The 72,089-nt window shown below is 32.3% G+C and overlaps 1 protein-coding gene across 3 annotated transcripts; it reads right to left on the bottom strand.

Annotated features, from left to right (window-relative positions):
* Positions 1–30,144: 30,144 nt before the first annotated feature.
* LOC128983036 (uncharacterized) lies at positions 30,145–67,985 on the bottom strand. Of its 3 annotated transcripts, none has more exons than XR_008489782.1 (7): positions 67,944–67,985; positions 36,695–37,066; positions 36,094–36,226; positions 34,955–35,127; positions 33,821–33,840; positions 31,473–31,564; positions 30,145–30,620 (listed from the first exon to the last, which is right to left on the bottom strand). XR_008489782.1 is itself a non-coding variant. In XM_054402163.1 (7 exons), the coding sequence occupies exons 1-6, from the start codon at positions 67,972–67,974 to the stop codon at positions 31,485–31,487; spliced, it is 813 nt and encodes a 270-aa protein (XP_054258138.1). In that variant the 5' UTR covers positions 67,975–67,985; the 3' UTR covers positions 30,145–30,620; positions 31,473–31,484. The 3 variants fall into 3 exon arrangements, 2 of the variants coding, with proteins under 2 accessions (XP_054258138.1, XP_054258139.1); XM_054402163.1 differs by having other exon boundaries at positions 33,821–33,844; XM_054402164.1 differs by having other exon boundaries at positions 30,145–30,614; positions 33,821–33,844.
* Between the last annotated feature and the right edge of the window lie 4,104 nt (positions 67,986–72,089).

Raw genomic sequence — 72,089 nt, 5'->3', positions numbered from 1 at the left:
TAAAGCATATAAATAATTAGTCTTTCAAACACTATACAACACGTTTTTAGGTTCAGCTGGCGACACAAATGGTGCCCTAGAGAAAGTAGTACCCGCGGTCCGTATCACTTCGCTATTTTTCTTCGGCAAGAAATGTGCTCCGCGTTTTGAGAATATAGTTCCGTATGTTTTTCTAATTTGAAGTGGTTTCCGCGCCTAAAAAAATGCTTTAAAGGTATTTTCTTGTTTATTAAGATCGTAGGAATGTTTTAAAAACGTTTAAAAGAAAAGTCCAGAAAGTTCAGAAATACCGAAACTATAAACACGAAATGACAGGTTAAATCGTAGTTATAATAGTCAATCAGCTGCTCATAGTATTTTTATCTTTAAGTGTTGCCAACCTATTTCCAAGCGTACACGGATTACGTGCATAATAAAACCACGCTGTTTTGTGTTGTTTCGTTGGAATCCTGATGTGCGGCAAAGTATAAACCGTACGGCAAAGTATAAACCGTACGGCAAAGTATAAATATGCAGCAATTAGCAGCTTTCTGTACTATAAACAGTACAAGGAAGCCAACTTTGTCGGGTGACTGTAGGAAGAATTAATTTCAAAGTGTTAATCATTCTCAGAACAGCACTCGTGATGATAATGTCTCATTTAAATGCCCTAATCCTTTTCAAACTTTTCGTGAAGTTAATTTAATTTTATCTTAGCATTCACCCACCGAGATGAAACAGCTTTTCAAATTTTTTATTAGTACAGAGGGCCGAGCTTTGCTTGAGGAAAATCACTAGTATACTCTGTGAGCAGTCTTTGGTCAATGCCTTTTAACCAAATATTCTTTTGCAGGCTGTCTGTGATCTGTTAAAACAGTAGGCCCTAATACCGTAGGTGGTTGACTTTATTTATGTAAGCAGCAGTTAAGATACTTATGTACAGTATAACTGTTGTTATTTTGTAACGAACACATCCATTAATACAAAAATTTAAAAACACCGAATTACACACATTTAATAAACCAAATAATATTTAACAGACCAAAATGTATTTTTGTAACTGTTTGAAGAAAATGTACTTACACTTTACAGGAAAAGGTACTTTCTTTACTAGTTGTAAATATTTAGTGTGAATAAGTCGAATTTTAAAGGTCGTAACTAACATGATTTTCAGAATACAACATCTCAGTATCTTGGATTTTATTCTTCTCTATTCAATTTCCTGATATCGTCGTCAGTCAGGCATTCTTGTAGCTTGCAGTGATTAGCATTCTCATTTTCAAAACCGAACTACCTGAAACAAACCTTGAAGATAGCGTTATTTTGGATAGGTATAGTACAAGTAAAACAAGTAGTAGTATATAAGAAAAGTAGTAAAGTAAAGTAAAGTAAATTAGTAGTATATAAGTAAAACAATTTAGGAATAGGTTTTATTGGTCAAAAAACGAAAACCAAGTGTTACTTTTCGTTCAAAAATGCACTGATAGCAAGACATCCACCATTTAGTTTTTTTGTTCTAAACTTATTCGGTAAAAACAATTTAAGATACTTGATGAAAGGTTGTATACAATGAATTGTATCAAGTCTTAACCTGTTTTAGAAAGATAGTCTAGGAAAACATTTTTGTTTAACTTAATTAACAATTTTTTAATTCCAAAAAGTAGCAGTTTTTATGAAAAAAAAACACGAAGAAAATTTATACAACATTTTAAATTTCTCATAAAACGACACCTAATTTAAATATCCTTGCCGCAGCAAACCTGCAGACAAGGCGAATTCTATTTGCCTGATTGGATTTTCAATTAAATCTATTTCAATGACATTAGGATTTACGAGTATATAGGTTTGATGCTACAATGAGGTAATACATAAAATGGGGGGTTGTTTTTTGATAAAATGTTAATATCTTAGTATAAAATTAATAAATTTGCCAAGTTTGATCAAAATATATCCATAAACAATCAAACTACAACAGTTAACTTATCCTCCATAAGAATAACATAGGAAAAACAAAGGAAAAATGTTCCCGAGCGAGTTCTTACCATAAGACCTACGGTTATAGCTTATTCCCTCTATGGAAATTTGCTAAAAGATCCTGAAACACAACTGATGAAATTTTGAATGAAAGCTGGATAAACTAGAATGAGTTCACGAACCCGAAATATCGGGTCCTAGGAACATGGTGTTATAAGGATATTTTGATGTAAAAGAAAGCTATTTTCAAGTTTTTAACCTTACAACATGGAAATGGCCTATTTTCATTACAGCAACGTGTAGAGCGTATTGAAACCATTTGGTACTAGTGCACATGTTGCTCGAATTTGAGCAATTGCAAAGTATTACAGGAGTTATTTCAGAACAAATAACAGTCATATTTACAATGCGTTTAAAAGAGTCAACTCAAAGATAAACGGTGTGTAGCCTAACTCATACCATGTTTATCTTCGTTATTGATGAACCTAAAGCATTCCGACCGGTTTTCTCCATCTCAAAATGCCTCGCTGTACAGGCAACACAGATAGAGATCCAGATAGATTGATAGAGGGCCGATTGAGAACTAAAAGTCGTGTTGGGGTAGTGTTAGGGCGCATTTGTAACCTAATAGTTGAGATTGTCCAGGGTCAGGTGCTGACTAGGCCACTGTTCTGTAGCTGCGGTCGTTATCACGATCACGCCTCCTGTCTATGTTTTTGTTGTCGTCGCGTCGGAGGCATTTAAAAGAAAAAAACAACATGCACAAATTAAAGTAACAATCATGCTAACACGATCCATCATAGCGAAACAAAAAAAACTATAAATACACGAATTGAAGATACAACCATACTAACACGATCCGTCTTGGGGGTTATGTTTACACAAACTCAAATAGTAAATAAATCTACTCAATGCGTTTCATCGGTTTCATTGAATTGAAAAATAAATAACATCAATTAAATTATACAGCTGATCAAAATGTAAACAATTATGTTCTTCGTAATGATAACATGGGAACTTTCAAAGCCACTGGGGCAGAGCCCAGGGGACTTTTCAAAAATGAAAGACCAGTTTGCAAATCTACGTGACCCGTTCTTTCCAATGAGACGCCAATGGATAAAATCGGTTAAGAAATGGTGGAGGAGTTCAACCGACAAAGTTTCATGTAGCGTATTAATTATATAGATTGGTACATTAAAACATTGTTATACAATCAAATGTTACGGAGAAAATTCTAAATCACTGCACATTTAAAATTCCCATGCTATTCTTATGGGGAAAATAAAACTATTGTAGTTTGCTTCTTATGGGTATACATATAATTTTATCATATTTGGCAAATGTATTAATCTTTTCCCATCAGCGTAGATTTGATACCCCGTATGATTTTTAAACGCAAGTAGATTAAATCTAAAATTATTGAAAAGGGAATTTAATATGACTGGTTTATGGATATATTTGAGTTAAAATCCATCAATAATTATAATTGAATTCCTTTTGCTTCGGTTGGAGTATAGTTGTTAATAGTATCTGTTAGCTTAGTTATTTATATTTTTATGATCTTTTGCTAACTATACCCTCGTTGTTGGTTGGATATGTCTGGTTTCAATCATATTGCCTTACAATCTTGAAGCATTACCTAATTTTATAAAACATATACTATTACTAAAACCTTATAGCTACTCTCCATCAGTTATACTCTTAATAGTGCTTAAATAAAATACTCTGGTAAATTTGAATATGTTTGGTTCAGGTTCATACAGGGCAGGTGATGTAATCAACTAGTAATGATGTTGAGGTGTTGAGGTGTTGAGAAGATGAGGTGGATCTGGCACAACATTCCTCCGCAGAGTGGTACATTTGCATATCAGAATCACACGTTCCTCAGGAAATAATGTATCGGTTTGAATCACGAGAGAGTTAATTACATTTACATACTCTTTGTGGTATTAAAACTGCTCAATCGATATTTTATCACATGACTTATTTAATCAATAATTTAGCGACATTTAAGAATTCCCAGTGAGCATCGTTGTATGATGCTATTTCACTGTAAAATAGGCCCAAACAATGTCGGATTATTCATTACGAGTTCATCTTAGTTGTCCAATTGTTACTCCATAGTAAAGTGATTACTAAATTGATATATTTCATTAAGTTGTTAGATAAAAAGGTAAAGCTCAATAATTGGCCCGTCGTAGAAAAAAATGGAAATGTAACTCATCCTGAGATTTGTTGACTAAAATCATTTTGATATTTTTGTTGTTGAAATTTTGAAGCATAAATAATCGCAGCTATGCTAAATGAAAGATAATTTGTAGAGAAAACGAAAAGTTGGCCACGCAAAGAACTCAAGGGAGTCGTTAGCGGCCCGCTAAACAGTTTTATTTGCCACAGTGTACACCTGTGCCTGCTGCTATCTTGTTTGGTGACTAACATTGTTATTCTAAAATTTAGATACAATAAAAAATTTTCCTTTATCATAATAATTTTACCAGATAATAAACTAATTCTATACTTTTAATACGATTGCATATTAATTAAACTGGTTCTAGAAGATATGTACAATAATAACAGTAGAACGTGATATTCACTATGTACTATTTATATAAATATACAAAGTGTGTGATTCATGGAATGGAGATTATATTCCCAGTTGATAACTAAGGAGCAATGCGTACTCTACTAAAGCAGGAGTCCTAGTTGTAGCAGTGAAAAATGAAATTAAATCTTTCAATCGAAACCGACCGCATGAACTATTTCATCCCAAACTTTGGCCGAGAGAAATTCAAATCTAGGTAGTTAAAACGTCTGTAGAAAATAATTTAAAAACTACAGCTTGTATTCCATAAATATAAATATGGGATATGTTTTAAGTTTAAACCGAGCATATAAATTAAGTAAACACTAACAACCATTTCCTGCAATCTAACTTCTATGGCCAAAGTAGTTTGTTTGGTCATTTAGCAAAAAATTAACCACGTGTCCAAACAAACTGCTTTAGTGTCCAAAGAGTAGAGGAGGTTTTTAGTGGGTAGTCTCTGGACCTTAAACTCGTTGGAGTCCGACACTACACACTACAGGCTAGCCACCTGTGTGCATAAATGCATTTTCCCACATCTCCCTTTAAAAAAATCCCGTACGTAGGACGGGCCAAAAGCTCGTTTAATTTACAAGGCAAATCAAATGCCTACTAACAATAGACAATGATTTTTTTTTAAGAGGGCCAGGCTTACAAGTAACCATGGGATTGCAGCTCAGCTGGAACAGCTAATTGTGCACCAATGAACAATTAATCAAATTCCTATTTTTTTCGATTAACAATGTTTCTTTTCGTTTCAATGTTGTATTCAATGTTTTGTTTTGTATGTGATATGTTTGAAAATTGTTTAAATTGCAGCTGACTTTCAACTTGTTTTTGTTATTGATTTGTTTCTAGTTTTTGACTGATGAAATAAGTTCAGTTCTATCTATATATAAAGCCAAAAGTACCCATGAACTTTTAAGAAAACTACAAGTCACACCCCCTTAAACCATATACTTAAAATGTTCGTCTTGACGAGAAACCTTGCGCAAAACTATCCATTATTTCATAAATTGCCCTTTAAGGTCGTAATTCCTTTCTAAAGGGAACTTTCCATATACCTAATGTTAAAAATACCTCAGCTGTACTTATTTGTTTGCATTACTGTATTCTGTTTTGTTTATTTCAGCTTAACTTAACCAATCAATTTTATTATAAAATCTATGATAGAAGTCAAACGGGGTGAAGCCGGTGGGTAACAGCTAGTTTTATTATTAAAACGTTTTTATTAGCTCGCTTTCTTGTCCGGTACAAATTTTGCAATCAATTTTATACTAACTTCCCGATGAGCTAGAGACTTGAAACTTGAAATATAGCCCACAAATGGAAGACAATGCAATATTATATCATTTAATTTTTATATTTCCCTTGGGCTACGCCCCATGGGCTTGTTTTTATTAACTATGTAGAACTTTCCATATACCTAATGTTAAAAATACCTCAGCTGTACTTATTTGTTTGCATTACTGTATTCTGTTTTGTTTATTTCAGCTTAACTTAACCAATCAATTTTATTATAAAATCTATGATAGAAGTCAAACGGGGTGAAGCCGGTGGGTAACAGCTAGTTTTATTATTAAAACGTTTTTATTAGCTCGCTTTCTTGTCCGGTACAAATTTTGCAATCAATTTTATACTAACTTCCCGATGAGCTAGAGACTTGAAACTTGAAATATAGCCCACAAATGGAAGACAATGCAATATTATATCATTTAATTTTTATATTTCCCTTGGGCTACGCCCCATGGGCTTGTTTTTATTAACTCCCTTTCTTGCAAATTTTGATACTTTCCGATGAGCTAGAGACTTGAAACTTGAAACATTGCTCACAAATGGATAACAATGCAATATTATATAGTTTAATTTTCATATTTCCCTTGGACTACGCCCCATGGGCTTGTTTTCGTTAGCTCGCTTTCCTACATATTTTGATATCAATTTTAAACTAAGTTCCCGATGAGCTAGAGACTTGAAATTTGGAACATAGCTCACAAATGGATGACAATGCAATATTATTTAATTTAATTTTCATATTGCCCATGGGCTATGCCCCATGGGCCTCAAAATTTTCCATGTTTACATTTTGAAAGAATGTAAATATATCAATTAGTTTAAGTCAGCTGTAAATACTTAAATTTGACAGTTCGAAGAGCAGAGGTTAAGAGGTACAGGTTATGCTCACAAGAGATTCTATACAAACAAACATTTCAAAATAAAGATAAACAATCTGATTGCAGACATAAAGGTGTTTGTTAACAATGTCAATTATTATTTATCTAGCATTCTATAAAGTAACCAATACATTAAATAGATTGATATATTTATACTTAGAAGGTACTGTATGCCATACATTCAATCTAATACATAATTATATGAAAAGAAAGTCAAATAAACCTTAGATTTCCCACATGACTCTGTCTTAATCTGATATAGATGCTCGAAATAGATTTAACATCCACACACATTAAAAACTAAAAAGTAGAAAATAATTTATAAATAAAAAAACTTTATTAAAACAAAACGTTTTTAAACGCACTAAAAAGTAGAAAATAATTTATAGTCAGTTTAATAATCAGTTGCGATTTCCCCGGTGACTTTTATCAAGATGCTCCCATTACAATGCACAAATTTGACTGTCCAAGAGTTTTAAAAAGTCACTAAAACCATATCCGGCTCGAAGGACCAAGATTAATGATCATTTGCGTACTTTCAGCACAGTAAACATACTACTATAACCCAGAATGCCAACCGCATGGTAAAAAGCGTTAAGTGAAAGCTATGCTGAGTGCATGGCAACGCTGGTGGCGCTGCCTACGAATTGACAGGCAAAGCTCTCTCAAAGTACTTAACGCTTTTTATGATGCGGTTGGCATTCTGGGTCATAGTACTGTAGTATGTTTTCTGTGCTTTCAGGTAAAAGAGCAGTCACCAACTTTTAATTAAATTTGATAAGTGACGCAAGGTGAGAATTTTTATAACTCCACAGCACACTGCTACTACAGGATAATTTGCTGGATCTGTTCTATTAATGAAATTCGTTCTTCTCAAACTGCATTTTTGTACATATGAAATAAAAAACATATAATAGCAATATAACAAATGATGGTGGGAATACAGTACCTGATTTCCAATTATTAAATTATGGATGTATGAGAGAAGCTTAAGACGAAGAGATGCGAAGACGGAGCAGATGGTCCAAGATTTGAAGAGGGCCTCACAGCTAGGGGGAATTAAGGCCTCGCTGGTTGGGGGGCAGAAGGCGCCTTCTGATGTCGAGATGTCCAGGGATGTTGATGATGAGATAAGTGGTGTTTTTTTATGTTGCCGTTGTAGGAATAGAATAAAAAATGTATCATTTAAACTTAAATTTCCTCTTGATGATTTATCTAAAAAAAAGATAATCTAAAAATAGAAATAAATACAAACTTATGTCAAAAGTTAAAAGACAACCAAAACCAAATCTTTACACTTCTTGCGCCTTATATTTACAGTTGAATTAATTGTTAAATGTTTTAATTAATAAAGGAATTAACACGTTATGATGTTGGAATTAACACGGAATATTAAAATGGCACTTTTTAATATTTGAGACTTGATAGATCTTGATTAAATTTGGCTTGCTTTAACAGGACAACATGAAACTTATTAATACACTGGTTAAGAGAATTGTGCTTTAAAACACGCTGAATTTTAAGAGAATGCGTTAATATGAGAATAAAAGTTAAGAAATATCAGCCATGGGCTGAAATAGCGGACGTGAATGAGAACCACGTGCACAACTACAATACCGCGAGACACGGAAGTCTACTCGTCGATACGTTGAAGGCGGAACTGACGTTGAAAACTCATATCGTCCTTTCCCAGTCTGCAGGATTTTAACCATCCAATCAGAAATAAGGAAAATATCACATGACATACGATGAAGTCCAAAACACTGTTACTGAACGAGGAATACTGTCCACTTAGTATAAAATATAGTTATTTGTGTAACTATTGGGCAAAGTGGCACTTTGCTGCACACGAGAGCAATGTTTACGCACGAGCCGCAGGCGAGTGCCGAATGATCTCGAGTGCAGCAAATGCCGTTTGCATTCATGTTACACATTATTTTCCTACAGTCACTATAAAGCATATAAATAATTAGTCTTTCAAACACTATACAACACGTTTTTAGGTTCAGCTGACAACACAAATAGGTGCCCTAGAGAAAGTAGTACCCGGTCCGTATCACTCCGCTATTTTTCCTCGGCAAGAAATGTGCTCCGCGTTTTGAGAATATAGTTCCAAATGTTTTTGTAAGAATGTTTTAAAAACGTTTAAAAGAAAAGTCCTGAAAGTTAAGAAATGCCGAAACTATAAACACGAAATGAGAGGTTAAATCGTAGTTAATAGTCAATCAGCTGCTCATATTAGTGTTGCCAACCTATTTCCAAGCGTACACGGATTACGTGCATAATAGAACCACGCTGTTTTGTGTTGTTTCGTTGGAATTTTGATGTGCGGCAAAGTATAAACCGTACGACAAAGTATAAACCGTGCGGCAACGTATAAACATGCAGCAATTAGCAGCTTTCTGTACTATAAACAGTACAAGGAAGCCAACTTTGTCGGGTGACTGTAGGGAAAATACATTTGCTCATATATAAAATAAATAAGTTTGATCCAAATATATCCATAAACAAGCAAACTACAACATTAAAAAAAATTCTGCATAAGAATAACATAGGAATTTTGAATTTACAATTTTTTTTTATTTCTCTGTTACCAATAACCGTACAAAACACTTTGATATACTAATATTTTTTGCCTCTTTAAAAATGTCTAAAGAGAAATTGGGAAATTTTGTGTTTGGGACAACACATTGGGATACATGGTAACAATATAGGCCTATTTATACTACATATTACGCTTTTTACAACACCTGTGCTGGGTGACAATTCTGTCTTATACGTGTCTCTAAACAACGGCAAATAGTTCCCATAGACTTAGGAATGCTGAAGTAAACATTCTATCAATATGTACCAGATGTATCAAGTTTTTAATGAAATGGAATATATTTCAATGAGCCTCTCAGAGAGCTCACCACTGTCATCATATTTGCAAATTAATTTTCCAATGCCAGGATATTTGAGTGGACTTATTAAACAAGTAAGCTATGGTTTCTAATAAGTTGGTTAACAAATTAATTAAAAAGAATCCCATATACACGTGTTAGAACTAAAAATATTGCTTACATTTGAATTAGTTGCCTTTACAGTGTACATGTAGTTAAATGTTTTAACCCTCTAATTAATTCTTCTCCGAGTTTTCGCGAGTTATAGAGGTAATCATTTGCATATCAGCACCAAACATCTCAGGCGCTGATGACTGAATGGTCTGAATCATGAACTGTCTGCAGTATGGTGGTGTCTGATTGTTTACGAGTATAACACCTTAAAATCAAATCAAATCAAATCATTTATTGCCAAAACAAATAATACATTGTATAGCAACGTCAAGGTAAAATGTTTGAAAACTATTTTAAGGAACTTAGATGATCTAAAAACTCATCAACATTGTATACAGCTAAACTACATAACATTGATACTATGGTGTTCTTGAAAGACTTAGAATTCAGACATTTGATATTACTCGGCAACAAGTTAAAAGCTTTTTTCCAAACTCACAAAAACTCACAATTGTAGACTTAAAATTACACTGGTTTATTCTGAGAAAAGAGTGCTGCCTGGTGTTGTGGTAATGTACAGATTCGTTTGTAGGGAAATCATCCAAGTTATTTCTGATATACATTAAACAATCCAATATATACAAAGACACAACAGTTAATATTTTATGCTCCCTAAACAAAGGCTGACAATGTGTCCTAGATCTAACATTAAGCATCACTCTAACTGCTCTTTTCTGCAAGATTAGGAGTTTTTTTTTTTAATTACTAGAGTGACCCCAAACAATAATACAATACTTAAGATGACTCTGAATATGAGCAAAGTACACAGCCTTTAAAACTTCTACACCAACAAAATATTTAAGTCTTCTTAACTTAAAAACACCCCTTGCCACTTTAATACAAGCCAGATCAATGTGGGAGTTCCATTTGATGTTTGATTGAGCACTTAATCCTAAAAACTTAACTACATTATAATTAATACATTTATAACTAAATTCCAGGTTCTGAGTTTTATTCTCAATCAGGCACAAAGAATTGGCAGCAATTTAGTTACCACAGCTTCACACGGTTTTGATGTTGTGATAACTACTATACACTAACTTCTTAACATAGTATAACATGATTCCTTATTGTTACCTATAAAAATAATTTTGTAACACTAGTAATAACAATCTAATCTAGCACTACACAAATGAAATCCATATTTATTTTTAATTCACGATTTTCTACTCACCTTTGGTATTTTTTTAAATAAATATACAACTTAAGACAATCCTTCTCAAACATTATAAAAAGGTATTATTTAGATTGCGTTGCTCCTTGAGTTTGTTGCAAAATAAAACAAGGGGTACAATGCAGTTGGGTGCTTGCAATATTGAGCAGAGCTAGCATATTAATCCAATACTTTTTCTAGAGTCAATGCTACATCTGTTTCTCATAAATGAGATATATACTTGCAGTAGTATCCAATGTCAATGGTGTATTTGGTTCACATAAATGGAATGTCTATTTGCAGTATCCAAAGTCAATTATAAGTCTGGTTTAGCTAAATGAATTGTCTATTTACAGGAACCAAAGTATATCTTTCATCTGGTACTCATAAATTACATATCTACTTTCCGTATCAAATGTCAATGAAATATTTGGTTCACGTGAATAGAATGTCTTCAGTTATACTTCTATTGAAATATGATATTTTGTAAAAGCTGTAAAAAATTATTATTTTATAACAAATAAAATAGATTTTGATTTTTTTTACAGTAGGATATCCGAAGTCAATGGTACGCCTGGTTCACTTAAATGTAATGTCTATTTACAGTTAATAAAGCCAATAGTACGTCTGGTTCACGTAAACGAACCGTGTATTTGCAATATCCAAACTGTATGGTACATTTGGATTACGTAAATGAATTGTCCACTTGCAGCATCCTAAATCAATGGTACACCTGCTTCACATAAATGAGAAATATAATTGCAGTATTCAAACGCAATGGCACATTTGCTTAACGTAAATGAATTGTTTACTTGCAGTATCTAAACCCATTACAACATTTGGCTCACGTCAAGTCAATAATTAATTTGATTCACATAAACGGAGTGCCTATCTGGAGTACCAGCCTAATCCAGGCGACCATAAGTATCGGTTATTCATTATGTGGTAAATTATGCTCAATGACATTAATCCGATTGTTCTTCCCTTTTTCTCTGTACGGGTAATGTGCTATTTCAGATGATTCGTTGACTAACTTTGCGACTATCAGTTGCGACTCTTGTTAACCTTTTTATTGTTATCTCGCAAATAATGTCATGGTGAGCAATCAACCCATAAGGCCCATGTTAAATTTCTAAGAGTTTAAAATTTATGTAGGGAAAAGCCCCGAGGTCCTATTTGTACCATTTCAGATTTATACCTTCCCATGGTAGTTGGTTACTATCACTAAATTAAGTTACTATTACTAAATTTCGGGCAGATCGCTTCAGCCGTTCAGGAGGAGAATTTGTAAAACAAAAGCAGAAGTGTAGTATAAGAGCCTCGATCGCTTCGTTTCGCTTCGCTCAATAAATAGATAAATACATGTTATGTTTAATGATTTTTTTGTGAATTTACAACTTTTGTACATCTGTTTCTCATAATACAATGTGGTTCACGTTGAAATTCCGACTTAATAAGAATGGTTCATAAACTAACTATCAGAGCTTTAAAACCTATAAGTAAATACAGTTTCACACTGGAATATCTTGTAATATACTATCACGCTTATAAAACTATCTTTAAATGTTGTCCAGATGATATGTTTTGAAAGGGCTTATCGGGTCCTTATAGTGCGTCTTAATAATCATGTAGGCTCTATGTAGTTATATTTTACCACAAAGAAGTCACGAAAGAAGCTGCACAAGTAAGATCTCTGCATTTGTATCAGCCACGTTCCACGTTTCTGTGGAATCTGAATGTCTGAGATAATTGTATGAGGTACGTGAGATGAGGCTGGAAGCACTGTAAATATGTAAACCACATACACTCATTATTACCATTGTAGTGTTCTTTTAGGGATATGCGTTGTATTCCAAAAATTAACTTTACAAGAGCAGTTTTATAATTCTTTTAGTAAAACGTACTTACCTAATATAACCTCCATTTATATAGTTTTTAATTTTCATTATTTTCAACTAAAACAAAAAAAATGTAAACGATATAACTTTTTTATATACGTAAATCTTTCTTGATTGTTTCAGTACCTTTTACTTCATGGTGTACTTAAACTAATACATTAAACGATAAAAATTTAATGACCAAATATTTTTATTGAATAACCACCTAATATTTCCACTTGTTTAGAAGTATGTACAATTTTAGTACATTTTATGTAAAAATATGTCTTTGTTAGAACGAAGATATTTGTCTGAAAATAGCTGTACTTACTTTTTGGTGTATAAGTGTGATATAGAATCACCATGTTACTGACCTGCACTTAGCTACACAAATTACAGCAGATCCAATTATTTATTTGTGAAACACTCACACAAAACAGCTTGTGAGCTGCCAGGGTTTTCAGTTCGTCTTTAAACAGTTTAGCGGTAACCAAGCAACGCTCCTTCGCTGGCCAAGGCTATTGAAGGTTTCATATATCTTCTTGAGTTCCTCTATCGTAAGATACAACCAACACACAAGCTGATATTTAGAACAACAAAGATAGAAAAGTGCTCCAAAACAAACAATTGCTTTTAATTTTGAAATACCAAATTCAATCATAACAAGTTGTAATAAAAAGTACTGTATTGTGGTAATAGTGGTCTGAAATTTTGTTTCGCACAGCATTTCACTTTTTAACTTAAATATTTTCCCACGTCCTTACATTTTTGAGAGGATGTTTTTCAACCTTCCACTCAACTTTCAAAATGCAAAATGCAAAGTGCAAAAAAGTACGTATTGTAAATAGTTAAAATTATTTGCGTAGTCGTGATTTATTTTTTATTTGACCAAACAATTAAAAAAAATATTTTCAAATACTATCTATTTCATTCCTGACAATTGCCTTAAATAAGAATTGAAATAAATTCATTTGTCACCATCGAATCCATAGCCTACTAAGCTATGAACCTGGCCTCTAATTGTTCATTACGAGGAAGGCCTACTCCATCCACGAAATATCAAATATCAAATAATGCATAACTTTATGTAATTAATATGGCGTAGGCAACTGACCTTAGCTTGTCAATATACTTCAAGATTGATAGAAATGTCATGCCAAAATTTCACATAATAATGCTAGAAGTTAATCAATTAGCAAAGAAGTATAGGATGATGACCGTCATGGAAGGGGAAGGAATCTAAATTGAACAACGTGACGCAAACCCCCATTCGAAGTATAATGTTATTGCTTCCTGGACAAACATATATATTTGATCAAATAAGAAAAACTGATTTGATTCACATCACACTAAAAATTTACGTATTTTTCATCAAAGATGGTGATCAACTGATATGATCTGAAAGCTGTTTCCCAAATATGATGATAGGCCTCGGTTATCAGTAATGACAGACCCCATATCATCAGATCTCTTCTCCATCAAATTCTCTAATGGTTCTCTGATGGATCATATCTTTTTCCATCAAATGACAGACCCAATTTTATATCCTTTCATTTTTCTTTTTCGTAAAAGAGGCTTATTTAACATGAAGCCAACTCATGCACAAAATTTAACGGAAGATTCCTCAGCACCTTTCGATGATGACCTGTTGCAGAAATATCGTGTTCAACGAATTCATCAACGTCATTTTGTAGGGTAATCATTTCATCATATTCATCCTCTCTTTTTTACTGATTAAATTGATTTAAATATTATTCAAGATTTTTAAAACTTAACTCTATCATGACATGTATTAGTTACATTTGCGTGAAAACTTAAGGGTTTTGCGTAATTTTGAAGGGTTTCACCTAGTTTAGAGTATTATGAAGAAATCGTTGAAGCCATTATTGAGATCATTGTGAGGGAAACTCTTACTCGTATTTTAGTCTAGGACATGAAAGCCATTAGGCGTTTAAAACTACATTTGTGCCCATAACTATGTTTATACAGTACCATAGTATTAGTACGTTTTTGACGAGTTAATCCGTGCATATGTATGTATTTTTGAGTTTGTGATCGATCAATAACCATTCAAAATTTTAAATGTTTGAGAGGGAGCAGACAAAGGGTTAACTTTGTTCAGTGTATGTAAACAATGATTACATGGAATACTTACGCCAGGTAAATAAACCAGTCTGTTAGGCGAGTTCCGACGGGTTTCATTGCATTTGTTTTACATTCCTCCAAACAATCCGTGATACTTTTTTAATAGTTTATGATTTAGCGTTTTCCGCCTTTTAGTAAAGACCGTTTGAAATATACATATTATATTAGTTTAACGGATTAATTTCATTTTTTAAGACACATTAAATCTAGTATGTTGCACAATTACAATGTTTTCCTAAATACAAGAGTTGTGTAGCATTAGATTACTAGAACGGTTTGTAGAAGTAAATATGTACTTAGAATAACGAGTAGACGCTCGGTATTCTGTGGTAAATACAAACACCGGTTCAGATATGAGAAGAATGAGTGTTATTAAGGCTAGTAAAACAATGTATTTAGTATTTTATAATTGAAGTTTGTTATTAAAAATGAATCATAATGATTCACATTGAACCAACCAACAAATATGAGAACTACAAATTATATTAGGCTAGTAGTAAAGGAGTTATATTACATAATTGTTCAACTATAAATCAAATAATCTATATATTAAAAAATATCGGTTTTTCTTTTCCGAATCCGTCCGCCTCTTCTACCAAACCGAGTTTCATGATTTTGGTCTTAAATTAAAGGTATGCACGCGTAGATTTGCCATCAAGCATCGGCATTCATTTATCTGACGTATTACTCGAGTTATGCACAAACGTAATTTGCTCCCTGTACATTTCTTATGGGAGATAAATTTGGGTTTTCTTTTCCGAGTCCGTTCGGCTCTTCTACCCGACCGATTTTCATAATTTTGGTCTTAAATTAAAGGTATGCACGCGTAGATTTGCCATCAAGCATCAGCATTCATTTATCTACGGTATTACTTGACCAAAAAACATAAATTAGATTTTTTTTTATTATTACTTCAATTGAAGATATGTTTCCTCAGTTATAGTTACGTAATCCTATATGTTTTGGTCTAAGAACCTTCAGTGAAATACCAGCTTTCATTTGAGCCCTTGATTATTAAGATCGGACGTACCTGAAGCGCGCTGCTGAATTCCAAACAATAAAAAATGTAATTATTTTGGGATTTACCGACAACCAGTGATCAATAACCCCATTTTATTTTAGTTTGTTTATATGTTTTGTTCTTAAATACTCCTAGAAATAAAAGCTTTCATTTGAGATATAGATCGTTCGTATCAGTTATGTTCAAAATACTGTAATACTCAATAAAAAAAACATAAATTTGATATGTTAAGGACAAGTTACTCTTTGTAAAAGAATAAACAATCTATATATATCTATATATATATATATATATAATACGCTAAGCCGATTTTTGTGAACAGAACTCCTCCCTCATTTTTGGACCGATTTTGATGATTAAAGTGTCAAAATAATGGCCCTGATCTGTAGTTTTGCAAAGTGTTTTTAGATTTTTGAAATCTTTATTAGTTTGGGCAGGATTTCCCATCAAAGTTGGGTTTTCTCCCTTAAGATGGGGGAATCTAAATATTTAATTTGACATTTTGTCTCCACTAATTTGAGAGAACGTAGAAACTTGGTAGAGGTGTCCAAAGAAAGGTCTTGGTCTGTAGATGAGTTATCAAAAGCCTTTGAAGATCCCTCCACAGATTTGTTTACATTTTGGCCATGTGGATGATACTTTTTAATGAAAGAGCTGTTAATCTTTAAATTGTATTTTAAACCACACACATTTATTGGGAGTTACTAAATTGTCCAGAAGACGTATTTTCAATGTTATTTTCTGATTTTAAAATTGATTTTCTTCTGTATCATGTCATGTTTTGCAATATAACGTTCCTTTAGGAAATTAGTGGAAAATCCTTTTATCACAGTAACTCTTTAAAGCATTTCTTACTGAACTATCTTATATCTATTGTACGAGTTGCTGTCTGCCTTTTTCACAACTTTTGTTAATATTTTATCATATTATTCTAGACAGATCATCATAGGTTCATGAGATTATTGTCATACATGTTTTCAATCATTGAAAAAATCTTCGGTTGTGTAATACAATACAAAATGATAAAAGTGCAGAAGGGCACGTTGCCCATATGAGCCGTGTCCATATTTTGTTAAATTAATAGTAGTTTAGAGCAACTGGATAAAACATATTACAATATTTATGTGGAAATATACGTGCATGATTTAGAAAGTCATTAAGCTGGAAAACTGCAATTTACTGCAGACTTTTCAGAGAGGTTACTTCGATGTATTCATTCAGCTTAATGAAAACATAATATAGATATGTACACAAATAAGAACTTGAACTCTTAGAGAGCCTTTGAATGTTATTAGACTAACGAAAAGGGTTGTGCATGTTAACTAGCGCTATTCGGCAACAAAAAATCATTTAAATTATCTCTAAAAAATATACTCTTAAAGTGCACTGAGCAGCAACCTAAAAGATACTATGTAACCTACTCATATAGTTACAAAATGCTCAAACTCGCATTGTGACATTTATAATTCGGCTTATATTTCTGCAACAGATTATTCATCTGCAGAAGAATTTCATTGTGCACTTATCGTGTCTAATAACATCCAAACACAGAAACCTTGCCCACTGGGTTGGTAATATTATTGAAAATAACATGACATTTTGGCTGTAAACAATAGCACAAAGAGTATATACTATGGCAGCTACTGTCATGACAGAAAGGTTGATCTTTTTAAACTAGATGACATCATCCTTTATAAGATACGTTGATTAACAATGCATGTTAACATCAATATTTACGTAACAGCCCATTTACAGTATTTTTTGCTTTTTGGAAATGTCACATTGCTATGTTGTTAGCATTATTTGTTGCCAATGAAGCCGCACGACCATATAAAAGAGGAGGTCTCTAAAAGTTCAAGAATAAAATCCAACTTCACTTCAAGTATATTCCACCACACCGAAAATTCCGTAGAGAGTTTATATTGACAAATTTATGTAATTGACAAGGCTGAGACAACTAACTGCCATCCCCCATGTCAAGGAATTCCAGCTTTAACAGTAACCCCACAACCAATTTCTCAAAACTATGCTAGAGGGTTATTCATTGGCCTAGAAGTACGGTAAGAACTGACGCGACGTGACGAAGGAAAAATCAAACACACTGTAACGGATATAACTTCCTTTGAAGCTAGAATGTTTCTTCTCAACAAACAGTATTGACAGTATTAACAGAACAGATATTTTTTCAAATAAAATCATAGATTAAACTGCATTATACTGATGAAATCGCGGAAGGGTTTATCTACAAAAGATCCACCAATAAGATTTTAATACTATTTAAAGGTTCTTCCAAAAGAAGAGATACCAGTTAACATATTAATTATAACTCCGATGACGTATAAGGTATGGGAAATATTGTATTCATTGAATGATCAACCACATTTGGTAACTAAAACAATTTGTATCATTATTGTTTTTACACTTATTACTCTTTAAACAATGCTAAATGCTATATAATTTCACTGCAAATATGTATAATTTCACTCAATTTATCGCAGTTAGATAAATTAGCGTAATCCTTGAAAGTAACCGTCGATTTCGACGGGTTTCACCTAGTATGTTTTAATTTTGTAATAAAAAGTAATACAGTATATTTTCTTTACTTTTTTGTGTGTTTATAACTTGTACTCAAAATTTATGTGAAACTCCAACAACTTATTTTTTTCTGACTGGACTACAAACTTTCACTCTACCAAAAATTAAATTTTCTTTGTTATTCAACATGTTTTTCTTTTTATTATCTTAAATTTGGCAAAAGAGATCAAGATTTTCTCCCGTAGCTAAATCCAGCACTCTCTAATTTGTTTTTTTTTTTCAACAAATTACACAGCAATAGGAAATAAATTAGCACGTAAATTGCAATTGGAAGTTTTTCTCAAAATATTTTTCTGAATTATTTCCGGAGTTTACATTTTATCAGTTACATTTTTTTATTTACTTTAGGCTCACAAGGAAGATAGGCATATTGGTGAAACAACACCCACCCATAATGACGATGCTAATGAATGTTTTCAAAAAGTTAATCGTACCATAATGTATAATATATTCATAATGTAATTGACATAGGCATAGGATATATTGAAAAGGTAAGCTCCATTGTGATACTAATAAACCAACCAACATTAAAAGGCTAATATTAATGAATCCTAATGGATGAGGCATACCTATTGAAGTTTATAATCCAGATTTTACTGATAGTACATCCATTTCATGATTACACCCATACAAACCGACTCCTATAGCTTTCCAATACACAGCCTATATTCGATGTGTTTCTACGAATAAGCATGCAGTATATATATTGAATTTGAATTAGTTTACTCACCTATCCAGCTTTTACTGTATTTGTTTTTATGTGTATAAATGTAACTTTTATTGACTTATAATAATACAAATAAATAATTGTTGTTGTCGATGGGATTCGTATCTTTAAAAAATCGATTTTTGAATAATCATTCTTCGTTTCAAGATATTGGTCAGTAAATACTCTTTAGTGCGAATTTACAAAATCAATATAAATATGTATACAAAAAATTATAAACTAAAAATTCAATAATTGCGTCAATCATATTATTATATTATATGAGTAACCATATTATATGAGTGCATGAAGTATGTCATTTGCAGTCCAAGGGCAGAGTAGATTTGAAATATTTTTCTCTCTCTCTATAATTTGGGACGAGAGCGAAATGGAAATAATGTTGTGCGTGCTGTAAAGTAACTTGGATGTAAAGTAGCTTGCAGCATGAATACTTGGTTAATTATAACTCGGAGTGTTTACCAAACCATTGTATACGATGCCCGTGGGAGCGCCACGCCGCCGCCGCTGACTATACAGTGTGTAAATTAAGTATGGAAACAAATCTGTATTTTTTAAACCAAAATAGATAGAAATATTGGGTTTGTGGCGTTGACTGTTAACCAAGGTTCCGGAATTTTTTGCATCAGAAAAAATTTTTCACCCCCTCAGGGGGGGTAGGGGTAGGGGGTAACTTAATTTTTTTTAAATAGCAACCCCTATTGAGTGACCTCTCATTTTGAAGGGTTTGTCAAAAGAAATACAATGCCGTAAACCCGAGGTCGATATCTTAACCCTAACCAGAATGGCGGCCATTTTAAATTTCGAGATGGGCAAACGAAATCCAGTGTGGATACCCATAATTTACCTTTTAAATGGGTTACATTGGGTAAGCCGAACTCCAGATACCATTATTAGATTGAAAAGTGGATGTTTTTATCGTATTCAAAATTTTGCCCCAGCCCCCAAAAAAGGGGATTTTGGGGGCAGCCCCAAATTTTTAAACGCAAACCCCTATTGAGTGACCCCTCGTTTTGAAGGGTTTGTCAAGACAAAAGCAGTGGCACAAATCTTAGGTCGATATGTCATCCCTAGACGAAATGGCAGGCATTCAAAAACTTGATTGGGTAAAAAAGCGCCCATTTCACCAATTAAAAATGTTGAATGCCTGTTATAGTAGCCCCTATTGAGTGATCAGTCATTTTATAGCTTTTGTACCGCTAAACCTGTCACAAACGAATTGTTTGAAGTACAGATAAGACAGGAAATAAATAATCTAGAGCACAAATAATACACATCATAAATAATAACACATAATAAAACTAATTTAATACTGTAAAACACACACACAGACAAAAGGTATTACTATTAAAGTAATGTTTGCTGCTATTACCTGAATAATTCATAGATGTTGGAATTGATGGCCAAGAGCAACTTGACAAAGTCCTAAGCGATTGTAAAATTCGTTTAATACTCTGCCAATTGTTTGCTGATCAATTGCCCGTGCTTCCGCCAGAATCCTTTCTGAAAGCTCTTGTAAGTTTTCTGGTCGATTTACATACACTTTACTCTTAAGATATCCCCATAAAAAATAATCCAAAGGGGACAAATCGGGAGATCTTGCAGGCCATTCTATGGAACCACTTCTACCTATCCACTGATCAGGAAAAGTCTGGTCCAAATAGTCCCTTACATTTACAGCGAAGTGGGGTGGAGCGCCATCTTGCTGAAACCAAATACTTTCATCCACGGCATGCTCTTCATCCTCAGGAGGAAACTCTCTTGAAATAGCGGGTACAATAGACTCGCGCAACAGGTCCAGATAACGATCACCATTTAAATTACCTTCAATTATAAAAGGTCCAATTACCCTAAATCCAACTATTCCTGCCCAAACGTTAATCTTCTGAGGGTTTTGTGTATGGCATTCTTGAGCCCAATGTGGATTTTCATCAGACCAGTACCTCGAGTTTTGTCTATTGACGTGTCCATTGAGGCTGAATGAGGCTTCATCAGAAAATACTATTTTTGTTTTAAATAACGGATCTTGGATACACCGCTGCATCATTTCTTCACAAAATTGAATTCGACGATCAAAATCATCCTCGTTCAATTCATGAATTAGCTGTACCTTATAAGGATGAAATTTTTCGGCTTTCAGAGCTTTATGAACCGAAGTGTGACTTAAACCTAGATTACTACCGAGCTGACGAGTAGATGTAATGGGATTTTCTTGAATACTCAAAAGCACATTCAGTGTCATGTCTTCTGTTACAACTGATTTACGTCGACCAGTTTTAGCTTTATTTGCTACATCCCCTGTTTCCAAGAACTTAGTACAGATCTTACTTACCGTAGATCGGTTTATTTGATGATCTGGGTACAGTTCATTAAATAACTCACAAGTTTCTTGATATGTACGTGACCTATCCCCATACCCAACAATGCGGAGAATGTCAATTTTTTGCTGTGTACTTAAAAGAACCATTGTTAAACAAAACTACAGAAGCACTTGAATACACCTCTCTCTACAAAATTAACTAAACCAGAATGAGTAGATGAAACATTATCGAAAGAATATCCTTTAGAAACCCAAACAGCTACTGATAAGAAAGGGTAAATGGGAAATCCCAAGTTAGAAACCGTTTTTAAACTACGTTGTGCATCTGCATTTCGAAGGAGCTGAGATAACCAAAGCTACTTAAATTATTTCTAAAATTTCAATTTACTATTTCATAATTTCCTCTCTTACTTAATTACTATAATAATTTTTATAAAATGTCTTTTTATAATTTTATTACATAATTATAAACATAATTAATTGACATTTGGTTCTTGACCACCATTTATTTTAGGATAAACGGATTTTTTATCATTCTGCACGGGGCTGGGGCAAAATTTTGAATACGATAAAAACATCTACTTTTCAATCTAATAATGATATCTGGAGTTCGGCTTACCCAATGTAACCCATTTAAAAGGTAAATTATGGGTATCCACACTGGATTTCGTTTGCCCATCTCGAAATTTAAAATGGCCGCCATTCTGGTTAGGGGTAAGATATCGACCTCAGGTTTACGGCATTGTATTTCTTTTGACAAACCCTTCAAAATGAGAGGTCACTCAATAGGGGTTGCTATTTAAAAAAATTAAGTTACCCCCTACCCCTACCCCCCCTGAGGGGGTGAAAAATTTTTTCTGATGCAAAAAATTCCGGAACCTTGGTTAACAGTCAATGCCACAAACCAAATATTTCTATCTATTTTGGTTTAAAAAATACAGATTTGTTTCCATACTTAATTTACACACTGTATGTGACCAAGCGGGACACACATACTACATCAGCAGTACATCCTGCGTCAGACTGTTTACAATACACATTGACCTGGTTAAGTGTACTAACATTACATTACCAAATTAGTGTGATCTTATAAATGCTGAGGATTGCGTTACGTTAGCTACTAAATAATACAAAACTGTAAATTATGGAGAATACTTTAGACGGATCAACCTATAGATGCATTCCTATTATTTAACTAATAAGGAACAAAAACTCAACATGTGCAAAAATAGTCGTGCAAAATTAATCTAGATTCATTGTTTTTAATTGCAAGCTTATCACTGCTAACAACAAGCAAGTAATGAATTGACCAATACTGAGAGTTTAAAACTAAATTAACAGCTCGTCTGAAGCGAAAAAAAAAATTCGCCTTCATTCTACCGATTTCTGATTTTGTTGATGAAAATACTATAAATTATGATAATATCTTAATGAAAACGAGAAATATTTGTTACATGTGTGTTTATGTTTAATACATTAACTACAGGCTTTCACATGACCTGTACTTCTTAAGTCCCTTTATTTCGCCCTGAAGTTACTTCTTTTCAAATTAATTGCGCGTTATAGTGCAGTAGAAATAATCGAAAATATAGCTTAAGGTGGAACTAATTGCAACACAAATGATTTTTGCTGTGAATGGTAGGTAGTATTCTTCTAATCAACATACTAAAAATATACATCCGTACTATGGCGCAAAATACGTTCCGCAGCAAACCTGCAGACTAAACGAATTTCCATTTGTCTTAATTGATTTTCAATTAAATCTAGTAATTTAGTTTTAAAAATCTTTGTACAACAAAATCAAGAGTTCTACTGGACCGATTGTATTAACTAATGGGTCATTGGAAAACAATTCGTGTAGATTTTCAAAAAATTATGAAAGTTTGATTTTTTAAGATTTGCTAGGCGAAACCATGAAACCCGTCAACGTCGACAATTAGCCCACAGACTGTTGAGGTTGCAAGCAAGATATTTTTAAATATAAATCGATGATAGACAACTCCATTTTTAAACAATTTGGGTCGTTTATGATTTAGCAGTGTGCTTTAGGTACGTCCGATTTCAATAATCAATAATTCCAATGGAATCTGGTATTTCACTGAAAAGTTTTAGATAAAAACATATGGGATAATGTAACTGCTGGAATACATTTTTAATTGAAGTAAAAATTGAAAAAATCCAGTTTAATTGTTTTCGTAGGGTAATATATTTGATATATTAATGATGACAAATATGTGCTTGCATAGCTTTGAGACCAAAATTATGAAAATCGGTCCAGTAGAAGAGCCAAACGAACTCGAAAAAAACTAATTAAACTCCCGTAAGTAATGTACAGTTTGTGCATTACTTCTTAGAGCAAGCAATACTCATCAGCAAGATGGCTTGATTCCTGTGCACTGGAGGCAGTTTGTGCATAACTCAAAATATACGTCAAAATGAGTGCTGATGCTTAATAGCAAATCTATGGTGTATCCATAGCTTAAGTTTAAAGCCGGATTTACACTACATATGTAGCCATAACCTGCTATATAACTTTTGCTATATAACATTGCTTTATAACTTTTGCTGTATGAAAATTTTACAAACAATTTTAGTGATTCTGGTGCTCGTGCTATATGTTTATGTAGCACAACCTCATTCGCTTTCCGTATCGAAATGTGCGCTGAAGGACATTGTTCGTGGCAGTTATCTTGGTGATCTTGGACAGAGAGAGAGAGAGAGAGAGAGACAGACGGGAGTGAAGATTTTAGCAAGTTTTAGGTTTGACCGCTTCTTGCTTCGAGAAATAAGTACAGTGTAGCAGATTTATTACGGGACCTTAATGATGACGAATACGCTGACAATCCATAATTAAAACTCTAAATAAGGTGACGGTAACTTCAAAAACGTTTTACGTATGATCACAACGCTGGTTGTCCACGGAACAGTTCAATTAAGTTTATAATATCATCCCGATCTTAGGCACTGTCACTTTCCGTTTCCAGTCCTTCCATTGTAAACAAAGATCGCTGAGCAAAACCGTTCGCCCCCAGGAGGTTACAACTGTGAATTGTGTGCACTAAATGCTACATATAGCAGATGCTAGACGAAAAATATATGTATATCTTTGCTACATATGGCAATGTTAGATGTAGCAAGTATTTCTTTTGATATTTACCGTCTCCCGATGGATAGCACAATTTTAGCTATATATAGCAGGATCTGCTACATATAGCAGTGTTATATAGCACTTTTGTAAAGTTACTTTTTCTTCTTCTAGATGTTACACAAATCTGCTATGTAGCAGGTTTAGCTACATAGTGTAAACCCTGCTTAAGGCCAAAATTATGAAAATCTGTCTGGTAGAAGAGCTAACCCGACTCGGAAAAGAAAAACCAATTATTTTAATAGATGGCAATAATTGATTTACCAGCATGCATAATCTAATCATACGAAAATAATCATACGAAAAATGAGTTAATAATTTAACAGCTTATTGTTATATTGTTATTTAATTGATTTTTCTTTGATTAAATGTTGTTGTTAACAATTTGCATTTGTGTTTAAAATGTGTTTCTTATATTAAGTGTGTGATTCTAATGTTATGAGCTTAATCTGTACCAAATATTATTGAGCAAAGTGGTGTATGGATTTCATAACCATTATTTTACTAGAGACCGTTGCATTAATTTAACCACGGGCTCTGTTGCTAGTCTATTAAATAAATAACATTAGGTTTAACGAAACGAGTACCAAGGTTTGCTGCTACAAAGAAACTAATTAAGTGTGTTTTTTTTTAGTAAAATATTGTTTAGTATAAAATAAATAAATCTGCAAAGTTTTATCAAAGTATATCCATAAACAAGGAAACTACAACTCTGTACCATTTTCTCCATAAGAATAACATGGGGATTTTAAATTTCCAATTTTTTTTAATTTTCCCCGTTACCAATAATCGTACAAAAACCCTTTGATATACCTAACTATTTGTTTTTTAAGCTCTTTAAAAAGGTCTAGAGAGAAATTGGAAAATTTTACGTTTTAAGGGTCAAAAATGAAAAAAAAACCAATTTTGAAAGTATAAAATAATTTATAAATAAAAAACTTTTCAAATGCCACGTTTTTAAACGCACATTTTTTCGCCCATAGTGCATCACTGTTAACAGTATATTTTAAATTCAACCATTATATTCTTTTCCAGCATGAAATGTTCTATAATTTGATACCAAGGCAGATTTTTTAACAATAATTTAAAATTTTACACTTTTTTTAATGGTGGCCAAAAAACCGTATTTTGCGTAACAGTACAAATGTATACTTTTAGTATGTTCTTTATAAGTGTATTACCTACCATTTCTAACTGGAATAATTTATGTTGCAATTAGTTCCACCTCAAACACTATTTCTACTGCACTATTACAGGCTGTGATAATCTTTAACCTTTGTTGTTAATATTATTTAACATTTAACCATAACCTTTGTGAACTCTCTCTCTACAAAACAGAAAGGAAACTTGAGAAAGGATATCTTAAAAAATGGAAATATCTTTCTTAAAGGAAACAAAGTGAGGCCATGACATCAGAATTATATCTGGTGCCACTACCACCTCCAGACCAGGAATATTATGTTATCTCTTCATCATTTCGAGAAATAAAAATATTAAAAATATCAGAGGGATTTCTTTAAAGTTACTGAGCTCTTAAGACTTATTTCTTATATGGATTTTCATAGTGTGAAATTCTACATGCAGAAATAATTGTAGATTGAAATAATCAATTTAGAGCTACCGAACATATGAGCTCAGTACTCGATATTGTCTAGGTGAGACCGGCCCATGTTACTCAGGGTTCAGGCAGAGTAGTTTATGGTGGTAGGTGGTTAAGGTTTATTAAATAATAGGGAAACCTACGGTTTTATTCTTATTTAATCAATTTTTAGATTCAATGTTGTTGATACTTATTTACCAGTCTCATTTAACCAGTAAACCACCAGTAGTACCAGTATTTGAGTAAGCTCATCATATTGCCTTGAAATTACTTTTATCAGTTTGGGAAATCTAAAAGTTGTTTCTAGTATTGTAAACTCGTAATTCTTATACCTGATTTTATAGCTTCCAACTTAAATAAAATTGTATCAGATTTTTTATAACCTAAAATACTATATCTTTGGATCTCATTTTGATTTATGTTTCCATATAAGTAGTTAAGTATAATTAACAAGAATAAACCTCAAAATATAAATTAATTGCGACGCTCGTAAGGTTTGTGTTTGCGAATAGCATTAATAATCTACCCTTTTGCTTAAACTATTATATCTATGAAAAAATGGAATGAAATGGACTTGATATCAAGTATTTTTCGATTCATAAAGTTATTCAGAGTCATCAAGAGAGAGTTGTTTATGAAACGACCATGTCTGTATTTCAACAATTTTCAATTAAACTGAACTGAGGGAAACTTTGAGCTGTGGTTTATCAGCCAACGATATTTTTAATCAAATAAATCCTTTCCAACTTTTTTCACAAGCGCATGTATTATATACATATTTAAATTTTGAGGTGTTATCTTTTAAGGACATTGTAAATAGTGTTTTCAGTCTCAGAATACAATTATTCATACACTGCAATATATTATGAACATAAAACGTTATTACTACTAACATAAACGGATTTACAACGAGTCTACTATTTTAGTGAAAGTTATTTAATATAAGGATATCTGAATCATGGAATAAATAGTAAGTGTCGTAGGTTTGAATTACAGTTTGACAAAAATCTTATATTAAATACTGTTTATTTTATCGCAGTAGAAAAATTATTAAAATACTTTCTTTAAAGTATAAATGTATGTAATAGTTTACATATTATTTAAGCATTAGAGTTTTAGGAGCATTAAAGTAATTCCTAGCAATAGATTAGCCATTTTATTTCCTGGTCCCGTAAATACTAGCTAAGTTTACAATATATTATTATTTATATTATTGTAGCGTGTTTATTGTTTATTTTTATGAGTAAATTGATTTCTCAAGCGATTCAATACTTAACTTCATCAAATCGCTTATGAAGCGTGAACGTGAAATAAATTCAAACCCAACGTGTAAGTTAAGAAGCTGTTTTTTATAGTAAGATGGAACTAGAAGATGATCACCATTTACCGCAGTTTATTTTGCTAGGTCGTTTGTGTGCCCTATTATCCATTATTACTAAACAGTGTGTGTACTAGACGGTGTGTGTGTATGTGTGTGTGCAGTGCCTACATCGCATGTGTCAAATCCCTGGAGCGTCGTATATTTGGTGCCATGTTACAATGGTCGGAAATTGTATATCTCAGCATATCGTATCCCTCTTTAAATACTAACCACCACATTCGTATACGGTATACCACAGCTACAATTCGTAGACCGTAGACGAAGTAATAGGCTGCCTGCTTCATATATACTGAACCAAGTTATAGTTATTATAAAGTATTTAATTATTTTTGATGATTAAAAAATAAAACCGTTGAACAAGGGAAGTTTTAGCACCAATCAGCTTAATTGACCGGGGATCCGTTTATGTCAATTGTGACGAGCAACACTCGTAGAGTTGTCATGTCCGCATTTTAAGCGTTACATGTAGTGAGTTTTATCAACGAACTGTAATATTGAAATATGTCATCCATTGATGTAAGGAACATAATATATGGATTTAAATATACCATAAAAGATATTAGGGTATCTGTAATAAATACTAACAAGTTTTAGTAAGGAAAATATCCGATGTTGCCAAGTCCTGTACGCCAATACTATTTTTCTTTTCAACAGAGTTTTTCCTTGAATCTAGTTAGGAATTGCGTCGTTGTAGTGAGTGGATACCTCTATTTATCTGACCCTCGCAATGATTATTAGAGTATTATCACTGAAATAGAGTGGCTGGAATAAGGTTTATGCATTTCGATAAAATCTAGCCGAATAAATCAAGCAGTTTCTTAGAAATATATTATTATACTAACGATAAACTACAACTGTAAAAAAAATAAAAGACAAAACAGTAAGCATACAATTTAAGTTACAATGTTTTTATATTATAAATTTAAGTTCCTTGGGACCGACCTTCGTTTTGGTAAAATCATTAGTATATCTGAGTGCAGTCTTTTGTTACGTAATTTATCAAATATTTTGTTATCTTTTATATGATAAAATTGCCAATTGTTGTTACTTCATAAGCACAGTAATAAATATTTAACAGACCATAAGACGATTTCAAAACGTAATTTAAACGCATGGTAAAGCCTAGTTTAAAAAGAGTATTATGGTGTTTTAGCTATGAAGTATTTTTAAAGCAAGGAATGTTTTGTTAAATGGTGTAATAATTCTAATAACATTATGCCTGTACTTCTGGCAGATGTTTTCCTGAATCTAGGAATGAACATAGTAAGTCCAGAACTATGTACAGTACTATAATAATACTAAAAATTGAAAACCATGAATTATATTAGGATGCTAAGATCATACATTTTCTCATTTTCTTAGTAAATCTTTTTCAAGTAATTATGGCAAGATTTTAAAGCATTTTTTTAGCACGTGTAGACAATACAGAAACAACGTGGTTATGAATGGAACCAATTTGCAAAACCATTGCAAAGTACACTGACACCATCCAAACAGGGTCGTGGAGAATAAAACACCAACTTCCGTTTTCCATGTAATTTTACAAAATAGATCAAATATCTATTCAATACAAATCATCGCAAAGAAATTGTTATTGTTGTCAATACATTTTGAGAATCCCAGATAGAAATATACTTAAGTAAGAATATACACATTATTTACAATATATCACATAAAAAATGTTTATTTACAACGTTAAACACATTATCATTGAAGCTCTTACAGAAATTAACAGTCGTTATCCTATTTATTAAAAACATCTAGCAGAACTATGATTTTTCTATCCAAGATAGTGTTTTAAGCATCGAATTTAAAGATATTTTCTAAATTCTCAAAATTTCTTGGATTCCATTACATAAAGTCGGTGAATTCAGTTGGCACAGCCTATTTGTATGAGTTTAAATTCATATTCTCTAAGTTTGTAAGTGGCACCAAATCAACATCGTCCTACTATAAACATAATTGACTTTCATTACAATTAATTATTTCTAAGTACTGTAACTGCTAATACATAGTTTTATTTTAACTTTGATATTTTATGTTACCTTAGGCTACAAACGTTTACATTAAATGTATCCGAGACAGCTATACTATATGTATAAACTTTAATACTTCCTATGTTTTAAGTTAATTTAATTACGATTAATCCTGAAAAAGGTTTGTACCAAATCTTAACAGAGCCACACATGAACACGTTACTCATTAGTACCTCCTGACAATGACGCAGAAATATAAGCTTCATTATCTATCGTAAAAATGAAGTTGTTTATTATGGCACTAAGAATAATAAAGATAATGTTTATATAATTAATAAAATAATTATTCAGTAAGCTAATTAAAAACCCCCAACTAGATATTTTTAACACATATAACAAATATGTTTTTAATTATTTAAAGTACAGTACATAATATATTGTTATCATAATATAAACATACTCGAGATAAAAAAATGTTTAATTCAATGCGGATAAAGACATTTATACAATAATTCATTTACCTATTTTGGCTGAAGGTCTTAAACTACAAGACCTTCATGCAAAATAGGTAAATCAATAATTATATAACATAGGCCTTGTCACTGGGTTCAAACAACAAAGACATTTAATTGCATATACACATAATTTTTAATTCCCACGAATGTCGAAACACGAAATATAATTGTTTTTAAACTAGGTAACATTTTAATTTTTGTTCAATTATTATCATGTAGTTTGTTTTCTTTTTACAACTTTCCTGAACAGGTAAATAGGTTGTCTTCTCGTGTATATTTCAATCATACTGTATATTTTAAAAAAACAATTACTTTCTAATTGGAGGGTTTAAGGTGGGGAAAAGCAGACAGAGCTCTCAACTCGCTAGGAACGGAAACACCCTCCATGTTTATTGCACCTGTGTCTGAAACATAATAAGCTGGATTGTAGCTTTGACATGAAATGTAAATAAAAAGTAGATTAGCTGTTAGTATAAACAAAGTAGCCTTTAAATATAGACATAAAGGTATACTATAGAATATTCGTTAAACCGATTCAGAACTATGATTCTGATACAGCTTTGTGTGCAAAAAAAAAAAAATATCAAGTTATTTATTATTGTGCTCATATCAAAAGCAGAAATGATTAAGAGGATCTCGGGCTCAATAATTCATTGCGTTATACTGTGCAAAAGCGAAGTAAAAATAACGCAAGACATTACCTCTAATAATACAAACTCAATACTTGAGACGCATTGTAAATTGAATATGTGGGGACTTTCTTCAAGTTTACATATACAGGGTGGCTGAAAATTATTTTGCACCCCCTCTACTTTATAACTTTTAGGGATATTTGAAATTGGTTTGCAGCAACATTCTTAGATATAAGGAGTTACGATAATTATGGTCGTTTAAAAAAAAAATACCTTTGGGGTTAGTGGGGGTAGGGGGTGGCTTAAATTTTCTAATACTGTAGGAGCAATATTTTATTTTTATATAGTTTTACAGGTCTTATTGAAACTAAACATTTGATATAAAGAGAAAAATCTAATTTACAAAACTACTTTGTGTAGGCCTTAATGTTAGTTTTTACCATTTTTCGAATTTTAGATTTTGTTCAAAGGAACAAATCTATGCTAGACAAGTTTACAACGAGATAACATTGGATGTTCGAATAATTTGTTAAAAGAATATGTGTTACGTACTTCAAGTGTTTAAATATTTAAAAGTGTTTACTCATAAGGCTAAAGAAATTACCAGAAGTAAGCTAGCCTGACCTGAGCTGTTTGTTAGAGGGCCGCTAGTAGAGCTAGCGTCAACGCTATTGCCCATGACATTGTAGATTTGAGTATGTTCAGCCCGCTGCTACCTGTAAATGTTCAGCAAATAAATGCACCTGAGTTATATCCTTAGTAATAGTAAAAATAATATTTAACAAGATAAGAAGTTTTGCTTTTATTTTTAAGCTAAAAAAAGTTGAAATTAAGTTACCTTTGTGAATTCAAGTACTTTTTAAACTAATTTTTCCCCAAACACAATTTGGAGAAGGTGTCTTGAAGTAAAAAAATATTGTTTATAAGTTTGACACACTTTAAAACATTTCAAATATAAACTTCCGATAACAAATAGGGAATCAACCAGCTGGATGACACCATTAGTACAATAAAATACCACATTATGTTGTTAAACTCAAATAATGTAAAACATATAGCTCTAAACCAGCAATTTATTATTACCAGCAATTATTTCAAAATTGTGTGACAATCTCATTCACTTGGTGATTTTTTTTCTATCATTATAAATTTGTAACAGTACTTTTATGAGTGGGAATAAGTGGATAATCTTTGGTGGATATGATGTAGCTTTTTTATTGGCCTTCTAAAAAAACTTCCATTAAAGTTAAATGTTTGAATGATAATTATACTACCATTATTGCATATTATTATTAATTTGATATGTTCAAATTTGTGATCATCGTTTGGGACATCTAACCAAAGAAAAGTAAAGCACATAAAATAATCTTATAGTTTGCAAATTTGTCAAAAACTGTGAACAATTTCTTACAACCTAAGCTCTACAACCTAAGCTAATTAAGGGCTCCACCTTACATTTCCAAAATTTACATTATTTCTTTAACTAATTGAAACAGATTTGTTTATTTACTTGACACGAGTTTTAATTATGCTTTACATATATCGAGGAAATTTTTAGGTTATTTTTTGAAAACATTTATAAATATTTTGTAAAATTTCGCTCATAGTATACTGTGATTTATCCAATAGTACATAAATTGTATATTTCATCGCAAGGGTAGAAGGTGAGTCATTTCATATTTGAGACCATGTTTGAAGTGTGAGATTTACGGGGCACATTAAATGGTCAAGAATAGTATAGACCCACTTTCACTCATGTTTTGAACGTTACTTTTCGCTGCACTACAAAGACTAATTATTTTCTTAATTAAAACAGACATTGAATATTTCTTTATTACAGATAGACACGTTACAAAACTCATAGCATTTTTTAGATTGCCAAAAACATTTTTTAGGTAAAATAATTTTAAAACGTTTTACACAATTTGTAAACTATTTTAGGTTGTCTTCAATTTAATGTTAATATTTACATTGATTGTGGAGTTGGTTGTTGCAAATTGAAACAGTAACAAATCTTTGTTAATTTACGTCGGCAAAAAAATTAAACATTACTTTCGCATAGTAAACATTTTTTCCGTAGTAAGTAATGTAATAATGAATTTTTGCAAGAGATAAACATGTTACGAAAACAGGTCATTTCACATTAGTGTTGCGAAAAGTTTCTTTTGGATCAATTAAATTTAAATATAAGTATGTAAGTAATACTGTATGTTATAAAAGTCAGTAGGTCTATACTTTTATATTACTTTATATTTTTAACTTGAATCATGGAGTTATAGTATTTTTAAATACGCATCAGCGTCGTGATTGGTTGCCTACATAATTTAACCCCCTTGCCTAAATGTATAGAAAAGATTTTACCTCCCTAAGAGCTTAAACTTAAATCAATTAAGTTATTTATCGAAACGAGTAATATGTGTGTACCGTAACTATTTCATGCAAGAGATCCAAGCATTATTATCTTTCTAGTCGTTTCCCTGTTACTAAAGACGGATATAGCAGATCGTAACTAATGATAGCGTAAATATTCAAAACGTCTCTGACTTGAATAATCGATAAGTCTGTACATTTTACTCGTACAATGCATATCGATTACGTCAGCAAGATCGTTGAGCTGATGTTGCAGCGATTCTGCAATTGTCTCTTAAAGCTGTAACATCGACAGTTCTGTAATTACTGTACTACCTAAAACTAGTAGTTTACTCCGAGTTATCAATAGGTTGTGAGGATACTTTATACATATGCTCAGTTAGAAATTTTAAGTAGTTTTATCCTTTAAATTATTAGCTTATTTTTACTTATTGAGAGACTAAGTAATACCTATCTTACCGGTGAACGTATTTAACATATTTTGTCAACAACTTGTTATTATAATTTTGCAAACATTAACACGTGTCTTGTCTTTTATTATGCAAAGCTATATTTAAGCTGTCCATGATAATATTGTTGTATGATAATTTTATGTCTGTTACCTGAGATGTAGCTCGCCATGCTGCCTGAAAAAAGTCATTTTTTTATATTGGGCAAATACATTAAATCTTTAAATTTTCAAATAATGCATCTAATATCAAATACTGTTAAATATTCAATCGTGAACCCAATATAACAAACCAAAAGTTTCCTAGGGTGTGTTACACTTATACAAAACCTACCTATACACTTACAGAGAATTTGTGAAAATAATCTGTTTAACTGTTAATGTTACTGTATGTTAATGAACATAGCTATATTTGATAATGTACTTGGTAGTTATTCAATGGTAACATATTGTTATTATAGTATAAGCATTGATTATAAGTATACTAACAGTAAACTGTGTAGTTCAGCTCTTACACTGTTTAATTAGGGCTAGGTTTATGGTAAGGATGTTGGATGTTTCTAAATTTGTTGGATTTTAAGTCAGACAGTTGCTGACGCACAAAGATTTCTAAGAACTTATACTTATGTACTGAAAGGCAGCAACAATGACTTAAAATCGTCATCCTAAGAAAACGGACTCATATAAATATACAATGGTTACAAAACTACTCAGGGGAAAATCGTAGAATCAATCATTTTTATAACATTGGTCATAAGACTAAAAGTCATTTCTGATTTCCATTGGATACACTTACCTGACTTTATATTCCAACGAACTCGTTGATTAGGGGACCAAAGTAAATCTAATTTACTAATCATTTTTAAACTCCGTCGAAGATTTCAACTAGGTAGCCGAAATCATATTCTTAAAGACTTTTGGTGTTTAAGCACAATTATTTAAAAAGTTATTGCTGACAAAAAAGTTAATCAAATCAAATCAATTCCATTGGATAACATCCATATGTTCTGTATTTTTTAAGTAGTCATTTATGAGAAAATCTTTGGTTTCCATATTATTTTACTCACATAATATACCACAGTTATCATTTGTACCCTTCAAGAAAGTTTTTTATTTGTCTCGTTCTATTTTTCTCAAATTGCACAACGATGTACACACCTAACTACGACTATAAGATTTTTGTTCAATTTTAAAGTCCCCGTAAAAGTAATTACGACTGAATTAAAACTAAGTTTTTTTCTTCCATCAAAAAATCAAAAAATATTTGTAAGAGTAATGAGGAGTGTACCCGGGTAGTAGACGAGGCGTTTCCTCCTACAATACTCAGTGGTGGGGATGCATACTTCGCAGATGAAGGTGGTGGGAACATGGAGGTCCAGGTCTGCGAACACAGCAGATGCGAGGATGTCGTAGTGGCCGGTCTTGGAACTAGTCTCCACCGTCACACCCTGCAGTGGCTTACTGTACAAACATACGATCAGTAGTTGAGCGGAAAACATTGCTAAGTCTCAGATTTACCATTGAGGATGCCATGTCGTCGCAATGGTAATACGTTTGGTATTGTACGTCTTGGTATTGTAAATAGTGTAAATACCAATTTGACGCAGCTCTCACCGGTAGACCAAGGATGTCTTTGCTCATATTGACATTAAAATCATTAAAATATTGTCATTAAAATGTTTGAAAAACAATTGAGATTTTAAAGATAGCAATGGTGTAACATACAATTAAACATTGAATGACATTGGTCAGTATTATTTTTTTTCTAAATTAAGCATCTAGTGATTGAGGAAGCATTGCCATGGTTAATTTGTTTTCAGTAGTTTGATTTTGAGTTTTAATTGGAATCATAGGTTCAGGTCCACCTATCTTTAGTTGTCATTAGGAGCATATTTAGACCATACTCTATCAAACAGCGAGTCACGAATTTCTATAAACATTAATAAAAGGAGAATGGAAAAGTGATGATAAATAGATCGGGAGAATATATTGCAATACGTCACTTTCGAGTCAACTAGATAGATCGTCAAGGAGTATGACTGTGATAACTGAGAGGCAGGTATTCCTCTAAAATGCTGTGAATATCTCATTTTGTAAAAATGTAATGTATAACTAAAAATGAAATTACAGTACTCACAAATTGTATTACACATTTATTCAATGGTTTGATTGACAACAAAATATTCCTTCAGCATATCTTTTAAAATTGGCAAAACCAAACTAGCAAAAAAAAAACTATATAGTTCAATAAATCACAGTACCATACTTTATGTAGCCTACTTAAGAAATTGCACAAGTCATATTGCTCATTGCACGCCCACATTTGGTTCTGTCTATCAAGTTTTATTATACTGTACATGAGACTTTGTGCACGCGTACTGAGAGACAACACGTATTTCATGAAGTCAACGTGTGTGGTTTAAATACCTGATCTTCGGCGTGTAGGGGTCCCTGTACAGCGCTATGCGCGGCTCCGGATATAGACCCCACGCTCTGCACGTCACATTTACATGCTCGGGGTCTGGCTTGGCCTGTACCATCTCCATCTGCTTCTCTGGAGCTGTAACAGACAACAGTGGACACGCCTTGCTTAACTCCTTAACTGTGAAGTGTAAAGCATTATTTGTTGCATTTATTCAGTTTCATGATATTCATGCACAGTTATGTTTATAACTGAATGAAGCAGTATAGGAGTTTTAGCAGTATAGAAAATGTACAAAGTCGAGATTAAATTAATTTGGCACAGAGTAAATCAACAGAGGCTTAACCAACGAGACGTTTCATTCCATGGAAAAATGTGTGTTTGCTTAAAAAAATATATACAGAATTTGGTTATGTAAAATTTGTTAAACATTTTCTCTACCGGGCTTAATTTAAGAGACATATTTTTATGTTTGTATTTTTTATGGTTGGTACAAAATATGCTGTTAGTTGTAACATTTTATACAAGAATGATTACAAAATGTTATGCATGGAATATATTATTAAAAGTCAAGCCTATGGATGTAATGCGGATGTGGATCTTTACCGTAGACAATCATCTTCTCGATCATGAAGTCCTCGTCAGTGAAGGTAGAGACAGCACAGCGGTACTCGCCGCTCAGCTCGGTGGTGGGGTTGACGATGCTGAGGGCGCGGTACATGGTGGCGTTGTTGTCGGAGGCCCGGTGGTCCAGGTTGAGGCGACCACGGAGGATGCCCAGGTCTTGAGGCCGCTGACTGGGGATCCACTGGTACACGGGGGCCGGGCCGTTGTTGAAGAACCACTTGACTACCAGCCCAGAGTCACCCTGTAGATCTTTGGGGTCGAGAGTGTACTGACAGTCCAGCACTGCCAGCCCAGAGTTGTTGACCACGTACTGAGGCACCACCAGCGAGGTGATTTGTAGACCTCTGATTTCTGAAACAAAACAGTGCAACATGCTTCAAACACTACTTAAATATAGAAAATTACATTTTATTTGGCCATATTTTCATTATGTTGTCAATATAAGCTAAGCACATTTAATTTGTCAATGCTAACAATTCGTTTGCTGCCTACTACCATTGACTATTGTACAGTATTACTACTTATCTTTTGAGTATACCGTTTTCGAATATATAGAGTTTTCATAAAATACAGTAATGGGGTTTTAACTGTCTGTAAAACTATTTTAAGACAAATTAATTATTTCATATTGATACCCCTGTATCCGGTACCTCAAACCGTTTTGTTTACATTAACCAAAAAAGCTTTGTTGTGCTAATCGACAACGTATTTATTCTCTGGAATAAACTTCAAGTTGTGTTTTTGACCAAATATTTTCGATAAAGAAAAGGTAAAGTGAAGAAGAATATTTACAACGGGTATTTCGAAGAACATTTAACAAAGTTCCACCTTACAAAAATAACATTCGTCGTTGGAGTGAGCAGTTCATACACACTGGGTCAGTTAAAAACCAAAGTAGGCCTGGTAGATTGCCAGTCTCGAACCGTTTATGTTGAACCAAATAGCGGGAAACAAATCATTTTTTAATTAAGTTTTTTTTTTCAGATGAAGCCACGTTTCACACCAAAGGTTGATTAATAGGCACAAGCTCTTTAGAATTTGGTGGTTACCGTATCCTCATGAAATATTTGAAAAGGAAAGAGACTCACAGAAAATAAACGTTTGTTAAGTTCTTAAACAGGTGAGTTGGTAGATGTGGCCCTATAGCATGGCCTCAAATAAGCCCGGACCTGACTCCATGTGATTTAGTTTTTTGGGGGAAAGGCCCAAATATGGTTATTCTAAAAAAATCGAAGTTTGGCCTATCTAAGATAGAAAGAATCAGATATGCCGTCCCACTACAAAAAGAGAAACGCTGCACAACAGTTATGCTGAAATAGATCATCGTCTGGACAACGTAGAGCAAGAAATGATGGCCATGTTCGAGTTTATTAGCTATGTACAGTTTACGATCTTCTTCATGTCATGAATTCAACAAAACTAGAGGTCGTCCAGTGGTCGAAAACTCGACCATAAATTTGTACAGTTGGATTTTTTAGCTAGAAGCGGTTGAGGTATGGTGGAATATCTTTGCGGATGAACCTTTCTGATGTAGGCTGTAATGAGTGCGATCCATCGATGTATATAACCTAACATCGATGGTGTTAGGTAATATACATCGATGGTGCGATCATGTATTCTATGTTCACATGTCAATCTTTGAGGTCAAATCAAAACAAACAAACTGGCATGTTGTCAATTAGGGACAATGTTACTTACGAAAGAAATTTAATTTAAGACCAAATAAATTAATTTAGTATATATCATTGTCTGATTTACTAGAAAACATTCAGTATTTAGGCTACTGCATTTTATAAACCAAACTCGAATCTTGCTTCCTTAGCCTCTGCTTCTAAATTTATCGTATAAGGTTTTCCGATTCGTAAATTATCATTATGTCCCAACAGTTTATCATGTGTATCGCAGTCACAGCAACTACATTATTTAATTAATATAATGATTAACAATAATTTTGCAAGAAGATTCAATATTTTAATATCTGCTCATGTTAAATAAATTTTTTTCAAAGCAACCATCACTTAATTTTAAGGCAAAAATTAAATAACAATTTATTCATTAGTAGATTTGGAACTAGGAATCATGTCTCTATTTCACAGTAAAGTTATTTTATTAAAGTAGAGTAAGTATATTTAACCATTGTAAAATTACAAGATTTTGCCAGTTTGTTTGTTTTTATTTAACCTAAAAAATTGAAACGTAATGAACACATGATAAAAAGGATAATCTTCAAAGATATTTCACCACACCTTAACCGCTTCTAGCTAAAAAAAATCAAATTGCACTGTACTTGGCCAATTGGCCTACTTCCCTATTTTCACCTCAAACTGTAAATAAAACATGTGAGTGGAATTTCTTACATTTTTGTTTTGATTTTCTGTTTATATTTAGTTGTTGTTTTGTCACCAGCATGGCAACGCCTAAAGCCCATGGTCATTTTTTGTTAATTTCAAATTCATTTTTTTACTTATCTTTGAGCCTATTTTAATTGATAAAGGGGTTCTGTACACCTACAGGAAAATAGCTTTCTAAGAGTATGTGTAGATTTTCCCTGGGATGCAAACGAGCTGAGTAAAAAGGTTTTAAAGAAACAAGCTTGCCTATTAATATATAACTAGTGGTCGTTCAGTGGTCGAAAACTCGACCAAAAATATGTAATGTGCAAGCATTGACTATAGGATACTGAAGTAGACATCCAATCTATATGGACGACCCGTCGCCACTTTTTATTTAAAAAAAAACTTATAGTTGTGTGAGCCAGTCACAGAATGCGTGTCTAAAATTATATTTTCAACCTTATTTTTTTTTTGCTGACCAAAATGTTGATGGGTCATAACAGTTGCTACAGCTAATAATAAGTCATTCCATAAGTTCGACTCGGTAAAAACATCGTGTATTCCTAAGAAATTAGTGATTTCGATCAGCGCAATCTGTTGGTGGCTCACATCAACGACGGCGAATTTAATTAAAATACTGGCAACAACAACTAACATGTGGATGAATTGTCTGGTTGTAAGTCCAAAGTACATACATGCTTCTCTATTTTTACCATCGATCTCTAGAGATCGATGATTTTTACCCGACGCTGTAAATAAAACATGTGATTGTAATTTCTTCCATTTGTTTTGATTTTGTGTTTATATTTCGTCGTTGTTATTTGACGTTATTTCCTCACCAGCATGGCAACTTATAAGGCCATGTTAATTTGTTGGTATTTAAATACATTTTTTGTTCTTATTTTTGGGTCTATTTTAATTTTTAAAGGGATTCTGCATATCTACAGGAAAATATCTTTCTAACAGTATGAGTAGATTTCCCCTGCGATGAACACGAGCTGAGAAGAAAGGTTTTAAAGAAACATGCTTGCCTATTAATATACAGGGTGGCTGAAAAGTAACTTGCACCCCCACTTAACTTTTCAACCATTTGAGATATTTGAAATCGGTTTGCGGCAACCTTCTTAGATATGAGGGGCTACAATAATTATGGTCAATTTTAAAAATTTTGCCCTTAGGGGTAGCGGGGGTAGGGGTAGCTCAAAATTTTCAAATAGCAAGTATACCTAGTCGAGTTTGGTATCATTTGTAGGTCTTGACAAAACATAACAATTAACATAAAGAAAATAGAAATCGGACCATTATTACAAAATGGCAGTTCAAAATTACTTTAAATAACCATTTCTCAATCATTTTTAGCTGCCAGCTGCCATTTTGTTAATAATGGTCCGATTACTTTTTCTTTATGTTATTTGTTATGTTTTGTCAAGACCTACAAAATGATACCAAACTCTACTATACTTGCTATTTGAAAATTTTGAGCCACCCCCTACCCTAGCTACCCCTAAGGGCAAAATTTTCAAAATTGACCATAATTATTGTAGCCTTTCAAATCCAAACAATTTGCCGCAAACCGATTTCAAATATCTCAAATAGTAACAAAGTTAAAGAAGGTGCAAGTTAATTTTTTTGCCACCCTCATGGTTATTTGGATTTGAAACGTTTTAGGGCGCCATTTTGTTATTAGTGAGCCAATTTTGGTTTTCTTTATGTCAATGTTTATGTTTTGTCAAGACCTGTAAAATAATACCAAACTCGACTATACTTGTCATTTGAAAATTTTGAGCTACCCCCACCCCCCCCCCCCACCACTACCCCTAAGGGCAAAATTTTCAAAATTGACCATAATTATTGTAGCCCCTCATATCCAAACAAGTTGCCGCAAACCGATTTCAAATATCTCAAATGGTTGAAAATTTAAGTGGGGGTGCAAGTTACTTTTCAGCCACCCTGTATAGATAGATAAATAAATATTTGTTATATGTTTTCTCATTTTCTTTTTATTTCATAACAGATCCCATGATTTTTAAATGCTCCCAAAAATGTTGACATCCCAAAAAAATGACACTCAAAAATGTTAAATGTGAACCCCCATTTAGTGACACTTCGTTTTGTAGTGTTTACAAAAACTTAAAGAATGGTGAAAACCAGAGTTCGCTATCTCTTCTCTATCCAAAATGGTAGCCAATATTACCATTACGAACCAATTTTACCATTGATTTTGATTTCAAAATAATAAAATGAATCTTCCTGCTAAGATTGCACGACCACCAAAAGGATATCTCTGTATATTTACTTGGAAAAATATTGGAGGGGGGGAGTCTTGACTTTTTATTCACCCTGATAACATAGTGCTTTTATGACTATTAAATTAACGTCCCTTTTTGACTATTTGTATACTTTTTTACCGATATGTTTTTAAGGAAAGTATAAATTGGCCATACAAAGTTTGGTAAGAAAATTGCCTCTAGTAATGTGAATATACCGCTTAGGGTTTATGATATCGCATAACAAAGTCGCATTACGTTACCAGTTGCATGGATCTGTGTTGTTTGGAGAACCGCTCGCCTGCCACAAGCGGCATATAAATAGCTGCTTAACTTGTATACCCACTTAACATACTGCTAGAGACGGTCGCTAATGGTGTCTATTAGTTTATCACCTTTAATGGGTGAATTTTGTATAAGGATTGGTTTTTGCTTCCTCCCCGACCACAATAAATCTCTGAATTAAAGATTTTACGAAAATACAGAGATAAGATTTAATCTTTAGTGTCCTAGGGATTCTTTGAACACGAGCTTAAGTTTAACTATAAACAAAAGTTAAAGTCATCAAATGAGTGAAGTCAAATCCAGATAAATGATACATTTTTGTATATTTCGATTAGTCTCGATATTGAAAATAGGATATTTATCATGGAGAATAATAACATACTACAACAAAAGAGACAACCAAGCACCTGATGCCTGAATACCTTAAACATGTTACGTGGTCATAGACACCGATATATTTTATTACGATGGTAAATATATTATTTGGAACTAATTTTTTTCGGTTTATTCATCGGCTGTAGCGTAATAAAGCTTACGTCCTCGACTCCAGCTTGTTCTTATTCAGCCTTAGGACAACATTCTCAAACCTCAAGACGATTTATTGAAACTTGCGTAAATGCTTAACAAATCGTGTACCTAATCACTTCCAGTAGTTTTATATGAATTTTCTTCTCTTACAAAGAATTTCTTAGATAAATATTGTATTACTTAATGTTATACCATTATAAGTTGTACTACTTACGTTTACAACCAATGAGCAATACAAATTGCTAGGTTTTGTATACCGCAATTGAAAAATCTTAATATATTCTGACGTTACATTTATATAATATTTATGTTTCTTAAACTATACAGGGTGTCCCTGAACAACCAATCCCTTTTGAGGGATTGTTCCTTACCTTACATAGAGCCAAACAGATTTTGCAATATAACCATGTGTCTCCCATGCCTAGTTTTCCGTCTATCTGCTCGTATGTGTTTTTTGCAAATTTCCTTATATCTTCTTAACGCTTCAACATAGAATCTTTAAATTCTACATACATACAAGGATAATTACGATGTAATGAACTTCAAAAAAGTATTTTTTTATCTTTAACCATTTCAAAATGGTGGTTATTCAAACATTAAATCATTAATAACTTGAAAACAAAAACATTTTATCGAAAAACACAAAGAATAATATTTTTATATATATAGACAGATCTAATCAACTAATCTTGATCAAAAAATTGGTTGAAAAACAACAAGGTTATGACACTTTTTATACCCCTAAGTATATTAACACAGAGACTTTTGTTGAGTATCCCTAATAATGTTCTGTTTCTTGCATCTCGTATGAAAATGTCAGATCAGATTTTGTATTGCGTCGATGTTTTAACTTCATCAGTACAAAGCTATGTGAGGTATTTACTAACATCAATCAATTTTCTTTAGGTCCGGTGGTCTGAGTTGCTGTTCAGAAATCAGTTTTTTTTTCAAAATCGTCAAACACGTATTTTTGTCAATCCGAATTTCTGCATCTAGTTGTTTTTTCTATATTTCGTAACTGAAGATATAGTTTGTCAGCAGGTATTCTTTTACTAAGGTTCTTTTACTCATGTTGATGTAAAATGTACACAAAGGAATTTATCAATTTTTATTAATTGGGTTTTTTATTAAGAGCTTTAAGCGCCTCTTCTACCTGACCGATTTTCATTATTGAGGTCTCGAATTGATGGTATGCACGTACAGATTTGCCATCAAGCATCGGCATAAATGTATCTATAATCCCACTCGGCATATACGTAAACGAAATTTCCTCCCCATGTATTTATTATGGGAGTTAAATTTGGGGTTTCTTTGCCAAGTTCGTTTGGCTCTTCTACCCGGCCGATTTTCATGATTGAGGTATCGAATTGAAGGTATGCACGTACAGATTTTCCATCCCGCTTCGGCATAAATGTATCTATAATCCCATTCGGCATATACGTAAACGAAATTTGCTCCCCATGTATTTACTATGGGAGTTAAATTTGGGGTTTCTTTGCCAAGTTCGTTTGGCTCTTCTACCCTACCGACTTTCATGATTGAGGTATCGAATTGAAGGTATGCACGAACAGATTTGCCATCACCCACCGGCATAGTTTGATTAGTTTTTGAATTTACTATTACTTTAATTTAAGATGTATTTCACCAGTAATAATTATATAATCCTATATTTTGGTATAAGAACCTTCAGTGAAATACCGGCTTTCTTTCAAGCTGTTAGTTATTCAAATCGGACCAGTTTCAAGCAAACGAAAGGTGAAAAACCAACAAAAAATTATTTTTCATAAGGGTTTTCTATGATTACAAATCAATAGCTCCATTATTGTTCATGTTTTTATATGTTTTAGACTCAAAATAATCAGTAAATTATAGGCTTTAATTTGAGCTACTGATCGTTTAAATAAGTTAAGCTCAAGATACTGTATGACTCAATAAAAAATGATAAATTTGATTATTTCTCGGATATTATATTTATTTTAACGCTATGCGGGGCAGCATGGGTCCTCCGGTTCAATTTATATTACAATTGGATGTAGGAGTAAATTGTCATATATTATAGCCCTGTTTAATACCACGAAATTGTTAAATAATGCAATACAGTATTCCAATTAACACTCGAATCATTGAACAGGGTTTTTACTGTTAATTTTGATGAGAAATGTCCTAATCAGTTTCTTACATTATATCATAACATCATCACAGTTAGTGAGCTATATGTTGTTAATCTCCTTTACTCAACGATTAAAGCATTGTCAAATCTAACTTCAATCACAAAAAATATAATTTGAGCAAAAATAATAAAAGTTAATCTTTAAAGCTCATCAAACACTGAAAGACTCGGTTAATGCCTAGCTCCAGATGTTTTGCAACTTCAATGGCTGTCATCAACAACAACTAACTACTTATAGTTTGACTCTAGAGCTAAGTTACTAAAGTGTTGTCAGAGCAATATGAAACTGTGTGCATAGCTTGCCCGTCATCCGGCAAAATGTTAAAGTTTTCACATGTTTGAGTTTTTTAGGTGATACATTTTATTATTTGCACATTTTAACCTAGGTTTATGATGTATGGTAGTCTAAGCCATCTTTTTTACGATTGGTATACGACCAGATTTCCAAACAATATAAATAAATATATTTTAGCTAAGGAAAAATATATCTGAATTTAGCATATTATTCTCTCCATTAACAATTTATTTTACTTTTCTTTAATTTTTTTTTTCAGCGCAATTATAATTTATGGAAATTGTATGGTATGAATTTGACGTTTGATTTTCCTAATTACCTCTGGATGGCTAAGTACTACGGTACATAAACAATATATGTTGTTCAAAGATTTGTCCTATTGGCTCGTAAAGCCTCGTTGGAAAATGTTAGAGCTCGTCTGGCAATATATAAAGAGTAGGATACAAGTTAAGTAGCTATTTATATCCCGCCCCTTGTAAAGAGCAATTTACAGAGCTACCTAGATTTATATAGACTTCGATCTAAAACATTCCTTTGTTAAAATGGCTTACATAAAATGAGTACTATTGGCCAGAAATTATCAAAATGAATTCATATGTTTAATAATAACAGATTATGAGTTTATGGAAAAATTTGTTTAATTTTTGTATTCGCCAAATCGACCCCAAAATATTTATTTTTATAGACATATTGGGTATAAATTTAAAACTCTTGTCCCCTAGATGTGCCTTTTGCAGGTTTGGATGGTATCCCGTGAAAGCCCTTTGTCGTATAGGCTTTTAAAATTTCAGAGTTTGTGCTGAATTCTGTTGTCAATCATCTGAACTTTTTTAAGTTTACTTTTTGATCAAAACAGATGGCCATGTTACACTTTTGTTTAAATCCATACGAAAATGGGGTTATCGTTATGGTTGGTGATTTTTAGTGAATTCAAGTTAAATATTTTTAATGTTACTAGCAGTTACCCGTTGCGCATTGATGCGCTAACAACTTTTGTTTTAAATTCTAATTTGTTCTTTATTAATAGAAATATAGTTTACAATCGGGTGCAATATTCGATAAGAAAACAACAGGAAATCATAACTCTGACCCATTGAACTCTGCATGATAGATGAATCTAACTTCTTAGACGATAGAGCTAGAATTACAAGCCTCATAAAGTACAAAAGGATATATTTAAAAAATAGTATTATTATTAGTATTATTGGAGTTCCTTCTTTTAATGATTATGACAGTAATATGGTGGGTTAATGACAAATGGGAGGCATTTGAATACCTGAGATAGCACGCACGATTATTATTCACTTAATAATTTATGTTACATTTTGTGGGTATAGAACAAAAGATAAAAATATGAAGGAATTGCCATCCCTTTTATTGTTTATAATACTTTTAAACAGGTTTTTACTTTTTATGTTAACATATTTAATACAGTACGGTAGTGGAGAATTTAAACTTTGTTGAGTGCACAGGTGTGCCGCGATTAGGGTTTTTTGTACTTATCCAAAAGTAAAATAGTTTCCTGTTCTGCATTCTGTGGAAACATTGTGGCACTATTTAAAATCATGACTAATACAGAATGTTGTGTTTCAAACATTTTGAAACCTACAAAACAGTTGTTAAAAGTAAACATCTGTTTTTAAATTATATTTATTTGTTAACATTGTAGTTCCAAAAGTCTGACATTGGACCCCTTAAAACCCTCTGGGGCGGAGTCCTTTTGACTGATCTGCACCAAACTGCACACAAATCATTATGTTTAAACAATAATGCCCGACATTGTCATTACAATCTGTCGGAGTCCATAAGGTACATACATACGTACATACATACATAGTTCCTCTTTTATAGATATAGACTTGTATTAAATGTAAAATATTGTGAAGTTATTTGTTTAAAATACAAAGAAGAAAGTGTTTTCATAGTATGTTTTAATGTATTTGTTATTTGTCTAAGTTGCATTGAAGAGATTGTGCATTTCAATGTAAATAATAGGGCACGCAATGTTGAGTATTTGTGAGTATTAATGAAATATTAAGAGAGAAAAAAATAGTAAACCATGTTTACTAGAAGAACAGAAAGGAATATTTTATTTTTACAATATTATTAATCATTTTTAAATCATCAGCTGTTCTAAACAGGCTAAAGAAAACTTAGGTGAAAGAACTGAACATACTCCCGGCCTTGAACTGTCCTCACTTCAACAGTTAGTTAGTCCAGGGGAAAAACCCAGAGTTTAGTTACAGGCCTTCTATAACAGCCCGTTGCAGTTTTTACTTCTGCAACTCGTACAATGCCATCCTTGCGGGGGAATAGCTTCGTTACTCTTGCGAGGGGCCACTCCGGCTCGAAGGACCATTAATTAATGTGGAGTATTTGTGAGTATTAATGAAATATTAAGAGAGAAAAAATAGTAAACCATGTTTACTAGAAGAACAGAGAGGAATATTTATTTTTAAAATATTATTAATCATTTTTAAATTATCAGCTGTTCTAAACAGGCTAAAGAAAACTTAGGTGAAAGAACTGAACACGCAATGCAGATAATAGGGATATGAAGAGAAGTAATCGTTTTCAACCATATTAACCCGTTAGCCGTACATTTCAGTGAATCTCCCTCTTTTTGAACTTGAACTAATGAATTAAGTTTGTAGTTTTTGTGATGCTTTATATTTTAGATGTGTTCACTTTTTTGTATGCAAGATTTCACATTGGATTGAAAAAACACGAACTACAAAGTTATGTTCAGGGTTTGCTTGGAAACATTACAAGTCAGTGATAAGTTAATGGTTATCAAGTAAAACATTGTAATTTTCAACTTATCTCAGAGCAATAGAAAATTGTAAACTAATTTAAATATATCACGGATTTTGAAGTCACGAAGGCTGGCTGCTAGTACTGCATTAAAAGTAAACTGTGTAATGTATTCTGTAATGTCCATGTATACTATACTGTACTGTGTAGTCGTAATTCAATTTATCCATAATATAATGTTTAGAATGCAACCATAATATAGAACAAGCTTAATACAGTACTTCAGTGCGACACCGTATAATGAGAGAGTTATTGATTAGTACTACGAATACGATAACGTAGAAATATAGTTTACAATCAGGTGCAATATTCGATAAGAAAACAACAAGAAATCATAACTCTGACCCATTGAACTCTGCATGATAGATGAATCAAACTTCTTAGACGATAGAGCTAGAAATACAAGCCTCATAGAGTACAAAAGGATATATTTTACAAAGGAGTCCGCAAAAAAAGCGCAAAAGAGAATTCCCTGAGCGGATCCCTGGGAGGGGCCTCCGCGCAAAAGAATAAAAACCTTTTTACCTGACTTAATGACTTAATGTCCGGTGCGAAAAACAGATCTTAATCTGCCCATATGATACTCTACTAAATAAAATACTTGTTTTAGTAATTGACAGTTTATCTTTTTATTCCCCCAAAAAAGGGATATATATATATGTTAAAACGGTTTAACCTAGGAAGATCAAAAGGTATAAATTAAACAAAACCTATAAAACTTTATTACAACTTTACAAATACAGATTTAAAAGCTGATTATTATTGTGGTGTTATATTTATTAAATTCAGAGTATATTATTTTGCATGAGATTACTCATATTTGCAGCTTATAAATAGTAAATTTGGTTTCTAATAAGTTTCCACCCAAGAGATTAACAAGAAACTTCACTTTGCAGAGCACTAATTAGTTGGTGGCTTCGAAGTTAATGCAAATCATCAAACTTTTTAACACGTGGGTTGTAGATTGGTTATTATAGTTTATTCCAAAAACTGCAAGTGTCAATGTTTGGGGCTTTCATAGAGAGTATTTCAATAAGGTCTGCCCACAGAGGCACAACGTGTCCCTGAAACCTTACACCTGACATGAAATGTTTATGTAAACATAAAACATTTTATCTGTCAATGATATGAAAATTAATACTTACTGAAATTATTGTACTTAGGATTATGATTTTTTTATTATTAATCATGTCATGAGTAGATTTATCTTTTCGTACTCTGTAAAACAGATTAAGATAATTTTTCACGCGGTTCTCAAATATTAAATCTTTTAATATAAAATGTGTATCGCATAATATACCTGGTTTAATTATGGTTCGGAATTTACACTATAATATCGTTAAGTAAAAACAAATCTCAATCACTTTATGAATATGTTTATCAAAAAAACAATAAGTGTAAGCTATCAGTGAAGGAAAGTTAGTTAGTGATTTTAAACGCGTTTAATTTATTATGCACGGTAGTATTATACAAGTTCATATTCAAAAGTATTAATTACTAGCAGCATTTGTTTTAAAACGAGGTGAGAGTGAGGAAGAGAAAATGTTGGTTCTAATGCCGTATGAAATCGATACATAGTCCAATTTAAAGAAACAAATTTTAACTGTACTATTTAGATTTATATACTTTTTTATGTTAACCCTAAGCTACCTAGTACAATATACAGTAAAAGTGGTTCTGATGTAGTAATGAATCATAAAGTAAATTTCACAGTTTTAAGCAAAAAGAAAAAATAATTATAGTTTAGTTACCAGGTTTCGTTTGTAAAACACAGCCCTATTATTATTTACTGCAAATATTTCATCATCGTTAACATTTCATCGACAAATAACACGGGGTTTCATATGGCAACTTTTAAAACAAGTTAGTGTCACTCTACCCATTCTATGGATCAAGTCACGTTTCAAGTCACGCTCTTACCATAGATTATTTATAACAAAAAACATGACAACACATTTGTCATTGGTTGGAGGAATAAAAGTCAACTAACTGCATACCTTACTATATTTAAAATATAACCTTTGTGAAATGGATTAAATAAAAAACTTTGATTTAGTTTAAACACTTGGGTAGAAAAACTGATGTACTAAATTAATATTAATGTACTGAAAGATAATGTGAAGATAAAGTTAATTTAAAATAAGAACACGGGTAATAAAAGACTTTAGATTCAACAAAAGGCAACAGGACGCGAATTGTAGACTCACGCTTGTTGCAGTATCCAAAATCAATGATGTTTATAGGTGTCCATGATATATTGGTATAATCTAAAAACATGTTAAGCAGCCTTAACTGTAGACAAAAGGTATCAGTATAGTTCCAAACATGTCAACATTGCGATTTTGTATTACTGTTTACATAAATATATAAAATATCAAGGATATAATTATTCTCCTTAGCTCATGGGTAGAGCCTGGACAGAATTGTATAAAATCTTACTTAGTTCTGTATATCAACGTCTTATTTCCAATGTGGAATATGATTATTTGATTTGCTTGAACCTAGTGTATGGAACTGTGATATCAAGTGCGTTTTTAAGTTCTGTGCCAACATTCAGATATCTACGAAATTACATATTCCCTACCATACTCTGTAGACATTCTCATTACTTTGTTGTTTGAAGGTTTATGGTGGACTGGCTCAATCACGTCCTGGTTGAAGTTTGTTCGCTACGCTCACTCACCTTTAGGTTGCAAATTAGCTGTTGTCATAAATGTAAAAGAAATAATAGTGCTGCACCCTGTTGGCAATCCTTGTAACTTTAATGCTATTGAACATCATAGAACAGAACCAACTTGTTTAATTGAAACAGTTGTCAAGATTCATTAATTCCATTTCTCATAAGGTTAACATGGGAAACTCTAGAGCCTCTGGGGCGGAGCCAATTGGACGGATCACGAAATTGATGGTGTATAAACCTATTCCATGAAATTCTACACGTATGTACCAAGTACGAAACTTCGGCAATCGGTTCAGCGGTGTCTGAGTTTATCACTGCCAAATATACCGACATCCTCTTTTATACTTATTAGAAGATTTGTAATTTTTTTGTGAATTCGTAATATTTTCTTTTTCTTTATTGTTTAGGTCAACTGGTGGAACATTTTGGCTATGGTAGATGTGTGATACCATTAGTATACCATCAATTTAAAGAATCAAATTTTTTCAAACTTTGTCCTCCTCCATTGCAAACGCAAAGCGTGTAACTGCAATAACCATTTTAAACTTATATGCCAACCCCGTACGAAGGACGGGTACTCTGCTAGTTGTTTATAATCAAAAGTTGATACCCACGTAGTGTGCCTGAATTTCAACCGTTTTGCCGTATCTCAAACCGTTTTTGAGATAATAAGCATTTTAAAACAATATTATGGACTTAAACAATTTTAGGTGTGCAAAAATGTCAAACAGTCTGGTCTTTGAAAACTTTCGAGATATACATCGAGATCCTAACCGTTTCAAAGATAATAATGGTTTAAGTTGTGAAATTTCGAATAGTTTTCGAATATAACAGCTGGCATGCTTGCTTAGGTCTTTATCAAAACTCTTTCCCATGCAAAAATTTCAAGACTTTAACCATTATTATCTTTGAAACGGTTAGGTTTATAAAAAAATTACAAGATTAAAATCGTCTTAAAATTACATTTTCTACCGGAATACATAATAAAATACAGTGGGTTCCATAAGAAAAATCAATGTTGGTGGCCATATTGGAAAAATGGCGGCTGAAATAATTATTTCGACTTTGACTACAATTTTTAAAATACAAAATTCAAGGCACTTACCATTTAACATTTTTTGATATCTCTTATAGTTTTCGAATAAAACGGCTGGCACACTTATATCAATCACCCTGTATATTTGTGAAATTGTGACACAAATTGTGTGAAATTTACAAAAAATTGTGTGAAATGTGTGTGAAATTTGCAAAAATTGTGTGAAATTTGTAAAAATTGTGTGAAAGGTGTGTGACGAAATGCACGTAAATTCACATCACAGTCACAGTGAAATTCACAATTCCTGTGACATTTGTGAAAATAGTGTGAAATTTGTGTGATGAAGAACACAAGTACACAAAAATTCACATCACAGTCACAGTCAATTGTTGTATTTGATGACATGAATAGTCTAAACAATACACCATTTTTGTCAAAAGGTCGACATAAAAATATTGACTGTTTTTACTTATCTTGCAGCAAAGTACACAAACATTTACGTGATAATGTAAATTTCCTAATATTATCCAAACAAGACGATTTAAGTTTTAAAACATGTGTATAACAATCACGTGACGTTTCATTTGACCAATTTAGTGATCTCTTCCTCTAAAGTTGGGATAAAACTAAATATGGGTTTTCATAATAGACATGGAAAGGCTAAATAATAATGGCAAATATAGATTTATGTTTGATCAATTTTATAATGACTAAGAGCAATAGTATTGTTGTCATCTTCCAGAATAAGGCCCTTGTCATCATCAAAAGATAGTACTTTCTTATTCATAGTTTTTTGACATTTTTGCACACCTAAAATTGTTTAAGTCCAAAATATTGTTTAAAAATGCTTATATCTCGAAAACGGATAGAGATACGGCAAAACTGTTAAAATTCTGGCACACTACGTGGGTATCAACTTTATTAATTAAATGATTATAAACAATAAAACAACATAAAAATATCAAAAAATACACAAAATTTTAACATTATTTTATATGGGCGCAAATAATATTTATCACGAAAACTTTCAAAGTCCAGACAGTTTGACATTTTTGCACACCTAAAATTGTTTAAGTGCATAATATTGTTTTAAAATGCTTATATCTCAAAAACGGTTTGAGATACGGCAAAACGGTTAAAGTTCTAGCACACTACGTGAATATCAACTTTTGATTATAATCAATATTACAACATAAAAATATCAAATAATAAAAAATTAACATTATTTTATATGGGAACAAATAACATTTATCATGACAATTTTTTTAGTCCAGACTTTTTGACATTTTTGCAAACCTTGAAATTTTTAAGTCCATAATATTGTTTTTAAATGCTTGTATCTCGAAAATAGGTTGAGATACGGCAAAATGGTTGAAAATATACACGTGAATGGATGTGGATTTGATATAGTAATGGAGTTGTACAATGGTATTGAACATTTATATAGGCTTGTATAGGCCGAGAGCAGGATTTTTTTTTAAATGGCTAAAAAAGCTCACCATGTTATTCTTATGGGGAAAACGCTCAAAGTGTCATTAAACCCGTATATTGCCCCTACTTTATATTTACACTTTAAAGGGTCAATAAATAAAAGAAATAGCTTTTTTAGCTTGATATCGAATATATATATATAGGGAATAAGTAAGAAATAAGGTTTGACAATTATATCATCATCATCATCATTTATTGATTTTCCCTCAAGGGGTACATAAAAAAAATACATTTCCAAAATCAATTACATGAAAAAAAACAAAGGTTGGTACATTAGTTTTCCTAATAACTAGGTAAATAAATAATTATATAAATATTAACATGCAATAAATAACCAATAAATATCTCATAAATAAATACTGTATAAACATAGAATACCGGTAGAAGAACAATAAATATAGGGATTTGTGAGCAAAGATCAGGATTTTTGGAATTGGAGGCTAAAAAATGATCACCATGTTATTCTTATGGGAAAAACGCCTAAAGTGCGGTCATATTCTGGTATTGCCACTACCCATGCATTGCCTCATGAAAGTAAAATATATGATGTTTTTATAGCGTGGGACCAAGGCCATTAAACTCCTTGGATAACATGGATAATATATGATTGGATAACAAAACTAAAATTGAACAACCATAATATAAATAAAAATAAAAAAAAACTTTCCAATGCAAAGATTTTCCTTTTGATCAATAGAAAATGTACTCTGCACCAGCTTGTACAGTTTCAATCTATAAATCAATAATTCGCCCGTTTATAACATATGCATCACCTATATGGGGATTAATTATTTCAGAGAATAATCTGTTCAAAATTCAAGTTGTCCAAAACAAATTTCTTGGAATAGTGGTGAACGCTCCTGGTTCATTAGAAACAGTCATTTACACGGAGAGCTTGGAATAGAGCCTATCTCAACCTTCATTGAAAATTTCACCTTTAACTTTATAAAATCTCTAAACATGTTCCTAGATCGCTGGCTTTCAATCTTGGAGAAACACCAGAAAACAGAAGATTACGCTGGTGGCTTCCCCAAGACTTGTTGGACGAAGCCTGTTGAAATTGAACGTGTTTTACTGAATCTATACTTATTATGTTACAGGATGTGTCAAGTCTGAGTGAACCCGCAATGTTATAACTGTTATTTTAGTGTTCATGTTTTGTTTAAACTTCTTTGAATAATGTACCAATGATAATACATTGGACGTATAGGTTTTGAATGTAAAAATGTTGTAAGAAAATAAAGTTCTGATTGTTAACATTGAAATTCCAAAGCAAAATATGTAAACATGTTGGGTTTTCCAATTAATGCTATTGAGAACCAAATGAAATGTCAAGTTTAAGTTATGCGAGTTTCAAGGGTTTCAAGTTTAAAATGAATTGCTGTTCAAAATCTTTACCCTTAGAACATGAAAATACCCAACTTCCATTACAACCATCATGCACAGATTAAACCAATTTAGTATATTGAAGAATTAATTGTAGGACAATTGAAGGTTACAGAGAATATAACATGAAAACAACTTTATGTTTACATTTCTCATGTTTTTTTTTTTTTTACAGGTAAACATTACTATTGAAGAGGGCCATTTCTGTTTGGATTATTGTTGTGTGTAAAGAATTTTGCGCTTAAATGCATAGTTTCTGAAATATTCAATAAAACAAAATAAAATATCCTTTTTCCAACTTTTGGCCTCCCTCTCCCCCAAACCCGACGTTCAAATAGGTGTAACTTTTTATCGAATATTATGTGTACTGTACTGATCAACTTGGAGTCAAAAGTGTGCCTTCATTTTGGATGCCTGGGTTTATGTCTAATTGCACCATACTAATAATGCCAAAAGGAAAATGTTGAGGTTTGTACAATATGTTTCGAAGTAATAGAGCTGAAGGAAGCAATAGAGAACAAACCACTGACTGACCGAACACAACAACCGTGTAATATAAATAACAATAACAATATTTGCAATGTCGAAACAAGGGTAACTAGGTTAGGTTTGCAGGAAACTAGACGCTCTAACCACAGCAATAATCATCCTCTCATCCATAGCAAGCAGTCATCCCCCATTAGTGATGTATGGTAAAAATATAAAGCGTAGATAAAAAATAATAATAAAAATAAATAAAATAAGTAATAAGAGATAAGTAAATAAAAAATCAATTTCGTTCTTATGAACGCAATTATATAATTTTAATTACATTTTTTTTACAACCTTAAGTTTGATATGTACAATTGTATGCACTCTTAAAATTATGGTTATAATAGGCATATTTACTGCACAATGGTTTGCCTTGATCAGTTTTGTATACTTGCACATTGATGTACATATAACTGCTGACAGTCCTACTTAGCTTTAATAAGTTAGAGACCTGTTAAAAAGTTATATCAGTTTGGTGATGAGTTTATTCGCCACTTTCTGTGGACAAAAGCAATATTGTGATTAGATTGTTTTGTTTCATATGTCAAACATAGCTTATCATTTATTTTCCTAATTGAGTTTATGACATAGGCTCTTAAAATCGTTATCCTAATTTCGTGATAAGAGTTTAACACTTTGCATGCTTTAGAATAAATTATTGATATGATTCCTTCGATATGATAAAGATGTTTCAGCGAATCGAACATCCGTGGGAATTTGTTACATGTACGCCATAACGGTTCAAGAATATTTCAGTCACAGTCTAAATCATTTAACAGATAATAGGCCTAGATATTGTAAGAAAGGGGATTAACCCCGTACCCACGGTGCTCATCTATGCAGACACTCTGTTCACATTACACTTAGTCGACCAGTTGGTGTGAACAGAGTTGAACAGTAGCATGAGCATCGATTTACAAATTCCTTTCCCAGCTGATGTGAGCTAGGCGATGACCGGTAGGGCTGACTTCCAAGAAACATCGTTAACCTATAAGCCACACACCCTATCGGTAATCAGCCAATGAGAAGGGCTAATGAAGAAGATGGAGGGGTGACGAGTCTTGGAGCTGGAGGACCTGGAGAGGACAATCGAGGAGATCACCACGGGCCACCGGAGAAAGAAGATCGGGAGTTTGGGAGTGCGTGTATCGGTGCGTGTGCTTCTGGGACAATTAACAGTATGTAAAAAGAATAAAATATATAGCTAAAGTTTTGTCAAACATACAAGTCATGTAATTTGTCAGTAACTAATTCTTTTAAATTTTCAATTGATTTTCTTTTCTTGTAAATTTAACGTTGTAAATTAATTTATCTTATTATTGTTGATTTTTGCCTTTTCCTAGTTTTCTTTTGCTGTTGTAACACTTTGTTACTTTTGTTGTTTTTCTAAATTTAAATTTTTGTTCATTACACGTTGAGTAACACCCTTAAGCAGTCTTATGTCTCATTAACCTAACACCTCTTGACTAAGCTAAGCGAGTGAATCATTTTAGGAAACTTAAACTTAAAGTGAGGCATGGGACTCGCATGGTGGAGGCAGCCGCACGGCGAAGGCTGTCTTTGCATTTTAACTAAACAGTAACGATCCTACATTTATTTTAATAAATTATCTTGAAACAAATTATATGACTTGTGAATTATTTTAGTTTATTTATAGTCAATTATAGTCACTTAAGTTAATATCAGACTCACGAATCGTAAAATGTTTAGGGTGTTAGTTTAAGATAAAACTTAAAGATTATGAACAAAACAATATAACCAAAACCACCAAATGTAACAATAGCTTATGTAGGTTTGTCACATTACTAAAACTTAAAAGATAATTTATGGATTTAGATTTTGAAATTGTTAACATTGACATATATAGCTTAAACAAAACTGAGGCTTTACAACTAGCTTGTCAATATAAAATATAAAATACAATAGAGCCGATGCAAGATGCTATTGTACCTACTGCCCAGCCCGCTTTTTGGTCTACTTTTGGAATGCGCCCCTTTTACAAGTTTCTGAATCATACAGTAGCCTTCTACTGGGATGGTTATGGTATGGTATGAATCGATTTTGGTTTCTACTGACAGCCTGCAGCTTATCGTACAGTTTTCTAGAGACCTACTACACCAGTTCACATTTTCATTAGGAATAAAAAATGTCGGCATGCCGTCATACACATATTAGAACAGCAAGAAAAGGATGTATCAACATGTAATCCACTTATATCTTAAGCGATTAAGCGAAACATTTCATGGCATAAACTTACACTTGCACAGATAACATTTATGACAAAACTTTATTATACGTTTGAGATGTTAAGCTCAAAATTAAATATCTCCTGATAACGCAGATCTTTTGTGGTAGGAAAAAACTACATTTTAAGGTGAAATAGTATGTACGCAATCTCTAACGATCAATGTTTTTGTAAACAAACAACTTGTAACATAAACATTTCAATGACACTTAGAAACCAGCTGTTAGTTAACCCACCACTGCAACGAAATTAAATTTCTAGCGTCGGCTGCTAGACTTTAAAAAAATTAAAACTTAATTTCTAAAAAAACTGAAATCCTAAACGAAAATTATGGCTTCGACATTCCCTAGTTCTCAAAATTATCTTACTTTCAACACAAAAATCATGAAAATCCGTCAAGTGGTTGATTCAGAATCGTGAAATAAAAAAACCCTGTCACGTTTTAATATATAAGATCATTCGTGTCACAAAACAAAACACTATGATTTGTGTACAGGAAGCAAGGGTAATATTCTAGAGTATTAGACAATTGTGCATAAGTAAACTCACCATAGTACATCTATCCCAGTGAAAAGTTTCGTAATATTAATAACAATAACTATAACAATAATGCGGATACAAGGCGTGCAGAATTGCTGAGGGACGGACTCCCGCAGATCTAAGTGTTTCATGCAAACTTTTTAGATTAAGGGTTACTTTAATGTATCGTAATTTACCACCCTTTTGTTCTATGTACTTTACATTATGTTAACAAATATCGTTTCGATAAATGGTTTTAAAACAGCCACATATGCATATGATTTACATTGTTAAAGCAAACCTAAGTTACAAAATTTATGTAAAAAACATCTCAAAAGAAAACTACAAATAACCGTAAGGAACAGGCGCTTCTGATACAGACGTAGCAATGATCCCTAGAGCGATAATCGCTCAGCGTGACGTAGGGCTGAATTTGAGATGGATCGGGCGCGGTCTAGGAGGATGGGGCGCGGTGGCCCGAATTATGTGATGACACATCTCCTGAACTGGCCTCCAAGATCTCCGGAAATCCCCCTGTGATCTATCTTGTGGGGATATATTTAAGATAAGGTGTACACTTACAACAAATGCATCATCATTCCCAGATAGCATACCTGAGACCCAGCGACGGATTACCAATGATATCGAAACAATCGATTAAGACCCTTATCAAAATATGGCAAGAGCTTGAATACAGGATTGACATATGTTGTATCACAAGGGGTTCCCGCATCGAACATTTAAAATACTGTGTTTTCATAACTTTTAACCATTTTATTTCTTTGTATAACAAATAAAACTATATTTTATGTACGCTTGAAACATATCATTAATTTTAATAGCCCTGTATAGTAACATATGTCAATTAAATAGATTAAAACATAATTATACTAGTTACATACATAGTACAAGTAATAGGTACATAACAGTTATAGTCAATGTTGATATCCCTCAACAGGATGACAGATAACTGAAATAACAATATATATTAATTGAATAAACAATTCGTAACCGTCAGTTTCGATAATTAAAGCTAGTTATTGCAAAGAATTTACCGATATTCGGTAATTTCAAGTTCGTGTAATGAGTGCGTTACAACACTTTTGAGTTCCATTGAACATCTATATATACGCTAAGCCGATTTTTGTAAACAGAACTCCTCCCTCGTTACATTTATTACACCTTTTAAATTATTATATCTGATAATGTATGACATTTTTTATACATTTAAAGCATTTTCAATTTTAGAGTTTTGTACGCTGATCTATAAAATGACAATGCAATACATCATAAAGATGGTTGTATGATAAAAATTAAGATTCAATTACGGAGTAAAAAAACGAATTAAGGAGGTATTGGAAACTCCTGTAGGTAACATTACTTACTGAACGAAAAATATAAAAATAATATTAAAATCACCAAGTTTAATTTTTAAAAAGTACAAGACTATAATTTTGTGCTTCAAAGTCAACATTTATTTGTTGCTTTTAATCTTTACGTAAATTATTATATTAATTATTTCATGGTATCATACTCGTAGACCTATTCAAAATTCTATAAAAAAATTTAATACAATTATTTTAGTGTATGTCAATTCTCTTACCTGTTTCAATTCAAAATCATAATATAACCAAACACCTTCCTAGAGGCAGCATATAAATTGCTACTCAGGCTGAATATCCTTCCAATATATTACCGAAGCTGTTGTAAATGCGTTAAAACAAATGGTTTTCCCTAATTTTGGCCATCATAAAAGTATCACTCTAATATTATTGAGCTGATGGAATCACTCCGTGGATGTTAAAATGGTGTTAATATATTAAGTATAATATGTTTGAAGAAATAACTAATAGGTTATGTTCAAGACATCGAACGTGAATCATTTTATTGTGTTGACGGCAAATGTTAGAGAATAAACCCACCATCGACTTTAATTCTATTTTAGCATAGTTATACTATATAAACATTATATCGGTCTAGACTATTTGTAAAGTATACACTCCTAATAGTTGTAATATGTTGAACTGATAATAAAAATTTAATGATGTGAAGTAATTCAGTCTGTAGGTTTATGTATGTTTTTTTACTAAAATTGGCGAACAACAATTAGTACAACTTTTTAGATTGCGAAACTAAATTTACGTTAAGTTAAATCATAGAATATTTGATACTGAAGTTGCATTATTAGTCAAAGGTTAAATGTATTTTATTATTTGTATATGTGACACACGAACATTTTACAGTCTTAGTTATTTTTTTATTACCAACCTAATATAATATACCGTAATCAATCAATAAACGTAGGCCTACCGGCATTAGAGTTCTTGAAGAATTCCTTGTTTCCTTCCAATTTTGAACAGCCTCTCATCAGCGATGATATTTCTTAGGCCAAACTTAGACTCGTCCACATCGGAAATGAGTATCATGTGTCTTATCAATGTGTTAGCAGCGGTTATTTTTTATGTTTTATTTTATTGTGGGTTAAGGTATGGGACTGAACCATAATTTCATGTTATTCCATTAATTATCATCAGCTGTTACACTGAAGACCTTTTTAAGAGACTTGCAGCCCTACCACCCGGCTGCAGCAGTGTTGCACTAGACCAGAGTTTGGCCTGACCTTCAACCAGGCTAAACTAGATTATCCTAACGCTAATAGTACCAACTAGCTCTGTCTGGAAAAAATAAGGCCAAACCAGTTTACCCTAGGGTGATCAGAAAAAAACTAGACCATCCTAGTAATCGGGTTTGTCCAGTAACATATGTTTACACACATAGAATTAAGTAAAACGGTACAACATACTTAACATAGCTTAGGAACTGCATGTACCATTATCAAAATAACTTGCTATGCTTAAAGCAATAAAAACCCAGTAACATTACTCAATACTTTACTAGCTATAAAACAACTTAAGTAGAGGAGTGGTATGTCTTATGTACCGTATAAAAACTGGTATGATTGTTCTATTATGTTCTACCTACGAAACACGGCCTAAAGTATTTTATTTAGTGCATGTGTAACTAATTGGAAATACTTTATGCAGTTCTCAGTTGTGTGCGAAGGTAGCAAATGAAATCCCTAACATGAGGTTACGATATAAGGACTTGTGTCATACGACCGAATATGGGAACGGATTACAATTTTTTTCTAGGTCAATAATTGGGTTATGTCTTTAGTTTAAGAAACTACGGATTCAAAAAGCCTACATAAATCATTGCGACATGTGGCTCACATAATCTTACGACATCCACTAATCAAAAATTGCCAACATTAGACGTTTAACCATTCCAGTATCTTAACTTTTAAATTCATACATTTTCCATACAAATCATTCATACTTCTAGGCTACAAAACATAGCAACAAACTAAATACATATTATCATCTTAAATACGGTACCTACGTTATTTGTTTATAGACAAGTTATACAAATATGGAAGATCTCAACATTAAATTCTAATAAGTACTCTAAATGGTTGAGTTATATCACGCTCAAATAATATACAGATACTGAAATCTCTTGAATGCAAATATTCTTAGGCTCTGCTGTAATACAAAGCTTTCATTATACAATATATACATCAAAGTATTTGCATTTAATATAGACCAGTCCCTAATATGTGTTCATCTTATTTTATAATTTTACTTGATTGATGGCAAAACAACGTTTTGGTTGCAAGATGAGTACATTTTGTAAATGTCTAAAATGAGAACCAATAAATTATACTTTTGATGTTTTTAAACTTGATTAATTTAAACGTGATATTGTTGAAATTTATAATTATTATAATCTAGTTTTTATAATGTAAAATAATAACCAGTGAAATAATTATTTTACTAAAAAATAATGAATAGTGGTGCGATATAAAAACAGTTAGGTAACATCATATATATAGCCTAAGTCAAATCAAATACATACAATTTATGCGCTAAAAGGTACACTACTTAAGCATCGAAGCAATGATGTAATTTTGAAATGACTAAGCTGCAGTTGATTTTTCAAAGTAAGCGATTCAACACCATGTCAAACTTTATGACAAAGAACCCACCTACATTACAGGTAACTTTGCACATTCTCACAACTTTTCTTTTATCATCACGACTTTTTAAACAAGTTATTTAACTTCACCCCATCTTTTGATGACACTTCCGTTTAAAGTTCAGGGCACATGAGGTGGCAAATTTTACTTAGCAATTTTTTCCTGTCGAACTTTATAAAAGTGCGTACTTTCATTATTACACGTTATTTTTATCCTCTTTACTTTTAGCTTGTTTCCCCTATGTTTTGTATGTATTATAAACAAGTTTAAATTAACAATTGCTTTACAACCATCATCATTACTATGGAAAAAACTCAGTTTTACCATATATTACAGCGTTAATAGAATAAACATTCTAATAAACCCATGTTTGTTGGTACTGTATCTAATAAGCTATATTAATTATATTTTCGTATTAAAAATTGCATAAATGCTTTTTAAGAAAAGGTTAAGAAAGAATATAACCAGGTATATTGGTGTAAATTATGTAAGTCCAGTGAACGCTACAATTCTCGAATCAGACGTGTGTCACCTGTTATGGGGCAAGGTTAGATCCCGGGCCCCTCTCCATTAAAAGGGGATTCGCCACTGAAAAGGGTGATTTTTTTTAATTAATGAGGAAAGTCGTCAAACTATTTTTTTCTAGTAGGGTATAGTTTAACAAAAAATAGAAAAATTTTGGTTTACTTCTAAATATAAACTATAGGTGGTAAAAAAATAAAATTGAGGTTTTTCGGTCAATTTGTAAGGGTTTTTAAAAATCGATATTCTGAAGAGAGTTCTTTATGGATTTTGATAAATTTGGTGTTTTTTTAAAGACAGTTATATAAACTTAATATTTAGGTAGATTCTTAATAATATCTCAGATACTTTTTTTGCTGTGACACATTAAATATAGTTTCTCTTTAAAAAAAAATTATTGATTTTGGAAAAAAATTATTTTTCACTCCCTAATCAACTTAGATACCTAATTCTACCTAAATATTTTCCTAATATTGTCTAGAATAAGTAGTAAAAATTTCAACAATGTACCTTTAGTGGCTCTCAATATATATCGCATTTTGTCTTGAAAAACGTGAATTTTCAATGTTGCGGAAAACCGCTTTTGAATAAGAAGGTGTCCTATGATCTTGTAGCTATCGTAAAGAGCGAAACCCGTTGTTTATAACATATAATAGCATTCAGACATGGATTATATCATACTGTTTGGATGTAATAGGGTCCAATGTACAAAGAAATGAAAAAAAAATATTTTTTTAAATTTTCATGATTTTTACCTATTTTCAGTGGCAAATAGTCAGAGTTCAAATTTCACCAATCTAATATTAACATTATTGTTATTTTCTAATGCTGCGACCTGATGGATAAGACTATCTATTAAACAGGAGAAAGGAAAGGTCCCTTAAGTATTGATACCATGCCTACATTTAATATCGTACACCACGTCAGCCTTAGAAAATTAAATTTGATTTTGTGGGTTGCAAATGTTTGCAGTAGAGAAATAAAAATGTGTTACCCATACGACTAAGGTGTGTTCCTTAGACATGTTTATTCATTTGTATTAAATTAATATATTTAGTAACACTTATGGCACATACAAAAATTAATTGAATGAGTGGTTCTTTAACACTACCTGATGTTTTAAAAGAAATACTCAAATTTCTTTTGAGAATTATATTTACATTCGTAATTGAAAATTTGCATTAAAGCACCGAACTAACCTCTTCAAACAAAAAAGCTTATCCATCAGATTCAAAAATAAATGCATACATAGCAAAATTTGTTTAAGATTGAGTAAGTTAAAAAGACCAGGGGGTTTAATAGTTCTTTCAATGAAAACACCTCAGTTGTTTGGACGTAACGTTAAATTTTAAAAGATTACTAATATTTTTATGACAAGTAATTCGTTTTAGTCGTACAAACTTTTGTTAAATAATATGAAACTTGCTTAGCGGACACTGCAAAACTGTATTTATACAATGATTATAAGGTTATAACAATTAACATATAGTCACTGTACATTATGTATTATTCCAACATTTAAAGCAAATAACCGTCAGCTGTATTTATGTTGCATTCATAATATGTTAATCGAGTTCGCGTAGTGTATGAAAACTAAACAAAAAAGTAATACTTAGCAGAAGCGCATGGATTCAACTCATTATTGTGAACATTTTAGTGTGCACATGTACTCTCATTTAAAGGCGGTGACACACTATCGATTTTTTCCCCGAACAAGACGCCGAACCGAGCAGGGAGAAGGGAGAAGGGAGGTAAAAATCTGCAAATTTTCAATCCGAACATTTCCCCGAACAAGACTAAGACCAGACAAGTTCTACCGAGTGCGGTAAAAGGGAGATTAGAGAGAGATGGAGAGCGTGTGTGAGTGAGAGCGCGTAGGCGGTAATAATAAAACAGTAATAAAACATGAAATAACAGAATTACTATTAATTATTAGATTTAATTATTATTACTATTATCTGTTAATTATTATTATTAGAATAACAGAAATTACAGAATGATAGTTTTGATTGCCTTTAACAATTTTAATGTTTATATTAATTTTGAAAGAATTAAAGTATAACATCAATTACATAATTCAAGTCAAACATCATTGGTATCATTGATTTAACGGTTTCAACTTGTAAAATACATTTTTAACCTTGACCAAACACACAACAAAATTACAACATAAATGTCCATAATATCTAACGGCAAAATATTACCCAACATTTATTTATTTTTGGAATTAAAGAGTTTAATTGCCATATTAAATTAGAACTATCAACGCTAGCGCAGGCGGCCGCTCGGTGCGGCGCTCGCGATGATGTACGGGGCAAAAATATACCGTGACACACTATCGTACATCACTCCGTACATCGGACCGATCTTTTCTTTGATCTTTCGCCAAAAAACCGCCTCCAGAGCGCTCGTCTCCCTGCTCGGCCTGATGTCTGGTTCGCCGTCTGGATCGGTGTACGGACCCGTGACACACTATCGAACATGCTCCCTTCGACCTCCCTTCTCCCTCCTCCCTGCTCGGTTCGGGGTCTTGTTCGGGGAAAAGATCGATAGTGTGTCACCGTCTTAAAACTTCCGTCATTAATAGTAGGTTTCCCTGATTTATTCTAATTTGTTTTAAGAAATTGACATTTAGTCGGGTTTTGATTGACTGCTCGTTCACTTCTCCTAAATCAGTACAGGAAACATACCAGTACATAATGAGTTTTTAATGTTTTGTGTGTTTAATATTCGTAAACATTGACACGACCAATTCAACAATGGCTTAAATGTCTTCAAGTTTTGACCTGATAATTTGGTATTCACAGAGAAGCAGCAGAATCACAAGGCAGTAACAGGTATTTCAACCTTTAAAAAACAACAGTACATAATGATTCGAAACAATGTAAAACTTATAGACAAATTATAAAGAATTTGAATTTATTTACTGTTTTTAAACAATCGAATTTTATAGCTTATACTTATTTCAAATACGCATAGAACATTAAAAATACCTTACTATTATATTATAATCATAATGATATAATATTATACCATACTATATTATATTATATTATACTAGGGGAAACCCGTCGAAATCGACGGTTACTTTCAAGGCTTACGTTAACGTTAATTCGTCTAACTGCGTTAAATTTGGTGAAATATACATATTTTAAGCATTTAGCATTCTTTAAAGAGTAATAAGTGTAAAAACAATAATGCTATTAATTGCGGTAGTTTCCGACTCTGGTTGATCATTCAATGATTAAAATATTTCCCATACCGTACGTCATCGGAGTTATTATTAGTATGTTATATGACATCTCTTCCTTATCCTTTGGAAGAACATTTAAATAATATTAAATCGTATTGGTGGGTCTTTTGTAGTTAAACACTTCTGTGATTTCATCAGTGTAATATGATTTTATTTGAAACGAAAATATTTTTTGGGAAGACATATTCTAACTTCAAAGAGAGGTATATCCGTTACAGTGTAAGCTTGATTTTTCCTTCGTCACGTGGCGTCAGTTCATATCGTACTTCTGTGCCAATGAATGAACCCTCTAGCATAGTTTTGAGAAATTGACTGTGGGGTTACTGTTAAAGCTGGAATTCCTTGACATGGGGTCTCAGCCTTATCAATAACATAAAGTTGTCAAAATAATCTCTCTACGGAATGTTAGGTGTAGTGGAATACTTGAAGTGAAGTTGGCGGCTTCATTGGCAACCAATAATGCAAATGACATAGCAATGGGACATTTCCAAAAGCAAAAATACTGTAAATTGGCTGTTACGTATATATTGACGTTTACATAATGTTAATCAACGTATCTTATAAAGGATTATGTGATCTAGTTTAAAAGGAATATGACCTTTCTGTCATGACAGTAGCTGCTTAAATCGTATTTTCTCTTTGTACCATATTTTACAGCTCAAATGTAGTGCTATTTTCAATAATGTTACCAACCCAGTGCGCCAAAGTCCTAAATATAGGCAGTTGGCAGGTGCAAAACATTTGTCAAGATGGGTACCATTTTAGGCAAGGTGTCTATGTTTGGATGTTATTAGACACGATAAGAGCAGATATTTCTACATAAATATTTGATATGTGTAGAATAATATGATAAAATGTAGGCATAAGTGGTGAAAAAGGCAGACACCAACCCGTACAATATATATAAGATAGTTCAATAAGAAACAATTTAAGAATTGATGTGAAATAAGGATTTTCCACTGATTTCGTAATGGAACGTTATAATGCAAAACATGACATGGCATGATAAAGAGGAAAATCAATTTTAAAATCAGAAAATAACATTGCAAATACGTATTTGGTAGAATTCAGTAACTCCCAATAAATATGTGTTGTTTGAGATACAATTTAAAAAGGCACAGCTGTTTTGTTAAAAAGTATTATTCACATGGCCAAAATGTAAACAACTCTGTGGAGGGATCTTTAAAGGCTTCTGGGGCAGAGCCCTAAGTGATTTTGCTTAGTTTTTCTTTTGATAACTCATCTACAGACCAAGACATTTCTTTGGACACCCCTACCAAGTTCCTACGCCCAGCCGATCTCTCAAATTAGTGGGGACAAAGTTTCCAATTCAATATTTCAATTCCCCCATGTTAATCTTATGGGAGAAAATCCAACTTTGATGGCCTGTGGGGCAAAGCCCGAGGATTTTTATTACAGGAATTGGTGAAAGGGGGCGTCTACACAAAAAATACTTTTTTTTGACACGTCGTTTGTAAAAATCCGTCTATTATTAACGGAGGAGTAGTGTTTTGTAGAAATCGCCTTCACGTATTATATATAAGGATTCTGTTATATTATAAAGACAATTACTATTACCTAAAATGCAATATGGCTTTATATTTTTTACGTTTGTTGTTTATCGTTTTAATGGACATAATCACAAAATTGAAGCTATGGTAAATAATGATTTTGATGAATGAAAAAATATGCATACTTGTGGAGAGCCATTACAATTTGGCATAATCTAATAATACTTTTACAAAAAAATTCATAACACAATGAAACCTTTGTTAAAAAGGAAAAATATAGTTGGTAATTTTGTATTATCTGATAACTTGACATTTATATCTTAACAGTTCTGTGTTTTTAATAATTAATTATGTGAAATCGTCTTGGAATGCACTAAGAATAACAGAAGTTTGCTATTGATAAACGTAGATATCTTACTACTAGTGTAGCTGTCACTAACACAGATACGTCTGTTAGATCAAAGTTATGCAAGACTCATCTCAAACTACTGTCTGTATTGTGTCTGTGCCAGATACCTTATCCCTGGTCATAGTTTTAAACTACAAACAAGAATTAGACACATAAGGACATATCATGTGCATGTGCTTGTATAATAATACCCGTTAGCCAGCGGCTACATGGTTCCTGGCCACGAAATGTTTTAGTAGTAGCGATTTAGTGGATATAATTCAAAAGAAATAATTTAGTTTGGCAATTTAAAAGTTGAAGAAATCTTAACTTATACGTTCTTGATATTAAAAATTGTAATTGCCCTTGGTGGAACCAAGGATGTGTGTAGAGGGTATCTCCTTATGTAGAATAATTTCACCTTTTAAGAATCTCAGTAAAACTTACAGGTCATTTACATTCTAAACTGTAGAAATTTGCTTATTCATAAAGCATAGCACTTTTGAATGTAATTAATTTTTTATCGTTTCCCCACCACGGTCAATGAAGATTTCTTGAAGGTTAGAATTTGATGCTGTGTTGTTTTACGCAATAACACAGCTTTGAGGTGCAGTGTATCTCAGTGTCGTAACTAAAAATTGCATCGTTATGAATCTGAACAGAGCGTGTCTCCTTTGTATAGTAATTAGCAAATCTGTAGGATTTTAAATTTTTAAGAACATTATCAAACTCTAGATAAAATGCTCATTTTCAACTAGAGTCCTACTCATACTCTGTATTATTTTAATGTAATTAATTTGTTTATCGTTTCCTCATAAAATATAGTGATAACCCAAAAGGAGGTAGAATATTACCAGGATTACGCTATATTAAGTAATATAGCTTTAACCTGTAACTGTGTCACTAATCCTAACAGAAAGCAGCGTGATACTTACGAGCGCACAGGAGGGGAAGTAAGTACCACATGCTACATAGTGCACGGCCACTCACTGACTAACTGTCGGGGAGTTGAACAGACTCACCCTGCCACCCTCTCCAGCCTCCACCCCTTAGCCACAGGTTGACTCCTTATCTACGGAACCAACTTGTTATCTTGGCTGAATGTCACTTGTGTCACATAAGCCTAACTTTCTACTGACATATCTCCTTGCCAAACAACCTTAGCACTCTTGACGTTGAATATGCGATTACACTCTCCAACTTCTTATGACTTGTAATTAACTTATATCCATCTAAGTCCATAAAACTTTATAAAAGCTTTAACTATTACCATTGAGATCTTGCAGAAATGAGTGTGATAAAACAGTGAATTCCGTTTATGGAACATGTTAGATTTTAAATTAAAAATCCATTAAATAAAGTTGTTTGGTTTAAAACTTGTTTCAATATTAATCATATATAGAATCAGATACTGTAAAAGCCTTCACTCGAGTTTCGCAAAATAAAAAGGAGCACTCAAATTTAGTCTTTTAAATTTACTGAACAAAACCTTCATTATTATATAACCTTATTTCGCTGATGATATTATTGAGAATAATTTGTAGACTTTTAGACGAATATGTTTACTGTCGTGCAAGGCTTAAGAGTATTTATATAAAGAAATAGGAAATAAAGTATATTTAGATATATTTTAACTATATTTATATTAACTATATTATTATTTATATTTATATTTAACTATATTTTAAGTATATTTTAACTATAATCAGAATGAGTTCGTGAGGAAGATCTCCTCCACAACGTTGACCGTAATAAATTGTTTGCAAACATGCAACTTGACTCCCCGGCTGTTATTGTTGGACATAACTGTATCTTCACAATAATACGAGCATATGTTACTAGATCAATATAAAGTGATCTATAACAAAACAAGAATAAACGAGCTAGTGTTGTGTACGTACCTATGTTAATATAATTACGTACATCATCAGTATGGTAGTGAATTACTCCTGCCACAGCAAACCTGCAGACTAAAGCGAATTTCCTTTTGCCTGATTTGATTTTAAATTAAATATATTTAAATAACATTAGGTGTAACGAGTGTCCCTAGGTTTGCCGCTTCAGGGAGGCTAATAAAGTGTGTTTTAGGTAACATTAATAGCTTAGTTATTATTAATTAAATAAACAATTTGTCAAGTTTGATCAAAATATATCCATAAAGAAGCAAATAAATTACAACAGTTTACAATATTCGCCATAAGAATAACATAGGTAGTATTTTTTTTTCTTTTTCCTAACCAATAACTGAACAAAAACACCTTAATATACTATATTATTTGCTTAGGTTCTTTAAAATTGTCGAAAGAGAAATTGGGAAATTTTGGGTTCTGAGGGTCTAAAATTAAATAAACCCTTTTTTACACCATAAAACCCCCGTAAAACCCCCTTCTCGTGGTTCGATCATGCTGGTTCGTGAACTCCTTCACGTTTATTCCGCCCTACACCTTCAAACCAAATTTTTTCAAAATCGGATAAAAGTTATTCAATTTATTGCGTTCAGGACACACACATATATAAATAAAACATATAGATAAATCTATGTATAAAAAAAGGGAAGTAAAATGGCCCTGGGTCCTAAGTCTTACCATGAGACCTACTACAATAACCCATATGGGAAATTTGCTAAAACCAACGCAAATCTGTTAAAAGCAGAAACTGTGGAAACCCGCTTATTTTACCGTATATCACAGCATTAACAGAATAAAAATTCCAATAAACCCATGTTTTATGCGATGCAATAATAAACACAGGAGCCAGCTTTGGGTGAAAAACGGCTTCCTCTAAACGGCCGTCAGGCGCAGGCTCCTCCGTGAATATTGTATCTCAGCTGATAAATATGCGCTCAGAGTCAAATGCTGTCGAACGAGATTTATTTACACGTTTCACTTGGAATTGTATGAATGTGATATATAGAAAAGTCAAACATGTTATTCATGGAATATTTATTCCTGATAAATAAATTGGTATTCCATATTTAAACCAGTCTTTCTGTTTTGACAGCAAATACGTTCAATTGAATTAGAAATCATTCAATTGATGCATTTGTTATTTTCCTCTGGAATATTAGTATGTTACTATTCATCCTATAGTCATATATAGTATTTGCCAAAGACCTTTTCATCTGAATAACTGACACCAAACGATAATAACATGGTATTTTTACTATTTTGATGATAGTTTGCTATTAAATCTAACTACAGCTTTGTGGAAATATTGAGTAGATATGTCGACAAATAACACATTGGACATTGGTTAAGAAATCAATGATAAATCCGATACAAATAACTTTAAAAATAATACGATACTATATTTTTCAAATAACACTTAAACCAAGTGGAATTAGGGTAAGAATAAAATAGGTTCCCTAATCAATAAGTTTGTGGTGTTATAAAGATAATAAAATCTCCAACAAATAAACGGTTTATATACTTGGGTGGAATACGGAATATAAACTCAAGGCTATTGCTTTAAAGTCAACATGATGCTTTAGTAAACATTTTTAGGGTAGCTTGGGTCATTACGTGGTAGTGGTAAAACTGGTTATTTAGCATCCTAATCTTCGTGAAAAACAATATTTTTAGTAGCCTATGTTTGTTGTTTTATGTAAACGTTTAGAAACAGTGTTCCGTTGTTCATGACTCCAATAGACCCCTGCAATGAAAAATTAAAATTTAAGTAGATGTAATATTTGTACCCGAGAATTGATATATTACTGTAAGATAATTGTGAAACAAACTTTCAAAAACTGCCATCTTTGAAAGATAAATTGCTGAAAAGTAGGGTTTAAATCAAAAGTTAAACAATAAAAGTATATCTGGGAGCAACAGCGTTATAGTGTGTTCACAAAGTTTTATGAGGCGGTATTTTAAAGTTTGATAACTTTTAAATTACTGTCTTTTCAAACTAAATTTTTACTATCCTCAAGAATATATTTCAATGTACTTCCACGGAATTCAGAGATAATACTTGGTAGGTTTGCTTAAGAGTGTTATACTATTTTATCATCAATGTAGTAAATCGGAATTACCTATAGAGGAAACCATTATGTTCATACCTATGATGGAAATTTACAATTCCAGGTTTCTCAATTCCATATTTTTTAGTATTTGATTTAAATTTTAAATTTGGCATAACACAAAATATATATTTTGCATAACGCAAAACACAAGTAAAGACGTATTGGTATAGACTCTATATTGGCGGGTGTGTGTGTGTGTGTTGTTTATGTTTCTTTCCACATCATGTTAACGTCATCATTCCATTCAACATTCTGCTAAAAAAATTAAATAAATGTAAAAGTAAGATTAACTAAAATCATTATTATAGTTAGAGTTAATATTCTGTTGTACTTAGCCCTTGACAATAGTATTGTTTTTCTAGCAACTACCAATACTGTCAGATATTTTTCAAAAAAGTCCTTTGTAGACATAATGAGAGCTGTACCCAAATCAACTGTTTCTGCTCTCAAAGAAATAGATTAAGAATTAGTCGGCGAAATTTCTTATTGTAATTTATTCCTAGGGTGATAATGTTCCAACCACCGATCACAAGACCATAAATTTTTCTTTTCTCTCATTCTTTCATACCTGTTCTTTTATTATTTTTTTTGTCTGACAGAAATTTTTTGGACATATAGTAAAATACCCCTGCTGCAGCAAACCTGCAGACTAAGCGATTTCCCATTTGCCTGATTGGATTTACACTAAAATGTTTCCTTAAAAATATGAAATTTATTCCCTATTTAAATAGAATTAGTGTGACGAGTACTTAGGTTTGCTGCAACAGGAAGGATACAATTTTTATTTTTATTTTAATAGTTTAGTAAGAAATAAATGCATTTTCCAAATTTGGTCAAAACATGTTCATAAACAAGCAAACTACAACAGTTTACTTATTCTCCATAAGAATAACGTGGGAATTTTAAATTCATAATATTTTGGAATTTTCTCCGTAACCATTAGGCACATAATAACGCTTCAATGTACTAAATTATTTGTTCTTTTAAGCTCTACAAAATGGTTTGGAAAGAAATTGCTAAAATGATTTTTTTTATTTGTTAATAGGAAAAACTACTTTTTACC

Source organism: Macrosteles quadrilineatus, unplaced genomic scaffold (genome assembly GCF_028750875.1).
Source record: "Macrosteles quadrilineatus isolate MER2022 unplaced genomic scaffold, UCM_ALF_1.0 Scaffold_1__1_contigs__length_201487025, whole genome shotgun sequence".
Lineage (NCBI taxonomy): Eukaryota > Metazoa > Arthropoda > Insecta > Hemiptera > Cicadellidae > Macrosteles > Macrosteles quadrilineatus.
This window is presented reverse-complemented; position numbering and strand designations above follow the sequence as displayed.

What these genes read in the sequence shown, in the direction of transcription:
- LOC128983036 (XM_054402163.1), bottom strand. Translation starts at nt 67,974, where the DNA reads ATGTGGTACTTACTTCCCCTCCTGTGCGCTC. An exon ending in CGAGAAGATGATTGTCTACG is followed by an intron (nt 36,227 to 36,694) that starts GTAAAGATCCAC and finishes TGTCTGTTACAG; the next exon opens with CTCCAGAGAAGCAGATGGAG. An exon ending in CCCTACACGCCGAAGATCAG is followed by an intron (nt 35,128 to 36,093) that starts GTATTTAAACCA and finishes ATGTTTGTACAG; the next exon opens with TAAGCCACTGCAGGGTGTGA.